Source organism: Haematobia irritans, chromosome 2 (assembly GCF_050003625.1).
Source record: "Haematobia irritans isolate KBUSLIRL chromosome 2, ASM5000362v1, whole genome shotgun sequence".
NCBI lineage: Eukaryota > Metazoa > Arthropoda > Insecta > Diptera > Muscidae > Haematobia > Haematobia irritans.
This window is the reverse complement of record NC_134398.1, coordinates 56,783,046-56,855,134: the sequence shown is the minus strand read 5'-3', so window position 1 is coordinate 56,855,134 and position 72,089 is coordinate 56,783,046.

Here is a 72,089-nt window from a genome sequence, read left to right as displayed (position 1 = left end):
TTTTATATTTGTTTCAATTTAGCTTCTATTTTCAGAGAACTTTTGTAATTTTTTGTCACGGTTAGCGGTAAGTAGCATAGAAATGCATAATTCAAACGCAATTTAATAATTAAACTTTCCTTATTTCCACTAGAACCCATCATTATCAGTGAAGGAATAAATGGAAACTTCGAATAAAAGTGTTAAATGGCTGTTTGAGGACGACGACCACTTCCATTCAGTGTGCGTCATTACAAAAGTAGGTACAACTCCCTCTGAGTTAAACGAGAAAATTAACACAACACTCAAACTCAAGACAAGATGAACTCAACTAATATTATCCGAATTTTTACTAACGTTATATTTTATTTTTTGTAAAATAATTTTAAAAAATCTGAATTGTTATTATTTTTTAATTAATTCAAAATAAAGTGAATCAAAAATAATAAAACAAAAACAAAATATTTTATTATCCACAAAGAGCTCACCATAAACTAATCAGTTAAGAGCTAACTCATAGTATGCTCATATATTATCAGCCTATAGCTAACTCACTTTGAGCTAACTTTTGGTTAGCTGAAGCTTATGCAGGTTTGAGTGAGGACTGACTTGTTCCAATGACAACACATGTTAAAAGTGAATAGGATTTTACATGGGAAATGAGTTAGGATTTGAGTCACCTGTGACTCAGTTATGACTAACAACTTATTAACTTAAAGTCACCTCAATTTCTTACAGGGTATGTACATATTCATATGTATTTGGAAATCAGTTTTACATCGTAATAATGAGTGTATTTGGTTTTGTGCGTAATTTAACCATTATGTATTTAATGACTTAGGATATAGTCACACTGGGCAAATATTTGACCAAAATGAAGTCAAACTTTTTCCATTTTAGGAAGATGCTCCTATCGTGATGTTATATAAACAATGTGAGCTAAAAATGTCTGTTGATTTGACTGTGGTGACGATTTTTTTTTTGTCAAATACTTGCCCAGTGTAACCGTACCGTTACCAACGTATTTGACTTGTCGTTTTTAATATTTCCTACAGTACTTGAAATGTCGTAATTGGAAGACCGGTTGCTGAATTTTGCAAATATAGATTGCTTATTCAAATGAAAATATAATTATTGAATGTAACAAAAATATGACGGCATAAGTATCTGAAACAAATAATATGTACTTGTATAAATGGCGAATGTGTGAAAAACTTTTGTGGTTTAATGAATTATAAGCTAAAGATGACTAAGTCACTTTTCATGTTTAACAAATTTAGTTTTCTCTGAAAAATTCGTATGTAGAAACAAGTAAGTAAAGTCTAAAGACGGGCGGGGTCGACTATATTATACCCTTCAATATACACCCAGAAAAAAGGGGCTCTAATGCCAACTGAACTTTATTTTAGTTCATGAAGATTAATTGATTTTAGTTAAATTTTGCAAAATATGAGTAAATGTTCCTTATTTGAATAATTTTTTGCTAACTTTAATGACGTGAACAAAAAAATAAGAAAAAAAAGTTGTATACAAATATAGTGCACAATTTTACTACAAACTAAAATAGTTCATATTTTCCTAAAATGACACTTACACAAGTTTGCTTAAATTGAGCTCATAAGTCTCTCAAATGAGTAAATTTTACTAAAATTGTAACAGCGCTAAAGACATTTTAACAATTTTTAAATTCAATTTTTTCTGTCAACATATGAAATTTTCTTGAAAAAAAATTAATTGTTTTTAAAAAAATTTCTTCAGTTTGACAAAAAGTATTAACTTATTTATAACATGTTGCAATTAGAAAACTTTTTTAGTTAAAATTTTCTAAAATAAACCTACATTTTCTTCCACGGTGGGTTCACTTTTTTTTGGTGTATAGACCAAACTTTTTGGTATAACCTCAAATTAGAGGTGTGCACGTGACACGAAATTATCGTGACTCACGAACATTTTCGTGATTCGTGCGTGAGTCGTGAGTCACGCTCATGAAAACAGCGTGAGTGTGCGTGAGCGTGATTAACAAACCAAAATGTCGTGCGTGAGCGTGAGTCACGAAAATAATATCTTCGTGATTGTGCGTGAGTAACGAATTACACTCACGAAAATATTCCTGCTCACCAACATAAAACACTTAAGAGTTAAATTCAATTACAATTTAAGTGACACCTGGGATGTTAAGAGTTTAATAACACTCTCGATTTTAATAATGCTCATGTTTTCCGACACTTCGGTAAGGTAAATTAATCATAAAATTATTCGTGAGTCACGATATTTTTCGTGAATCACGATATTTTTCGTGAGTCACGGTATTTTTCGTTATTCATGACGTTTTCGTGCGTGAGTGTGCGTGAGTACAAATTTTCTTTTCGTGAGTGTGCGTGAGCGTGAGTACTACCTAAAAATATCGTGCGTGAGTGTGCGTGAGTATGATTTTTCAGTCGTGAGTGTGCGTGAGCGTGAGTAAACTATTACTCACGTGCACACCTCTACCTCAAATCCATAACATTTATATGTAGCTGTATAAAAGTATTAATTGGAATATATATGTATTTAAATTTGAACCGATTTGGCAAAATTTTTTATAAATTAAAAATTATCTTTATTTAAAATTTAAATCGGATAACGCCATGAGATGAAACACAATGTTAGTAACATATATAGGAATGATTAAACCTAAAGCCATTTTTATGAAATTTAGCAAAAGGGCATTTACGATTTATCGACCCCTAGTGAATATACACTAGGGGTATAAGGCCAATTGAGGAATTTAAAATATATTTGGTACATAGCAGTGGCGATTTTACAAGGACTTTGGCCAAATCTCGCCTACGTAGCTTGCCAATTATAGGTTGTGAGATATTATTACGCCAAATCGGGCGAAATTTACACAAGTCGAAGCATTATAAAGGGTGGTTAAAATTTCAAGGGCCGATGTTGATTTTGAATAAAACACAAACTATTTAGGAAATTATTGTAATTTTATTTTATTATGATATATTGGTATTACTCAATTATGTATGGAACAAAATATCGGCCAAATAGGCGCCGCGACCTCGTTGGCACACCTTCATCCGATGGTCCAAATTTTCCATGACGCTGAGGCATAATGGAGGTTCTATGCCGTTAATGTGCCGAATTATCTCATCCTTTAGCTCTTGAATTGTTGCTGGCTTATCGACGTATACCTTTTCTTTCAAATAACCCCAAAGAAAAAAGTCCAACGGTGTCAAATCACATGATCTTGGCGGCCAATTGACATCGTCATTACGTGAGATAACACGGCCATTGAATTTGTTGCGCAAAAGAGCCATTGTTTCGTTAGCTGTGTGGCAAGTGGCACCGTCCTGCTGAAACCACATATCGCCCACATCCATATCTTCCAATTCGGGCCATAAAAAGTTTGTTATTATCTAACGATAGCGAACACCATTCACAGTAACTGCCTGATCGGCCTCATTTTGGAAAAAATACGGCCCGATGATGCCGCCAGCCCATAAACCGCACCAAACAGTCACTCTTTGTGGGTGCATTGGTTTTTCGACAATCACTCTTGGATTCTCATTTGCCCAAATGCGGCAATTCTGTTTATTGACGAATCCACAGAGGTGAAAACGTGCCTCATCACTGAAGATGATTTTCTTCGAAAATTGATCATCCACGGTTGCCATTTCTTGGAACCATTCTCCCCATTCACGACGTCCATGGTTCAAATTGAGTAAGTATGAAATAGAGAAATGTCAAATAAAATTCGAAACAAAAACTTGGCGTTTAGGTGTGGTTCACATTCAACATCGGCCCCTACAATTAAACCCCCCTTTATAAATATCAAATGTTGCGAAAAGTCTGGACTTACATTGTGTAGGATTCGAATACAATATGGGGAAAACATCACAAAATTTGGTGTAAAATGTGGGTATTTTGACCATAATTGCCTAAACCTGAAGAACAAATATATGGAGGCTTATCTAAATATGAACAGAATTGGATCAAATTCGGCACACTTAAATAGAATGTTAAATCTATACAATGGGTAAAATATCAAGTAAATTGGAGTAAAATCCCATTGCAAATGGGTATAAAATATGAAATATTTTACCATATTTCCCCAATTCAGTCGTACATATGAATAGGAGTTATATTTAGATATTAACCGATTTAAACCAAATTTGGCACGTATTGCTAAAACTTAAATTCTATTCTCAGTGCAAATCGGTATGAATTTTTGGCCTCCGGGAGTTATATGAATCTACATCGGGCATAATATATATACACTCTTAGAAAAATATGTTTTTCATATGTTCCGATATAAACAAAATGTGTTTCGGGCACAATTTTAAAACACAATATATTTAAGTGCAAACATGCAATGTTCCTAAACTAACACTAAAAGTTTGGGACATCTATGTTAATATGTTAGAATATATTATGTTTGGGACATGAATGTTTCATAAAAATCATATGTGTGAATGCAAACATGTATAAATTTACAAATTTCGACTAAACATACATATGCTGTGATATTTTATTCAAAGCGACAGAGAGAGAGAGAGAGTATAGAGAAAGAAATAGAGATGGAAACCGGAAGAGTTTACAAAAGATATCAACATAACACAGCGAAAGAATCAAAAGAGAACAATTTCTATGAAACCGCTTGTATGTTGTTTCGGAAAACTGGTTTATGATAACGCCAAAAATTTGATATGCTTAAGTCTAAATATTATTTAATTTGAATAAAGAGAATAGACATTCGGAACCAAGAGAATAGACATTAAAAAAAACAGCATGTGTTTTTGCCGTGAGAGCAGCATTTTATGTATGTGTGGACATGTGTTTTGTTTATCATTTTGGCATTATGGGCACAATTTTTTTCTTGGTTCGTTAAAAGGAATCAGGGGTCTTCATAAAAATAACGAAAGGGCACTATACTCTTTTTGCAGTTGGAACAGTAAAATGAAATAAGGAGGAAATAGTGAAAAATTACACAGTAAAATGTATAAAAACAATGTTTAGTTCCTCTTTATTAATAAGTAGTCCACGAGGAGTTGACGGACACCTTCAAATATAAAAGCGAGCATTAAATTCGATTTTTGCAGCTAAAACAATTTAAAAAGTTTATTTTCTTTAAAATGAATTATTAAAGAAAAATAAAAGGCATTTTAGAGCGATGGTGTTAAATGCTAGTAAAAAAACTGTTCACGCCTAAATAAATTTATGTTTATAAAGGGTGATTCTTTTGAGGTTAGGATTTTCATGCATTAGTATTTGACAGATCACGTGGGATTTCAGACATGGTGTCAAAGAGAAAGATGCTCAGTATGCTTTGACATTTCATCATGAATAGACTTACTAACGAGCAACGCTTGCAAATCATTGAATTTTATTACCAAAATCAGTGTTCGGTTCGAAATGTGTTTCGCGCTTTACGTTGTTCAGCGATGAGGCTCATTTCTGGTTGAATGGCTACGTAAATAAGCAAAATTGCCGCATTTGGAGTGAAGAGCAACCAGAAGCCGTTCTAGAACTGCCCATGCATCCCGAAAAATGCACTGTTTGGTGTGGTTTGTACGCTGGTGGAATCATTGGACCGTATTTTTTCAAAGATGCTGTTGGACGCAACGTTACGGTGAATGGCGATCGCTATCGTTCGATGCTAACAAACTTTTTGTTGCCAAAAATGGAAGAACTGAACTTGGTTGACATGTGGTTTCAACAAGATGGCGCTACATGCCACACAGCTCGCGATTCTATGGCCATTTTGAGGGAAAACTTCGGAGAACAATTCATCTCAAGAAATGGACCGGTAAGTTGGCCACCAAGATCATGCGATTTGACGCCTTTAGACTATTTTTTGTGGGGCTACGTCAAGTCTAAAGTCTACAGAAATAAGCCAGCAACTATTCCAGCTTTGGAAGACAACATTTCCGAAGAAATTCGGGCTATTCCGGCCGAAATGCTCGAAAAAGTTGCCCAAAATTGGACTTTCCGAATGGACCACCTAAGACGCAGCCGCGGTCAACATTTAAATGAAATTATCTTCAAAAAGTAAATGTCATGGACCAATCTAACGTTTCAAATAAAGAACCGATGAGATTTTGCAAATTTTATGCGTTTTTTTAAAAAAAAAATTATCAAGCTCTTAACAAATCACCCTTTATTATAAAATTATATATGTATGTTTATACTCGACTCCACATTCTTCTTTTGTTAGAGTTTTTGAATCCCTTCCAAATTTTAAAGTTTTGTACCAAAAACAGGTTTTTGTTACAAAATTGTTATTTTGCAATAAAAAAATAATATGTTATCCAAAAATCAGTCAATTTCGTTTATATCAAGCACTGTTACTGACTATAAATCTTTAATAACCCACATTTCGAAGTTTCATTATAAAAATTTAATATAGTATAAATATAAATGCGTAAATTAAAAAAAAACCAATGGTGTTCGGTCGGAGCAGGGATTGAATCCACGACCCTTTGCATGCTGGTGACTATAACAGCTACGTAGCCCAGTGGATAGTGTGTTGGCTTACAAACTGTATGGTCCTCGGTTCGATTCTCCGTGCAGGCGAAAGGTAAAATTTAAATAATTTATAAAAGTGAATAATTTCTTCAACATTATTTGTATTACAGAAAAAGGTGCCAAGAACAAAAATATTTCGTGGAAGTGAGAATTACGAGAATGTTAGGGAATGAGCACAATCGTCTTTGGGAAAATTCTTCCAAGCATATAATATTTTTGGGCTCAAAATGCTTCCAAACATATAATATGTTCACATAAAACAAATATGTTAATGTTTCGGCAGTATCCAATAATATATGTGCTTCCTGCAAAATATGTTTGGAACATATGTTAAAGAGGCGATTTTTTTGAGGGTGTACGGGAACTAAAGCTAAATCTGAGCCGACTTTGACAACATTTGGCACATAGTTAGAATGCTAATTCTACGTTTTCTGCATGGTCAAAAGAGTGCAAATCGACCAAAAGATGAGAGCTATATCCAAATCTCAACCGATCTCAACCAAAATTTGACATACTTGAAATGCATATATCGAAATTTTAACCGATTTATACTGATATTTTGCAAGTTTTAATTGTTGTGTAACAATTAGATATACAAATATTGAAGAAGATCGGTTTATAAACACGTCAATTATGATCAAAACGGTGATAAATATATATGGAAGCTATATCTAAACCGAACTGATATTTGTCTAAAATAGCGATAGTCTTTGATTCCAAGAAAGACCCTATGCACAATTTGAGGACAATCGGACTTAAATTGCGAGCTGTACTTTTAAGACTTACAGACATTCGGACGGACAGTTATGCAGACGGACATCGCTAAATCGACTTAGAATGTGGTACCCATCCCACACTGCTGCATACAAATGCACAAACTTATTATATCCTTTATCACAGTAGCGGTAAATGGTATAATTACATTATTTCCGTTTCCAAGAGTTGTATTTGGTACATAATTTTTAAAAAATTAACCGACTAAATAAATGACATGTTTCTTTTAAATAGAGTTTCCTTACATCGGTTTGTGGGCGCCCAAAACTATACTCTAGAAATATAATTGCTTGTTTGTGCGTTGATGGCTATAGCGATAATTGTCTGTTGATGACAATAACAGTGGATAGTGTGTTACCTTACAAACTCTATGGTCCAGGGTTCGATTCACCGTCCGGGCAAAACGTAAAATTTGAAAAAAATTTACTAAATCGAAAAATTTCTTCTGCATTCTTTGTATGTCAAAAAAAGTGTAAAGAACCCAGATATGAAAGAGAATGCAATTAGCCAGAAAATATGTTTTTTTATAGCTGGTCTTTATGAAATTGTTTTCACTAAGCTAAGGTCATTTTTATTGCAGCGCTCGTGGTATCTAGAGTAGATTTTTTGCGAGAAACTAATATAATAGTAAATGATAAAAAATATATATTGGTAAATATATGCAAAAAAAAAAAACACTAATTACACTAAGAAACATCTCGCAAAATTTAATTGACATCTATAAATGTTTATGAACTGAAACAAGGTTATATCGGGTTTGGACAATTTCATTAATTCAAATCGATGATTTGACTTTGGCAAGAGAGAAGTGTTATGCTTGTAAATTTGGTTAAGCAGAGCCGGCTATCAAAACCTTTTTTTCGGGACTTTCAAGTGTAATTTACTTTGGGTTTAGTGAATTACCCGAATTTATTCTGATAATTGGTTGATAGTTTTGCTGCAAATAGAATAATCTGGTAATTCCGAAACGGCCGTCTTGCAGCCTACAGAACTTTGCCAAATATCGAAGATTAAAAAAAAATCAACTACAGACAAAACATTTTTTTTGCAATAAAAATAAGTTTTTTGCAATAAAAACGGTTCGCATTTTTGGGAGAAGCGCAAACATGGGAACAATTTATATGTAAACCTCACACTGTTCATTTTATGGTGCTCGTTTGAAATAAAACCCTTTAACGAAATTTTACAAATTTTACTTTGAATAAGCATATTTATCCAATTTTCGCTTACAATCTACAGTGCTAAGTTCTAAAATATTTTTGTGTGCATTCAACTGCAATGAAAGCTTGCATGGTTATGAACTGATTTATTTCGAAGAGTGTGTTTTTCTAATTAAATAACTAATCTCCTCGCTTGATTACTTTCTATACAACCATAAAAAATAGTAATGGAATACATTATAATTTGTATGTTTTAATGATATTGAAATGTTAAAACCGCAGTCATATGTAGCAGATAAGCATAGTGTTTGAGATACATAACGAGGCTGGGGAATCAATGTTAAAGCTTGAAAAACCAATTCTATGTATATCAATGTCAATGCTGTATTTTTATACCCACCACCATAGAATGGGGATGGGTCTATAATAAGTTTGTCATTCCGTTTGTAACACATCGAAATATCGATTTCCGACTATATAAAGTGTATATATATATATATATATATATATATATATATATATATATATATATATATATATATATATATATATATATATATATATATATATATATATATATATATATATATATATATATATATATATATATATTCTTCATCAGTGAGAAATTCTAAGACGATATAACCATGTCCGTCTGTCTGTTTGTTATAATCACGCTACAGTCTTCAATAATGAAGCTATCGTGCTGAAATTTTGCACAAACTTGTCTTTATTCTGCAGACAGGCCAAGTTCGATTTGGGGTTTCGGGCTTATAGAAACCGTAGCTTTTATCCAATTTGCCTGAAATCTGAAATACGGAAGTAAGTGTAGTGGACGACACGTTAAATCGACCAAATGGTGGAATGACACCATTAAAAATGTAGTCACAGAAAAGAAAATAAGATGGAAAGCATACTTAAACAACAGAACTCCTTCAAACTACAATTATTATAAAGAACAAATAAGAAAAGTAAAGGAAGATGTCCGCCAATCTAAATGCGAAACGTGGGAGGAATTCGGAAACTACCTGGAAGAAAATTATTACCAAAACCAAAAACTCTTTTATAGGACCTTAAAAAATATCAGAAAACCAAAGGAGTGTCCCATTAAATTCATTCGCAGTAAAAAGGGAGAGCTGCTGAGGGACGATAAGATTATAATGGCCCGTTGGAGAAAGTATTTCAACGAACTTCCTAATGGTCATAGCTCGCCCGCTACAGAACAACCAACATTACCCCATGAAGATGAAGATGATACAAATCTAATAACAAGACAAGAACTTAGCCATTCACTACAAAAGATGAAATTGGGAAAGGCAGCAGGACATGATGGTATAGCCCCAGAACTGTTAAAATACATGGGTGAATCGGGTGAAGAAATGCTTCTAGGAGTAATGAATGCAGCATGGACTACGGCCACGATACCCTGCGACTGGTAATTAGCCACATTCAAAAAGGGAGATAATCAACTGTGTCAAAAGCATAGAGGTATATCACTTCTATCGATGGCTGGGAAAATTTACTCCAGAACTTTGACAAGTAGACTTAGGAATGAAGTCAAGCATTAGCTCATGTTTTGATATAGCTCCCATATAGACCGATCTCCCGATTTTTCTTCGTGGGCTTCTAAAATTCGTAGTTTTGATCAAATTTACCTGAAATTGTCCATCTAGAGGTATTTTAGGACCACAAATAAGTGTGCCGAAAATGACGTGTATCGGTCCATGTTTTGATATAGCCCCCCATATAGACGGATCTCCCGATTTTACTTCTTGGGATTCTAGAAACCGTAGTTTTTATACAATTTGCCTGAAATTAGAAATCTAGACGTAGTTTAGGACCATAAAAAGGTGTGCAGAAAATGGTGATTATCGGTTCATGATTTGATGTATCCACCATATAGACCGATCTGCCGATTTTACTTCTTGAGCTTCTAGAATCCGCAGTTGTTATCCAATTTGTCTGAAATTGGAAATTTTTTAGTTTAGTCCATAAAGAGGTGTGCTGAAAATTGTGATTATTGGTCCATGGTTTGGTATAGTTCCCATATAGACCTATCTCCCAATTTTACTTCTTGGGCTTCTAGAATCCGTAGTTTTTATGCAATTTGCCTAAAATTGGAAATAAAGAGGTATTTTAGGACCCCGTATAAACCGATCTCCTTGTTTTTCTTCTTGGGCTAGAAATCGTAGTTTATATCAAATTTTCCTGAAATTGAAAATCTGTAGGTTTTTAGGACTATAAATAAATGGGCTGAATATATTGTGTATCGGTACAGGTTTTGATATAGCCCTGTTGATATAGATTCTAGAATCGCCATATAGACCGATATGGAAGGTGCACTGATCAAGAAAGTTGATTGAAACTAAATGTAAAATTTCCTGATTTTACTTCTAGTAATCATTTAAATAATGAGGGGTAAAAATCTACAGAGAAGGCGTTATTTAATCATATTCTTGCACACTTGCATGAGTTGGTTATGATTCTGCTAAAACTCAAAAATAAATGTTTCTTATAAATCCAGAATCTGATCTAGTCTTCATAGGTAGAATTTTTAAATGTATCTTCGGGAAGCGTACTGGTTGAACTCATCTGCTTGGGAGAATATTTTCCATAAAACCCCCTGAAATGCTATATATTATTAAGTAACCCACTACGACGAAGAAGGTTCAAAAGAAACTATTATATTTGATGATAATAATAAAATTTAAGTATAAACAAATAATTTTTTAGCAATAAAAATAAGTTAAATTGACGGTTAGGCTAACTACGGTTGTTTTTTTTTTTTTCAGTGTACCATCTTTGAACATAATACAACAAAACTATTACACACATATTCGGTGCTTGTTAATGAATGGTCAGATGGATGCTGGAACACAGGAAAACATTATTGTTGTATTAGTAATATCTCCATTGTCTGGTTGATATGACAACAGAACAACGCGTTCATTGTAAAGAAGGCCTTGTCGGCTATAGTGTTTCTTGCAATCTCATAAAACCAATGTGCCTCCCACGGTCCCGGAGATTCACTAACCAAAAAACAAAAAAGGAAGCGTATACCATTACGGCCATTGACATAAATGTAAAATGTAAAACATGGTCATCAAAACACATGTCCTTGTTTACGTTACGCTGTCAACACTGTGGTTGAAACTAATGCAGTTTGTACACAAAGCATGTGGCAAGTGCAGCTCTAAGGCAATGGGACAGGTCTGTTGTATGCAAATGCGGTACACCAGTGCAGAAAAATGCTCTATGTGAGTGTGAAACTTGCATGAAATTATCTCGAAAACGATATCGCAAAATTTGGATTCTACAAAAATTGCAGGTGCCAGAGTCGTATAATAAAGTATGGTTTAGGGGAAATGCGATACCCCTATAAAATTTTAGTGGTATAGTTCACGAATGAAAAACATATTTTTACACCCTCTATAACACATCGAAATATTGGTCTCAGACTCCATAAGATATATGTATTCTGGGTCGTTTTAAATTTTTTAGTCGATCTAGCGATGTCCGTCTGTCTTTTAAAATCAGGCTAACTTCCGAACAAAACAAGATATCATACTGAAACTTGACACCCAAAGTTGTTATTGATGTGATAATGATCCCAATAAAAACGTCGCCATGAAAGTAGTGAAAGTTTTCTTTTTGAATCCCGTTGTGATGCAAAATTGGCGCAGAAGCGATAAATTTAACATGGGCTTGTCATAGGACGGATGTCCACTATTTCAACAGCCGTTGCACTTTCTAAGGTGTAATCCGAGTTCAGTGTTTTCACCCTCAAAAAAATCGCTTCTTTAACATATGTTCCAAACATATTTTGCAGGAAGCACATATATTATTGGATACTGCCGAAACATTAATATGTTTGTTTTATGTGAACATATTATATGTTTGGAAGCATTTTGAGCCAAAAATATTATATGCTTGGAAGAATTTTTCCCAAACAAGATTAATACAAATAATGTTGAAGAAATTATTCACTTTTATAAATTTTACCTTTCGCCTGCACGGAGAATCGAACCGAGGACCATACAGTTTGTAAGCCAACACACTATCCACTGGGCTACGCAGCTGTTATAGTCACCATTAGATAATTATCGTTATAAGTTACATTTATATAGCATAGTTTGCAGCGCCCACGAGCCCATGCAAACATAACATTATTTAACAGAAACATACATTTGTTTGCTACGTGGAGCAGTGGTTAGCATGTCTGCCTTGCATGCAAAGGGTCATGGGTTCAATCCCTGCTCCGACCGAACACTTTTTTTTTGTTTTTAATTTACACATTTATATTTATACTAATATTAAATTTTTATGATGAAACTTCGAAATGTGGGTTATTAAAGATTTACAGTCAGTAACAGTGCTTGGTATAAACGAAATTGACTGATTTTTGGATTAAATATTATTTTTTATTGCAAAAATAAAAAATTTATAACAAAAAACTGTTTTTGGTACAAAACTTTAAAATTTGGAAGGAATTCAAAAACTGTAACAAAAGAAGAACGTGGAGTCGAGTATAGACATACATAAATAATTTTATAATATAAACATAAATTTATTTAGGCGTGAAAAGTTTTTTACTAGCATTTAACACCATTGCTCTAAAATGCCTTTTATTTTTCTTTAATAATTCATTTTAAAGAAAATAAACTTTTTAAATTGTTTTAGCTGTAAAACTCGAACTTAGTGCCCGCTTTTATATTTGATGGTGTCCGTCAACTCTTCGTGGACTACTTATTAATAAAGAGGAACTAAACTTTGTTTTTATACATTTTACTGTGTAATTTTTCACTATTTCCTCCTTATTTCATTTTACTATCCCAACTCTAAAAAGAGTATAGTGCCCTTTCGTTATTTTTATGAAGACCCCTGATTTCTTTTAACGAACCAAGAAAAAAATTGTGCCATAATGCCAAAATGATAAACAAAACACATGTCCACACATACATAAAATGCTGTTCTCAAGGGGAAAACATATGTTGTTTGTTTTTCAAATGTCTATTCTCTTGGTTCCGAATGTCTATTCTCTTTATTCAAATTAAATAATATTTAGACTTAAGCATATCAAATTTTTGGCCTTATCATAAAACAGTTTTCCGAAACAACATACAAGCGGTTTCACATAAATTGTTCTCTTTTGATTCTTTTGCTGTGTTATGTTAATATCTATCGTCATATCTCTCTCTCCCGGTTTCCATCTCTATTTCTTTCTCTATACTCTCTCTGTCGCTTTGAATAAAATATCACAACATATGTATGTTTAGCCGAAATTAGTAAATTTATATATGTTTGCATTCACACATATGATTTTTATGAAACATTCACGCCCCAAATATAATATATTCTAACATGTTAACATAGATGTCCCAAACATTTAGTTTTAGTTTAGGAACATTACATGTTCGCACTTAAATATATTGTGTTTTAAAATTGTGCCCGAAACACATTTTGTTTATATCGAAACATATGAAAAACATATTTTTCTAACAGTGTTGGATCTGAATTTAAAAAAAGTGTGATATTTCGCAAAGTAAATAAGTTCTATTTTTTATGATTTTTAATGCATTCTAACGCTTGTGTGAAATGTTTAATTTAAAAAAAATTTGAAAAATTCGCGACATTTCTAGAATAGAGTTTGGATTTTTTTCGACAAAATTTTAATAATCTGTACTACGTTATTGATTCTTACTCTGTTTTTAAGCTTAAAAAAATAAAATTTAAAAAATATGAAAAAGTGATTTATAAACAAGTATACAGGGACTTAAGTTCGGCCGGGCCGAACTTATACATACAAAATTTGGTGGAACTATACATGGCAAATTTGGTGGAAATCGGTTCAGATTTAGATATAGCTACCATATATATCTTTCACCCGATATGCACTTAATTGGCCCGATAGGCCAGAGTTTCACCTTGACTTGCTTGTATGATCAAGTCGATTTCTATTATAATTTTAATTTAATTTCCCGCAAACATCCAATGGGTACACATGACGTATCTCTTATTTGTATTTCTTCCATTTTTGATTGACTTGAGCGCAAATATTACAAGTTTTCTTAATTATTGATATCATACAAGCTTACTTCACATTTCCCGAAAATTTGGAATGTACCAAGTTTACGATACCAAAGGGATTCCGATCCTATTGAAGTTAAATTATTACGTGTTGAAAATTGGTTATTTTTAAAAACACTGAATTTTTTTAAATATTTTGAATTTTTCATCGTAAGCCGGACACTGCCGGATTTAAGATTAGAACCACATGAAAGTTCATATAATAACCTTTCATCTCATATCAATATCTCCGTGAATACAGTACTATTTCACGAAATATAAATATGACATGAAAATTACAAGAACAAATTGATCACTTTAACACAACACAATGCTTTTTAGACAAACACATATGAATTTTGAATATACCCTGTAGGAATTTCTCGAACTCACTCAAAATCAAACTAACTTTTTACTAACTAATTTGAGGAGACTTTTAGCTAACTCAATATTTATGCAGGCTTGAGTCAGTTGAATTTTTCCCAAACTCACTTTTTCTCGATCAGCAATGAGTTACATTTTCGTTCACTCTAAGCTGATGCATATTTAGGTGATGTAAAGTCATGGAAACAATTCAAATAAACAAACAAAAAATATGTATTGACTTCTATAATTGTCAATTTGGATATGGCTTTTTATATTTGTTTCAATTTAGCTTGTAATTTTAGAGAACTTTTGTAATTTTTTGTCAAGGATAGCGGTAAGTGACATATAAATGCATAATTAAAATGCAATTTAATAATTAAACTTTCCTTTTTTCCACCAAAACCCATCATTATCAGTGATGGAATAAATGGAAACTTCGAATAAAAGTATTAAATGGATATTTGAGGACGAAGATATTGGGAAATACACTTAAGCCTTTTGGACTTCCTGAATGCCACTACCATTCAGTGTGCGTCATTACAAAAGTAGGTACTCCCTCTAAGTTAAACGAGAAAATTAAAACAAGACTCAATCTCAAGCCAAGATGAACTAAATTAATATTACGCGAATTTTTATTTACGTTATATTTTATTTATTGTAAAATAATTTAAAAAAATCTGAATTGTTATTATTTTTTAACTAATTCAAAGTAAAATGAATAAGAAATAATAAAACTAAAACAAAATATTTTATTATCCACAAAGAGCTCACCGTAAACTAATCAGTTAGGAGCTAACTCATAGTATGCTCATATATTATCAGCCTAAAGCTAACTCACTTTGAACTAACTTTTGGTTAGTTGTACGTCCAATTTTCTAAATGTGTTTTTAACTAACTTATCAAAATTTAAACAAAGTAAAAAGTGCCATGATTTGCCAGATTGTTTTAGGAACAATGAGTTGCCACAAGTTTATCATATTTTGAACTACTGGGATGTCTGCAATAGATTTACATTATGAGTTTTTCCAATTTTCACTATAAAACAAGTAAGGAAAGTCTAAAGTCGGGAGGGGCCGACTATATTATACCCTGCATCACTTTGTAGATCTAAATTTTCGATACCATATCACATCCGTCAAATGTGTTGGGGGCTATATATAAAGGTTTGTCCCCAAATACATACATTTAAATATCACTTGATCTGGACAGAATTTGATAGACTTCTACAAAATCTATAGACTCAAAATTTAAGTCGGCTAATGCACTAGGGTGGAACACAATGTTAGTAAAAAACAAATAAGGAAAGTCTAAAGTCGGGAGGGGCCGACTATATTATACCCTGCATCACTTCGTAGATCTAAATTTTCGATACCATATCTCATCCGTCAAATGTGCTGGGGTCTATATATAAAGGTTTGTCCCAAATACATACATTTAAATATCACTCGATCCGGACAGAATTTGATGGACTTCTACAAAATCTATAGACTCAAAATTTAAGTCCGCACTAGGGAGGAACACAATGTTAGTAAAAAAAAATATGGGAAACATTTAAATCTGAAGCAATTTTAAGGAAACTTCGCAAAAGTTTATTTATGATTTATCGCTTGATATATGTGTATTAGAAGTTTAGGAAAATTAGAGTCATTTTTACAACTTTTCGACTAAGCAGTGGCGATTTTACAAGGAAAATGTTGGTATTTTGACCATTTTTGTCGAAATCAGAAAAACATATATATGGGAGCTATATCTAAATCTGCACCGATTTCAACCAAATTTGGCACGCATAGCTACAATGCTAATTCTACTCCCTGTGCAAAATTTCACCTAAATCGGAGCAAGAACTTGGCCTCTGTGGTCATATGAGTGTAAATCGGGCGAACGATATATATGGCAGCTATATCTAAATCTGAACCGATTTCAATAAAATTTGGCACACTTTACTACACTACTAATTGTACTCCTAGTGCAAAATTTCAACCAAATTGGGGTAAAACTCTGGCTTCTGGGACCGTATTAGTCCATATGGGACAAAGGAGCCCACCCTGAGCATTTTTGCCAAAGACACCATGTGTCTATCTCGTCTCCTTCTGGGTGTTGCAAACATATGCACTAACTTATAACATAATCCCCTGGGATTTTGCCGTATAACATAGTCTGGTCATTGGTCCCATGGTGCATTGCAATGATATCAAATTACCTACACGATATTTCTTTTCTCTCAAACAAAATTTAAGACACTCAAAAAAGAGAACTCTATGTAGCACTAAAATCAATTTAATTCACTCAAATATTATTTTTTAAGAAAGTTTCCTCATCTTTAATAATTTTTTGTGTACGTCAGTAATGAACTAAAAGCGAGGTAAAAATTATACACAAATGACGCATAAAGATTTACTCAATTCATGTCATCCACAAAATAGTTCATAATTAGTTAAACTGTTTAATTTTATACCAATAATGAGTGCATTTGCTGTTCACTATATGCAAGTTTGTTTAGATGAAAAGTATATACTTTTTGTGATAAATGTTGATTCTTTAACAAGATGTAAAAACAATGTTAGAAAGAGTAACTCAATTTTTGTTTTAATTTTCTAATGTTTTGCTTGTTTCCTTACATCGTTCTCACTTACAAGTATATTTAGTTCTTAGCACTTTTTCTGTCATACAAACAATGTAGAAAACATTATTTGATTTTATGCATTTTTTTTAAATTTCTTCTTTCCCATGGACGGAGAAATTAACCTCAGTTTGTACATTCAGAAAAAAGTGCCTTCGAAACTGAAGAAAAAAAGGCTTATCAGTTTAGTTTAGCAATTTCATTTCCATTAAGTTCAATTTCTGTGTAATATAATACTATTTACTTGTTTCAGTAAAAATAAATAGTTCATTAACTGGAGTAAGGCATGGAATTTTACTAATACTGATTTCTGGGGTATAAGAATTTACAACTGCATAAGAAATTTTTATTCACTGATAACAAAGCATTTATAAAAATGAACAAAAACCGAACTAAAACTTATTTTCTTATAAAATGATGAATCAGACTTCCTTTATTATAGAAAGCGTATCATAAACATGAATAAGACTTAGCATAAACAAATATTTTAGTTCATTCGCACTAAGAAGTATTCAATACATTCAAATCTTAAGGAAACACACTTGCTAGAATATAGGAAATTTTCCTATATTTCTTCTATCTGTAATCGATACCTGTATTCGATGTAACCGTAATCCGATAACTTTTCGCGTGGGTTGTTTTTTTATACCCTCCACCGTAGGATGAGGCATATATTAACTTTGTCATTCCGTTTGTAACACATCGAAATATTGCTCTAAGACCCCATAAAGTAGGTGTATTCTGGGTCGTGGTGAAATTATGAGTTCATCTATGTTAGCTATGTCCGTCCGTCCATTCGTCCGTCTGTGGAAATCTGCTAACATCCGAACGAAACAAGCTATCGACTTGAAACTGGGCACAAGTAGTTGTTATTGATATAGGTCGGATGGTATTGCAAATGGGCCATATCGGGCCACGTTTACGTATAGCCCCCATATAAACCGACCCCCAGATTTGGCTTGCGGAGGCTCTACGAGGAGAAAATTTCATCCGATCCGGTTGAAATTTGGTACGTGGTGTTAGTATATGGTCTTTAACAACCTTGTAAAAATTGGTCCACATCGGTCCATAATAATATATTGCCCCCATATAAACCGATCCCTCGATCACTACCATTTCTCATTAATGCATTACTCTCACTCAAACAAAATTCAAGTAACATCATCTTTACATTATTCACATTCCACTATGCCGATAAAGATCTTTGTACTATGCATTAGTTCATCGCATCTGCTGACAATTTACTCTAAGAATGATATTCGTAAAACTTAAAATTTGCAAAAACTTCATGAAATGTTATCTACCATTTTTGACGAAAATGTCTATAAATTTAATTACATGTGAACTAAAAATATTTCATTATGTAATTTTCTACCAACAATTATTAACTATAGGAATTGTCAGTAAGAAATTGCTATCCACTTTCAAGTTCATTTTTCGTAGAAAAATATTTTCTCACACAAAAATATCTTATATGTAAATTGCACTTATTATTTAGAAAGTACTTTATATTTCACAAGTAGTTTTATAGTATGACAAACGAACTTTTAACTACCAGTTAAGAAATTTTTTAAGGAAATTTCCATCGTATTTTGTAGGTCATGTACTAAACGATTGCTACTTAGAATTTGTAAAATTTCCTTTCGAGTAGTTATTTATTTATTTATTTATTTACAATATAAGCATAATATTACAATAGTAGCATTGGCTGCAGAGGCCATCAGCCAATTTCGAGTAGTTAATTTTCATTGAAGATACGAAAAATGAACTAAAATTCTGGAAAATTCTTGTAATAAATTATTGTAAAAGTCTTCTTAAATTTACGAGACACTTTCGTTTCTGTGTATTATATACACATTATAATATGTAATTTTTGTATGGAAATCGCGATTTATATCAATTCAGTAAATCGTGAACCATATCAAAAGTTGTGCACCGATTGTAATGAAATAAAGTTCACTTTGTGCAAATATGTCAACCCAGCAAAAAAAGCGTCGCCAAAAAGGTAATGAAAATTTTCTTTTTTAATCCGGAAGTGGTGCAGAATTGACGCAGAAGCGATGAGTTTAACGTGAGTTTGTCATAAGACGGAAGTCCTCCATTTCAACAGCCATTGCACTGTTTTGGATGTACATTTAAAAATTCTTTGATATTTTGTCAAATAAATTATTTTTATAATTTTTAATGGATTCTAATGCTTGTCTGAAACGTTTTGATCTTAAATATTTTCAAAAATTCACAATTTTTTCATATCGGATTTAGCATTTTTTCGACAAAATTTAAAAAATTTGTACCATTTTATGAATTCTTACTCTATTTTTAACCTATTTGAAACAAAAAAGCTAAAATTACCCATTAAAAATATGTAAAAAGCATGTTATAAAAAAATTGAATGAAAAGAACTAAAGCCAATTTTACTTTATTTTAGTCCATAGAATTATTATGTTTGGAGAAGGTTTCCTTTACTCTAATAATTTTTGGTATACGTTAGTTAAATTAACTAAAACCGAGGAAAAAAATATACACAAATAATTTTTTTTTTTTTTAAATTGTCGAAAAATATTTACTTATTATATATATATTGGAGCTATATCTAAATATTAACCGATTTAAAGCAAATTTTATCTACACCGATGTGGCAGATATTTTGGAAGATTTACGGAGCTTGAAAAACATTCAGATGTACGAAATTTGAAGAAGATCGGTTCATAATCACGTCAATTATGATCACATGGGTGATAAATTAATATGGCAGCTATATGTAAATCTGAACCCAAAATCTATAGCGATTCGTTTTGACCCAAAAAACCATGTGCTAAATTTGAGGACGATCGCACTTAAACTGCGAGCTGAACTTTGCACACAAAATTACATACATATATAGACAGACAGACAGACGGACGGATATCACTAAATCGACTCAGAATTTAATTCTAAAACGAACGTTATACTAAACGATGGGTTTCAGACTGCTCCTTTTTGACGTTAGATATAAATTCGCAAACTTACGATACACTGAAAAAACAGTGAACCCACCAGGAAGAAAACTTTCGGTTAATTTTAGAAAATTTTGAATATTTGTAGAAAATTTTAACTGAAAACGTTTGCATCACGCCGATGTCATAAAAATAAATAAATATTTTTCGACAAATTCAAAAAAAACAAGTAAGGAAAGTCTAAAGTCGGGCGGGGCCGACTATATTATACCCTGCACCACTTTGTAGATCTAAATTTTCGATACCATATCACATCCGTCAAATGTGTTGGGGGTTATATATAAAGGTTTGTCCCAAATACATACATTTAAATATCACTCGATTTGGACAGAATTTCATAGACTTTTACAATATGTATAGACTCAAAATTTAAGTTGGCTAATGCATTAGGGTGGAACAAAATTTTAGTAAAACCAGTAAGGAAAGTCTAAAGTCGGGCGGGGCCGACTATATTATACCCTGCACCACTTTGTAGATCTAAATTTTCGATACCATATCACATCCGTCAAATGTGTTGGGGGCTATATATAAAGGTTTCTCCCAAATACATACATTTAAATATCACTCGATCTGGAAGAATTTGATAGACTTCTACAAAATCTATAAACTCAAAATTTAAGTCGGCTAATGCACTAGGGTGGAACACAATGTTAGTAAAAACAAGTATATACGGCCGTAAGTTCGGCCAGGCCGAAGCTTATGTACCCTCCATCATGGATTGCGTAGAAACTTCTTCTAAACACTGCCATCCACAATCGAATTACTTAAGTTGCGGTAACGCTTGCCGATGGCAAGGTATCTTAAAACCTCCTAACACCATCTTCTAAATTGTATGTAAGTCCATAAGTGGTATATATTAAATCAAAAAAGATCGATCCAATACGTATATAATTCAGTTTGACAAAGTAGACATAAAATTTTGACAAAATGTTCTACAGAAATAAAATTTTAACAAAATTTTCTATAGAAATAAAATTTTCACAAAATTTTATATAGAAATAAAAATTTTGACAAAATATTCTATAGAAAGAAAATTTTGACAAAAATTTCTACAGAAATAAAATTTTAACAATATTTTCTATAGAAATAAACTTTTGACAACATTTTCTGTAGAAATAAAATCTTGGTAGATTATTTGTGGCTCGAGTGGCAACCATGATTATGAACCGAATAAAATTTGAACAAAATTTTCTATAGAAATAAAATTTTGACAACATTTTCTATAGAAATAAAATTTTGAAAATGATGAAAATTTTATTATGAACCGAATAAAATTTTAACAAAATTTTCTCTAGAAATAAAATTTTGACAAAGTTTTCTATAGAAATAAAATTTTGGTAGATTATTTTTGGCTCTAGTGGCAACCATGATTATGAACCGATATGGACCAATTTTTGTGTGATTGGACCAATTTTGGTATGGTTGTTAGCGACCATATACTAAACCCCCCCCCCCTTCCTAATTTGAACCGGATCGGATGAATTTTGCTCTTCCAAGAGGCTCCGGAGGTCAAATCTGGAGAACGTTTTATATGGGGGCTATATATAATTATGAACCGATGTGGACCAATTTTTGCATGGTTGTTAGAGACCATATACCAATATCATGTACCAAATTTCAGCCGGATCGGATGAAATTTGCTTCTCTTTTAGGCTCCACAAGACAAATCTGGGGATCGGTTTATATGGGGGCTATATATAATTATGGACCGATGGGAACCAATTTTTGCATGGGTGTTAGAGACCATATACCAACATCATGTACCAAATTTCAGCCGGATCGGATGAAATTTGCTTCTCTTTTAGGCTCCGCAAGCCAAATCTGGGGATCGGTTTATATGGGGGCTATATATAATTATGGACCGATGTGAACTAATTTTTGCATGGTTGTTAGAGACCATATACCAACACCATGTACCAAATTTCAGCCGAATCGGATGAAATTTGCTTCTCTTTTAGGCTCCACAAGCCAAATCTGGGGATCGGTTTATATGGGGGCTATATATAATTATGGACCGATATGGACCAATTTTTGCACGATTGTTCGATACCATATACCAACACCATGTACCAAATTTCAGCCGGATCAGATGAAATTTGCTTCTCTTAGAGCAATCGCAAGCCAAATTTGGGGGTCCGTTTATATGGGGGCTATACGTAAAAGTGGACCGATATGGACCAATTTTTGCATGGTTGTTAGAGACCATATACCAACACCATATACCAAATTTCAGCCGGATCGGATGAAATATGCTTCTGTTAGAGGCTCTACAAGCCAAATCTGAGGGTCCCTTTATATGGGGGCTATACGTAAAAGTGGACCGATATGGCCCATTTTCAATACCATCCGACCTACATCGATAACAACTACTTGTGCCAAGTTTCAAGATGACAGCTTGTTTCGTTCGGAAGTTAGCGTGATTTCAACAGACGGACGGACGGACGGACATGCTTAGATCGACTCAGAATTTCACCACGACCCAGAATATATATACTTTATGGGGTCTTAGAGCAATATTTCGATGTGTTGCAAACGGTATGACAAAGTTAATATACCCCCATCCTATGATGGAGGGTATAAAAATATGGGAAACGTTTAAATCTGAAGCAATTTTATGGAAACTTCAAAAAAGTTTATTTATGATTTATCACTCGATATATATGTATTAGCAGTTTAGGAAAATTAGAGTCATTTTTACAACCTTTCGACTAAGCAGTGGCGATTTTACAAGGAAAATGTTGGTATTTTGACCATTTTTGTCGAAATCAGAAAAACATATATATGGAAGCTATATCTAAATCTGAACCGATTTCAACCAAATTTGGCACGCATAGCAACAATGCTTATTCTCCTCCCTGTGCAAAATTTCAACTAAATCGGAGTTAAAAATTGGCCTCTGTGGACATATGAGTGTAAATCGGGCGAAAGCTATATATGGGAGATATATCTAAATCTGAACCGATTTCAACCAAATTTGGCACGCATAGCAACAATGCTAATTCTACTCCCTGTACAAAATTTCAACAAAATCGGAGTTAAAAATTGGCCTCTGTGGACATATGAGTGTAAATCGGGCGAAAGCTATATATGGGAGATATATCTAAATCTGAACCGATTTCAACCAAATTTGGCACGCATAGTAACAATGCTAATTCTACTCCCTGTGCAAAATTTCAACTAAATCGGAGTTAAAAATTGGCCTCTTGGTCATATAAGTGTAAATCGGGCGAAAGGTATATATGGGAGATATATCTAAATCTGAACCGATTTCAACCAAATTTGGCACGCATGGCTACAATGCTAATTCTACTCCCTGTGCAAAATTTCAACTAAATCGGAGTAAAAATTGGTCTCTGTGGTCATATGAGTGTAAATCCGGCGAAAGCTATATATGGGAGCTATATCTAAATCTGAACCGATTTGGCTGATATTTTGCAAGTTTTTCGAGACTCATAAAATATTCGGATGTACGGAATTTTAGGAAGATCGGTTGATATACACGCCAATTATGACCAGATCGGTGAAAAATATATATGGCAGCTATATCTAAATCTGAACCGATTTTTTCCAAAAACAATAGGGATCGTCTTTGAGCCGAAACAGGACCCTATACCAAAATTTAGGACAATCGGACTAAAACTGCGAGCTGTACTTTGCACACAAAAATACATCAACAGACAGACAGACAGACAGACAGACAGACGGACAGACAGACGGACAGACAGACAGACGGACATCGCTAAATCGACTCAGAATTTAATTCTAAGCCGATCCGTATACTAAAAGGTTGGTCTATGATTACTCCTTCTTGGCGTTACATACAAATGCACAAACTTATTATACCCTGTACCACAGTAGTGGTGAAGGGTATAATTATTAGACATAACTAATCACTTGATAAAGAAAATTTTATAGTTTGAAGGAAAAACTTGGAGTTAAAAATTGCAAGAATGTCTTTAGTGACATACGAAGTTCACGATGGGCGCATTTTTGGTAAAATTTACAAAATTTAAAGAAATTCTGAACAATTTTGTGGAAGACACGAATTAAGTTATTCTTTATACTTCATTTGAGTATATTTTTTTCCTCGGTTTTAGTTAATTTAACTAACCTATGCCAAAAATTATTAGAGTAAAGGAAACTTTCTCCAAACATAATTATTCCACGAACTAAAATAAAGTTAAATTGGCTTTAGTGAAATATAGAGTTCACTTTTTTTGAGTGTACCATGTACCACAATAGTGGGAAAGAGTATATATATATATATATATATATATTTTTTTTTTTTGGGATAAAATTTTGAAATATTCGAAGAAATTCAAGTCTCTAACGAAAGAACAACGTCTATACACGTTTTCCAAACGTTCGTTTTCTTTGTGTGTATGAAGATTATCCCTTCTTAGCGCAACCTACTCAAAAACGAATCTTTCCCACGGATCTGTGTAGTTTTCATAACAAACTTACATGCTCCAAGATTTTAATAGTAAAATGAATGTGTTAGCTGAATTTCTAACGAAAAATTACAGTGAGAAAAATAATCTAGTAATCAATCAGAAATAAATGTTAAACCATTTAAAGAACCTAAATGCTAAAATTTTCGCAATGTTTCAAGTTGTACCTCTATGTTTGTATCTTTTCACGTGATGTCATGCACTAACAATTTAACGCTGAATTAATTTGAACGGGTGTTGATGTCCTTCAATAATGTCGTCAACAAACCCTGACAATAACATCAACTCGAACATGGTCTATTGTGGTATGTTTATCAAACTTGCTATTTTGTGAATGTATTATGGACTTTTTGTAGTGGAGTTTTGGAAAGACATTAGCTTGTACGTATTACTCACATTGTATGAGACTCAGATGTCATAACCAAACTATGTTTTCGAAAAGCATCAACTTGTCTCTGAATACCTGTTTGGATCAATACAAGGATACATGAGCAATCAATACGAATAGCAAAGACAGATTCTTCTCTAGCATATTCTGCAAAACAAGCATAAACAAGAAAACATTTGATTGCATTTTTGAACAAACTGGATAATGCAAAAATAGTCATGTCAATATGCGCGATACCTCAACATATCGGAAACTGGACTTAAAAGGCTACATTAAGGAATAAGAGATGATGAACCATCCACTAAGGATGGCATGCAAGAAAATTTTTCCAGCATGCAATGACTGGTGTATTAATTTTCGTTGGACCCAGACGCAAAAGCCCAACGCATTAAAATTCAGAGATTTCATAGTCGATGAATACCAGGAGGAGTCATTATCTGCATAATTGTGGCCCACGCCATTGCCATCGTCGACGCTCGAGTTAATCGCCCAGCAAAAAAGCGTCGCCAAAAAAGTAGTGAAAATGTTCTTTTTGGATCCGGAGGTGGTAAAAAATTCACGGAGAAGCGATGAATTTAACATGGGCTTATGATAGGTCGGATGTCCACCATTTCAATAGGTGTTGCACTGAATTTGCATCACTTCTTATGGTGTGATTCGAATTCAGTATTTTGGATGTAAATCAAATTTTTGTAAATAAAATTTTGTAATAGTTTGCCAAATAAATATTTTTTACAATTTTTATGATTTCTAATGCATGCTAATACTTGTCTGAAACTATTGACCTCAACTAATTTCAACAATTCACAATTTTTCTAGATTGTATTTAGCATTTTTTTGACAAATAATTTGTACCATACCAAAAAAGGTAAAAATACTCATTAAAAATATGAAAAAAGCGAGTTATAAAAATTGAATTAAAAGAACTTCCTGAGGGGGGAATTTTTTGGAAGAGCTTTTAAAGTTGTGCCTTTGGAACAACCTTGAATTTTTTGCTGGGCGACCCATCAAAAAAATTTGGAAGTTCTTCCAAAGGCACAACTTTAAAAGCACTTCCAGAAGATGCATTCCCAATGATGTTCTTTATTTTAACTACCCAGGAAGTTCTTTTAATTAAATTTTTTATAACTTGGTTTTTTTAATGGGTAATTTTAACTTTTTTCGTTTCAAATACGTTAAAAACGGAGTAAGAATTCATAAAATGGTACAAATCATTTAAATTTTGTCGAAAAAATGCTAAATTCAATCTGAAAAAATTGTGAATTTTTGAAAATATTTGAGATCAAACGTTTCCGACAAGCGTTAGAATCCATTAAAAATTATAAAAAGTTATAAAAATTATTTATTTGACACAATATCACAGAATTTTTTAATTTACATCCAAAACATTGAATTAGGATCAGAAGGGATTCAAATTCAGTGCAACTGCTGTTTACTTTACACTAATAATTTTTGATATTGATTCTGAGCCAAAAAATAGAGAATTGAAGTAAAGATACCTTTAAGACGCAATTCTCTTTTAAATTTGAGTTTTGCGTACTTGATTGTAGGAAACAAATTTTAATATATATTTTTTTTCTTTATGTGCAATCAAAGTAATTTAAAACGGGTTAACGACAACTTAAATTTCCAAATTCACACTCGGCTTCAAATAGAAGTTATTCTATATTTCAAGTAAAAAACGTCTTTACAAAAAGTGTTGAAACTCATTTCGTGTTTTTGAACGCTTTTTTCTTTGTAGTCAAGACATAAAAACTCAACAAATTTAAAGACAATTTCATTAATTTTTTAGAATTTTTCAGAATTATTAAAGACAAGTTGACCTTAGTTTTAAGTCGAATCAAAGAAGAAAGAAGGAATGTGTTTTCTATGCCAAGCGCGAAATCTTTGAACTCACCACAATATTTTCTCAGTGCAACCTAGGGTATATATACCTTTATTATTCCGCATGTAACGCATTGAAATATTGGCCTCAGACCTCATAAAGTACACTGAAAAAATATTGTCGTGAGGTCAAAGATTTCATGTCTTTAATATACGAATGCAAATGTTGCCTAGCATACAAGACGCATTTCTCTAATATGAAATTTTTTTCCTTGTCCAAAAGTCGTTAAACTTTTCAATGAAGTCGTAATGTCCTTATAATTAAGTGATTTCACTTAAAAATGCTTATCATAACATGAAAGAAAAAATGTTTGGGCTAAGGTCAACTTGACTTTAATAATTCAGAAAAATTCTTTAAATTTAATGAAATTGTACTTAAATTTGTTGTCTTTTTGCATCTTGACTACAAAGCAAAAAATCGATCAAATATAGGACATGTTTTTCAACACTTTATTTAAAGACGTTTTCATTTGAAACAAAGCATAATTTCTACTAGAAGTCGAGCCTAATTTGGAAAATAAGGTTGTCGTTAACTCGTTTTTAAAGGACGATAGCATATAAAGAAAAACAGCTGAAAAAGCGAAAAATTAAAATTCGCTACGTCAAGTCTAAAGTCTACAGAAATAAGCCAGCAACTATTCCAGCTTTGGAAGACAACATTTCCGAAGAAATTCGGGCTATTCCGGCCGAAATGCTCGAAAAAGTTGCCCAAAATTGGACTTTCCGAATGGACCACCTAAGACGCAGCCGCGGTCAACATTTAAATGAAATTATCTTCAAAAAGTAAATGTCATGGACCAATCTAACGTTTCAAATAAAGAACCGATGAGATTTTGCAAATTTTATGCGTTTTTTTTTAAAAAAAAGTTATCAAGCTCTTAACAAATCACCCTTTAGTTATGTGCTCCCGTATGTATGTCGAAATGTTACATATTCTTGGCGCAAACGCTAAAGATCATTCTCTTTGATGTTATTTTATGATTTATTCATACCTTTTTATAAATATGTAGCAATGTATGTATATTTAACAAATTGACTTGATCTCTGAATGAAATTTTGGCGACTTCAACATACAAATAACTTTTATTCATTCTATTATTTTTCAACCACGGAGCAAAGCAGTTGTAAAAACTTGTAACAAAAATCTAAAATAAACGTATTGAAATATAATCCAGTAATTTTTTATGAAAATTGAACTTGACTTTTGATAACAATTTGAACATGTGTAGAAACCATGTAGTGATTAATCTGTACTTCAGTTTTTGTGCCAGACTTCCCTTGACCCTACTCTTTAAAATAGTTCAAATCTTTTCGATTTTGTTTTCAGATCGAAGGATATGATTGACTAAGTTAACGAAAATATGCTTCGGTAGGCGCAGCAAAGCGGGCCGGGTTACGCTAGTTTTTACTACAAAGAAATTATTTGTTTGAAGGTAAATTTTATTTTTTTTTTCGAAATTTTCCACAGCTTAATGAAATCGTTTATTACGTATGTGTCTAAGATTTTGTGAGCTAAACGTGACTATAAAGTTCAATGACCGTACACATAAGTCCAATATGCACTAAAGCAAACGAACATTTTCGTACGATTCTCAAAAATAGTAAGAATGAACTAATGTGTTGTTAAAATTGTCATGATTTGACCTCAATGAATTTCTTCTTTACTTTTAGTTAATTTTTCTTCTGTGAGAGGGTATAATTTCGTGAACTGAAAATTCAACAGGGCATTAAACTTTCTTGGTTTTAACAACGTTTTGTGGAAATCTCGAAATATGGAGTACTTTTTCACAGTTAAATTTTCGCACGAGTTAGTTCATTCTTCCAATAAAACTGTTTCCATTTTTCGTTTATTTTCTGGGTCCTTGTGAAATTTTGAGTCGATCTAGCCGTGTCCATCCGCCTGTCGGTTTATATAGCCACCATATAAACCGACCGCCATATTTGACCTCCAGCAAATTTAATCCGATGTGGTTGAAATTTGGTACGTGATGTCTGCCTTCTAGGTTAGGTTAGGTTAGGTTAAAGTGGCAGCCCGATTAAGATTCAGGCTCACTTAGACTATTCAGTCCATTGTGATACCACATTAACTAAAAGTACCTATTACATATGGGCACTTCTAGTTTTAACCGCTGAACCTTCTTGATTATTTTTCTTTGTTGAACCAACCAGATTGTTCCAAAAACATTAGCAGACTGCTTAAGTTAACGTTTTCCAGATCCGCCAGTAATCTGAAGCTATATGCTCCTAAAAGTTGCTTGCGCCTTACACAAAATGCAGGACACTCACACAAGAGGTGTTTAATTGATTCTTTTTCCTCCGCATCATGACAGCTCATACAATAGTCATTATACTTCGCGCCAATAGTTTTTGCAAAATCACCTATCAGGCAGCGACCCGTTATAGCAGATATCAGGAGTGATATCTGACGTCTCGAGAACATTAGCATATCTAGTGTGCGGTTTAAGTTGAAATGGGGCCATATTTGCTTGGTGTCGTTACAACCCTTGCAATTCTCCCATCGAACATTTGCCATCCTAACAGCCTTCTCACGCAGCATGAGCTTGCAGGTAGCTAGGGGCATACCAACAAATTCCAGTTCCCCTGGAATATGTAAGGTAGTCCCTAGCCTTGCCAACTCATCCGCTTCGCAGTTCCCCGGTATGTTCCTATGGCCAGGCACCCATATTAGGTGAATATTGTACTGCTCAGCCATCTCATTGAGAGATTTGCGGCAGTCGATGGCCGTTTTCGAGTTGAGGAACACAGAGTCCAAGGATTTTATTGCAGGTTGACTGTCTGAGTATATATTAATGCCAATATTTGTTGGAACATTACTTCTCAGCCAATTCGCCACCTCTCTTATTGCTAATATTTCAGCCTGAAAAACACTACAGTGATTAGGTAATCTTTTCGCTATTCGAATTTCCAGATCTTTAGAATATACTCCGAACCCCACTTGTCCATTCAATTTGGAGCCATCAGTATAGAAATCTATATATCTTTTATTCCCCGGGGTCTATGTACACCACTCCTCACTGTTGGGAATTAGAGTTTCAAACTTTTTTTTGTCGAAAAGTGGTTTTACCAGGGTGTAATCCACTACGTTGGGCACATCTGGCATTACTTTGAGAACCGAACTGTGACCGTACATTTTTTCCGACCACAGCGATAGCTCGCGCAACCGCACAGCCGTTGTTGCAGCTGACTGTTTGGCCAAAATGTCTAAAGGCAATAGATGTAGCATGACATTAAGGGAGTCTGTTCCTGTCTTACTAAATGCGCCTGAGATACATAAGCTCGCCATACGCTGAACTTTATCTAAACAAGTCGGTTTCTGAAGTGCCGTCCACCAGACTACAACACCATATAGCATTATAGGTCTAACTACTGCAGTGTATAGCCAATGCACAATTTTTGGTTTTAGTCCCCACTTTTTCTCTATTGCCTTTTTGCACGAGTACAAAGCTACCGTGGCTTTTCTCGCCCTCTCTTCAATATTAAGCCTAAAATTCAGCTTCCTGTCCAAAATAACGCCAAGGTATTTTGCACACTCACCAAAGGGAATTTCAGTACCCCCTAAGGAAATGGGCCTAACGATCTTTGCAGTACATGACTAGTTCTGTCTTTGCTGGATTTACACCAAGACCATTATCTTTCGCCCATTTCTCAGTCATCCGGAGAGCTCTCTGTATAATATCTCTGATTGTGGATGGGAATTTTCCCCTGACTGCTAGCGTCACATCATCTGCGTATGCCACCACTTTTATCCTTTCTTTTTCTAGGGAAACCAGAAGGTTGTTTATAGCAACATTCCAAAGAAGAGGTGATAGAACTCCTCCTTGGGGAGTGCCTCTGTTCACATACCTTTGTATGTTTGCTTGCCCTAGTGTGGCTGAAATACGTCTCTTTATTAGAAGTTCGTCTAACAGCCTAAGTATACCTGGATCAACATTCAGAGTTGTCAGTCCATTTAATATCGACCTCGGATGGACATTATTGAACGCCCCTTCGATGTCTAGAAACGCCACGATTGTGTATTCTTTGACAGATAGTGAGCTTTCAATAAAGCTGACTAGTTCATGCAATGCGGTCTCAGTAGACCTGCCCTTCGAGTATGCATGCTGTCGTTTCGAGAGCAAACTTGAATCCACGCTAGTTCTAAGATACATGTCTATCATCCTCTCCAGGGTCTTAAGTAGGAATGAGGATAAGCTGATTGGTCGGAAATCCTTCGCACTCGAGTGAGAGGCTTTTCCTGCTTTAGGTATGAAGACGACTTTTGTTTCCCTCCACTTTTCTGGAATATATGCTAAGTTTACACATCGTTTATATATCACCGTCAACCAGGGGATAATTCTTTCAGCCACTGCCTGTAACTCCGCCGGAGTAATTCCATCAGGTCCGGGGGATTTGAATGGTCCAAAGCTATTTAAAGCCCATTTTATTCTAGATTCCGACACAATTTCCTCGATAGGAAATGATCGCTGAGCCTCTGTTACACCGCCGGAACATGGTTCAACCGTCTGATTTCCAGGGAAGTGTGTGTCCAAAAGTACCTCCAACGTCTCCTCACTGGACGTTGTCCAATTTCCCTCCGATGTTTTAATGAAACCTGGAGCGGTGTTAGTGGATGCTAGTACCTTCCGTAGTCTGGAAGCCTCTGACGTATTCTCAATACTGCTACAGTAATCATCCCAAGAGTTTTGTTGAGACCTTCTCAGTTCTCGTTTATATTCTCTCAGATTCATCTTGTAAGTGTCCCAATCCTCCGGAGCTCTTGTGGACTTTGCTTTGTTAAAGAGCTTCCTGCAGGATTTCCTCATATTACTTAACTCCGTAGTCCACCATGGCGGCCGATTTTTTCCCCTTGGCTTTCCTCTAGGGCAAGCAGCTTTCAGTGAAATGTTGAAGGTCTTAGTAATCCGCTCCACTGCGTGTTCGATATCTTGCACAGTGCTCATATTTGTCTCCGGCATTTCCGGTATCATCGAATTGAACGATTCCCTATACCTATTCCAATCAGATTTCCTAACATTTGGCGGAAATATGGTCTTTGAAGTACGAACAGCCAATCTGAAACTGATGTAGCGATGATCTGAGAAGCTATGTTCCCTCAAAACTTGCCACTCAGATATCTTATCATTCAGTTCCGGAGAGGTCAACGTTACGTCCAAAACCTCTTGTCTGTTCCTGGTGACGAAGGTTGGTGCATCTCCCTTATTGCAAACTACCAGGTTAGTACGCAAAATAAACTCTATTAGCGATTCTCCCCTTGCATTAGTATCACTACTTCCCCAAATACTATGATGCGCATTTGCATCGCATCCCATAATGAGTTTTGTCTTTGTTTTTAGTGACTCCTCAACTAAGGTCTTAACGGCACAGGGTGGCATCTCCCTATCATGTCCCATGTAGACCAAAGATACCCAATATTTGCATGTGGATATCTCTAGACTGGCTACGACAGTGTCTGCATTGCTCAATGAAGGAAGCAGAAGCAAGTTTAGTTCGTTTTTAGCAATTATACATGCTCGATTTATATCGGTACCGGTATTATGCAAAAGTTTGAAACCCGGAGTGCTTAATTCACAGATCTTGTTCTTATATATGTATGGTTCTTGAATAAGAACTATATCTATGTCTCCTTTCATCAGAAGAACTTTTAAGGCAGCACAAGCGGCCTTACAATGGTGAAGATTTATCTGGAGGAACCGTAGAACCATCCAAATTTTCAACCACCGTCACATCCGCCGCTTCAATTGAATCATCAAGGGCTTCCTCTTCACAGATCTCGGTGACTCTCGCAACAATCCGCGGTTCAGTTTTGGTGAGGCTTGAGCCTGTAGAAACTTCCCGCATATGATTTTCGCCATAGTCTGCAGGTTTTATGTCTCCTTCGGCTTCGCTAGGAGATTTTTCCACTGCTGACTCTACCGGAGGCTTGTCCGTTTCGGAATCCTTTGGCTGATCGCTTTTGTATACCTTCATATGGATATCATGAAAGCCATAACTTACGCGTCCTTGGGTCTGGGCTAGATGTGGCAGCGACTCTATGTTTAATATAAACACCGCATGTCGTCTTGGTCCATCCACCTCATCCAAACGACCAACCTTCCAATCGGCGGTTGGAAGATCTGGGTTACATTCTTTTAGTCTCTCTAGTATTGACTCAGGATCAGGAGGGTTTGCCGGTATCCATGCATGTGCTCTAGGTTTAGCCGGTATGTCTTTTTTATCGACTAACTCCAAAGCGGCTCCTTCCCAAACTTCACCAATTAGCATCAATGCTGCTTTAAAGCAATCCATAGACCTCTGGTCTGCAAAAGCTATTAACTTATATCGTCCTTGATACCATCCAGCATCTTGCCGTCGAGGACTTGGTCCGGGAAACTTTTTTCGCACCTCTGAGTAGACACCAGACATCGCGTTCTCAATTTCCCCCCATTTTTGCCTTGGAATCATACCGTCCAATGCTCCTTTATTAATAATAGCCATCACAAGGCTGTCTTTTGCAACTGAGGCAAACGATCTTTGATCCCGTTTAGAGGATGGCAGCTCATCCGGTGATCGTTCCCTTTTTCCAGCTTCAAGAATTCCTTGAGCCCAATTTAAGGAATCGCTTTGCTTAGCCGACAACGTGCTTGGGTCGACTGATCCTAATTTCTTTAGGATAGACAAAGCATTTCTTCGTTCCTTGAATCTCTTTCGAGAGGGATTGCCTCCTTTTGATGTCGTCACCTTAGAAAAGGTTCGACTTGCCAAAGTGTCACCGCCAGTCGACCCGTCTACAGGTCGACTAATTGGGCCTGACTCTTGGTCGATGCCCAAATTTATAACTTCAGTCGTTACCCGTCCACTGGGCCCTGAAGTTAGCAACCCAGTGGATGACTTTGAATTTCGCTGCATGGTGGTTTATTATTTCCACCACACGTGAAATTCGTAATAAGTACTTATTACGATGAAATACTCCGCTATTAAGAAACACGTCCGTTCAGTTCGACGGTTGAAGAACATTTCGTCTGCCTTCTAACAACTATGCAAAAATTATAATAATTATAAATAGAGCTCATATATCATAATTATAAATAGCGCTCATATAAACCGATCACTGCATTGAAGCTGCCGAACCTTGCGAAGGAGCCAATTTTATGCGATGCAGTTGAACTACGGGACGTAATGTAAATGCATTTTAATAATCATGCAGGAGTTGGTCTATATCGGTTCATCATTTTATATATCCCAAAAAAGCAACCACCAAGGTCTTGCTTCTTGGATAATCCGATCCAAGTGAAATTTGGCATGTGAGGTCAGTATAGGTTAGGTTAGGTTAGGTTATGGAGGCTGACACGAATCCGAACTTGCGGGTTTGTGTCCGTATATACTTTCTAGCATCCATGCAAAAATTGGTCCATCGTCTATAATTATATATACACCCTCAAAAAAAATCGCTTCTTTAACATATGTTCCAAACATATTTTGCAGGAAGCACATATATTATTGCATACTGCCGAAACATTAATATGTTTGTTTTATGTGAACATATTATATGTTTGGAAGAATTTTGAGCCAAAAATATTATATGCTTGGAAGAATTTTTCCCAAACACGATTGTGCTCATTCCCTAACATACTCGTAATTTTCACTTCCACGAATTTTTTTAGTTATTGGCACCTTTCTCTGTAATACAAATAATGTTGAAGAAATTATTCACTTTTATAAATTTTTTTAAATTTTACCTTTCGCCTGCACGGAGAATCGAACCGAGGACCATACAGTTTGTAAGCCAACACACTATCCACTGGGCTACGTAGCTGTTATAGTCACCAGTAGATAATTATCGTTTTAAGTTACATTTATATAGCATAGTTTGCAGCGCCCACGAGCCCATGCAAACATAACATTATTTAACAGAAACATACATTTGTTTGCCACGTGGAGCAGTGGTTAGCATGTCTGCCTTGCATGCAAAGGGTCGTGGGTTCAATCCCTGCTCCGACCGAACATTTTTTTTGTTTTGTTTTTTTTTTTTTTATTTACACATTTATATTTATACTATATTAATTTTTTTAAATGAAACATCGAAATGTGCGTTATTAAAGATTTATAGTCAGTAACAGTGCTTGATATAAACGAAATTGAATGATTTTTGGATAAAATATTATTTTTTATTGCAAAAATAACAATCTTGTAATAAAAAACTGTTTTCGTACAAAACTTTAAAATTTGGAAGGAATTCAAAAACTAACAAAAGAAGAACGTGGAGTCGAGTATAAACATACATACATAATTTTATAATATAAACATAAATTTATTTAGGAGTGAACAGTTTTTTACTAGCATTTAACACCATCGATCTAAAATTCCTTTTATTTTTCTTTAATAATTCATTTTAAAGAAAATAAACTTTTTAAATTGTTTTAGCTGTAAAAGTCGAACTTAATGCCCGCTTTTATATTTGATGGTGTCCGTCAACTCCTCGTGGACTACTTTTTAATAAAGAGAAACTAAACTTTGTTTTTTTACATTTTACTGTGTAATTTTTCACTATTTCCTCCTTATTTCATTTTACCGTCCCAACTCTAAAAAGAGTATAGTGCCCTTTCGTTATTTTTATGAAGACCCCTGATTTCTTTCAACGAACCAAGAAAAAAATAATGCCAAAATGATAAACAAAACACATGTCCACACATACATAAAATGCTGCTCTCAAGGCGAAAACATAAGCTGTTTGTTTTTCAAATGTCTATTCTCTTGGTTCAGAATGTATATTCTCTTTATTCAAATTAAATAATATTTAGACTTAAACATATCAAATTTTTGGCCTTATCATAAAACAGTTTTCCGAAACAACATACAAGCGGTTTCACAGAAATTGTTCTCTTTTGACTCTTTTGCTGTGTTATATTGACATCTTTCGTCAACTCTCCCGGTTTCCATCTCTATTTCTCTCTATACTCTCTCTGTCGCTTTGAATAAAATATCACAACATATGTATGTTTAGTTGAAATTTGTAAATTTATATATGTTTGTATTCACACATATGATTTTTATGAAACATTCATGCCCCAAACATAATATATTCTAACATATTAACATAGATGTCGCAAACATTTAGTGTTAGTTTAGGAAAATTACATGTTCGCACTTAAATATATTGTGGTTTAAAATCGTGCCCGAAACACATTTTGTTTATATCGGAACATATGAAAAACATATTTTTCTAACAGTGTAGGACCATATAAACCGCAAACTCTTGAGTGGGTAAATTTCTTTTGATCTAGGTAAAATCAATACACTGAAAAAAATTTTAGTGAGGCCAAAGATTTCATGTCCTTAAAACACGAACATCTTTTTTGCTTAGCATAGAAAACGTATTTCTATTTCTTTTTTTTTCGTTGTTCCTAGAATCAAGTACGCAAAACTCAAATTTAAAAGTGAGTTATGTTTTAAAAGTATTCTTACTTAACCCTTTCACTACCGAAATAAACCTAATGTTAAAAACGTTAACTTTTCTTCTGTTTTTGGTAGTACTAACAGCATGCAAAACAAAAATTGTTATTTTGAGATCCTATCTCAATTACTTCAAGAGCTATACCAGCTTGTTCTGAAAACTTGATTCTTGACTTGTGACCAAATGGCCTTATGAAAAGAAGCGCTATTGGGCTTAGAATATATTTCAAAGTGTGAGAAAAAATACAAAAAAAAAACCCGAAAAACAGTAGAAAAATTGTCTCAAATTTTCATATTTTTTGTTTATTGTTAAAGAAAAATATAAAAATGTATTGTAATGCTCACCAATGTGGCAAATATTTATAGCTTATTTAGATTAGAAGCCTCTATTTTAAAATAACATCGAGAAATAAGTCAAAGATAAGTGGGAAAATAGAATTTTGTGTCTTTTTCGAATGTCCTTCTAAGTGGACATCGGTAGTGAAAGGGTTAAATTCTCCGTTTCTTTGACTTGAAATCAATACCATAATCATTAGTGTAAAGACAAAATCTTTGGAACCGGACATGCTTTTTTTCAGTATACTCATACGTGATGATGTACAGAAATTGGTTGCTATCGATCCATAATTATCGGATGAAGTTTGCTCCATTAGGCTGATGAAATCAAATCTAAGAACCGGTTTACATGGGTGCTATATATAATTATAGACCGATGTGGTTCAATGTTTACATGATTGTTTGAAGACATATACTGACATCACGCAACAATTTCAATCTGGATTGAATGAAATGTGTTCCTACAAGACGGGGACTTTATATAATTATCGACCATTTTTGGCATAGTTAGAACTACGTAACAAATCAGATGTATCGAAGAAATTTCCGTTAGTCAAATCTGGGTATCAGTTTATTGGAGGTCATACCTAAAAGTGTTCCCACACTGAAAAAAATATTGTCAAAGATTTCATGTCCTTAAAATACGAATGCAAATTTTGCTTAGCATAGAAGACGCATTTCTCTAATATAAAGTTTTTTTCCTTATCCCAAAGTCGAAAGTGTTGTGTTGTGTTGTCCAAAAGTCGAAAAGTGTTGTTAAGTGATTTCACTTAAAAATGGGTGTCATAACATGAAAGAAAAAATGTGTGAGCAAAGGTCAAGTTGACTTTAATAATTCAGAAAAATTCTTTAAATTTAAGAAATTGTCTTTAAATTTGTTATCTTTTTGCATCTTAACTATAAAGCAAAAAATCGTTCAAATATAGGACATGTTTTTCAAAACTTTATTTTAAAGAAGTTTTTTACTTGAAACATAGCATAATTTCTACTGGAAGTCGAGCCTTAATTTGGAAAATAAAATTGTCGTTAACTCGTTTTTAAAGGTCTTTGATAGCATATGAAGAATAAAAGCTGAGAAAGCGAAAAATTAAAATTTGCTTCCTAGAAGCAAGTACACAAAACCCAAATTTAAAAGAGAATTGTGTCTTAAAAGTATCCTTACTTGTATTCTCCGCTTCTTTGGCTCGGAATCAATACCAAATTTTTTAAAGGAAATACAAAATCTTTGGAACCGGGCATGCTTTTTTCAGTGCATGTAACCCATTTGTAATACCATCCGACCTACATCATAAATACTACTTGTCGCAACTTTAATGTCAATAGCTTGTTAAGTTCGGAATTGTGATTTCAACAGGAAGGCGGACTTCGCTAAATCGACTCACAATATCACCACAATAAAAAATGTATATACTTTTTAAATTTATATATTTTACGTTTCAAACGGAATGACCAAGTTAATATACCTCCATACTGTGGGTATGAAATGAAACCTATACTTTTTTCTTTAATTGAAAATCTAGGGTTTAATTGAGATAACAAAGCACCAATTTCCGTAGCTGCTCGCTACTCCCTACTTCTAAAGTATTATACCAATTTGCATGGTTAGTATAATTTGCAATTTAGAACAACTATTTCACATGACTAACAAATCGTTCGCTATTCCAAAAACAAAACACACTCAGGTTTCACCATTAAATCACCCATACGATGTCTAAGCCACACTGAAATTGTTGACATTAATCAAAGGCTCTTTGAAACGAAGCATTAATGTTAAGTCATAACTCACGTTGGATTTTAAATTCAATTAAAATTTCATCTTTCTTTTTCCCAAAACTTTCCAAATTAGCCATAACCATGGGTTTATTTATACGATCCAAGCAACAAAAAAAGGCATACTCTGAAAATTACCAAAGTTGAAATGTAAACAAATCAAGCCTTAATACGACGCATTCATAAACACATCCAGGACACCGCTCACGTATGGACGGGAGACCCACACCATAACATGTTCGCATAAAGCACCTCATATGTGCGGTCTATGAACTAGAGATGAGGTTTGGAATTTTAAATTGGCCGGACATTGAGGTAGACTTGGCCAAATAAATGACTCTCACAATAGGAATATTATAGAGTATCCTTTGTTTTTAGCTTCATGGCAATTTTCTGGCAAACAAAAATGCTGAAATGAAATTTTATTAACATATAGAAGTAGAGAGCATGGGAATGGGGTCTGGGTTTAGTGCTTATCCTATGCCATATACTTCATTTTATTGTGTTCTCCAAACGAAGAATGAACAGGGAAATTGGCAGTGTTACCCCAAAAATGGTGGCTACAAACGAGATTTAGAATACCATCAACTCTAAATGACCAAACCAAAATTGTTGGCTACGAAAATCGTGTTTTTTTTTCCAAAAGGGGTCGGACAATTGCTTTTGGCAGAAATTCGGAATATTCACCCAAAATATGCAGACACAAATAGAGCCATTTAGAAAGAAAGATTAGCATACAATTCAATTGAATAGGTTGTCGAAAGACAAACAAATCAGAAAAAAATAATCTTAATATATCGCTTTGAATGAATTAACTATCGACCGCAAAATATTATAAATAAAAATTCCAAATCCAACTTTCCTTCATTGGTGTGGGAAGATTGCTAGCTTTTCTAATTGGTTTTGACTCATAGTACGACGCGATGTTCGGACTCGGCTCCTACCATTGAAAACTATTGAACTTCCCTGGGTAATCGTTTACGATTCCTTTAGCAATACCAATAATTACAAACGTTTTAAACATAATGGACTTCAGTAACCATACAGAACATCCCTCTACGAAACGCATTTTAGCTTGGGGTTCAGATCACGGTTGCCACAGTTGGTAGAATTCTATCAAAAATGGTAAATAGTTTACTGTTTAGTAGATTGGTAGAATTCTTGATGATTTTCAAGATTTTGCGAAATATTCTACTTCAATCAACAGGTACTTCAATTATAGATATAAACTTTTTACCAAATTTTCTATAGAAATAAAATTACATATCACTAAATTTCCTATAGAAAACAAATTTTGCCAAAGTCTTCTATAGAATAAAATTTTGGTTAAACTTTTTATAAAATAAAATTTTGGCAACATTTTCTGTAGAAATTAAATTTTAGCAAAATTTTTCAAAAAAAAAAAAAAATAATAAATTTTTGCAATATTTTCTATTGAACTTATATTTTAGAAAAATTTCCATAAAAATAAAATGTTGGTACAATTTTCTATAGAAATAAGATTTTCTGTAGAAATAAAATTTTGACAAAGCTTTTATAAAAAAAAAATTTTGGCAACATTTTCTAAATAAAATTATGGCAAAATTTTCTATGACATTTAAAATATGGCAAAAATTTCTATAGAAATTTTAATAGAAATAAAGTTCTAAAGAAATAAAAATTTGGCAAAAATTTCTGTAGAAATAATATGAAAATAAAAGAAAAACATTTCGGAAAAATTTTCCTTAAAAATAAAAATTTGGCAAAATTTTCTATAGAAATTAAAATTTTCTGTAGAAATAAAATTTTTATACAAATAAAATGTTGTAAAATTTTCTACAGAAATAAAATTTAAATAAAAGAATAAGAATAAAAATTAAAATAAAAGTAAAAAAAAAGTAAAAAATTTTGGCAAAATTTTACCTTAAAATAAAAAAATAGGCAAAATTTTCTATGGAAATAAAATTATAGCAACATTTCATAGAAATAAAATTTTGTCAAAATTAGAAAATAGAAATTAGAAATGAAATTTTTGCTCAATTTTCCATTGAAACAAAAACAAAAAAACAAAATTTTCTAATTTTTTGTTTTAATTTTGGTAAAATGTTCTTCAAATTTTGCTAGATTATTCTTGTAAATATGTTTGTTTGTGATGAACGTTGCTGAGGATGTGAAAACAATTTCATAAATAATAACTAAAAAAAAAATAAATAATAATAACAAACTTCTGGCTAATTGCATCCACCTTTACATCTTTATCACATCCACGAGGTTTATTTATTTTTTGCACCTTCTTCTGTAATACAAACAATGAAACAATGTAGAAGAAATTATTCGATTTTATAAGTTTTTTAAATTTTACGTTTCGCTTGGACGGAAACGTTTGTAAGCCGTCCAAGCGAACGGAAACGTTTGTTGGCACTGACCTACGTAGCTGTTATCGTCAGACAATTGTCGCTATATCCATCAACGTACAAACAACGCATACAGTTGAACAGTTATATTTATAGAGCATAGTTTTGAGCGCCCACAAGCCAATGTAAAGAAACTTGTTTTTGATAGAAATATACACTTTAGTTGCAAACGGAAGCCCTCAAAAAAGTTTGAAATTTTCGACGAAAAACGTTGGCGTGATAATAAAATTATACGTACTTAATTTTTAGCAATAATGTGTGTAAATATGCAAAGACAAGATCTTTTTGGAAGTTGAACCCGAGTCCGAGGCGCAGTAGTTTTCCTTAAAGGGGAGTGATCCTATGTACCAACTCAATAAGTTATGTTTTTAAGATGATTTATTAAACACATCTAATTTTTTTTAACAAGTTTCATTTCATTTGGTGAAATTTGAAGTAAGCTGAAACTTGTTCTGTAAGTTGCTATTATCGCCCGATTGTTCTAAGTTTTTAAAGTTTTTGAGTCAAAAATATACATAATTATACAGTTTACATCAGTCCATTTTTATATGGACCTAATGAAGACAATTTAAGATTTTGTAGCTGTAAATTAAATAAATAAAGTTTTATGCATTTACCAAAAATATGCATGATAGTGATGTTCCCTCAGATGTGACGTCAAAAAAAAATTACGATACATATTCTGAGAATGGACCCTACTAGATACTTAAATGGCCCTCATATGATGATAGGTTTTAGTATAACTTTGCCGAACTTTGCCAATGACATTCATTGGCACTGCTCCGTCACTTTGTATTCTTCTTTTTGGTCTAATATTTAATTCCACTAATATGTAAGTTATCTGGACTAATATATATTTCCATTATTTCAATATTTTGCTGGTGTATACATTCAGTAGGATTAGTGTAATTTCAGTCGGTGTTAGTTCATTCCGCTTGTTATTTTATGGATGAGAGAAACAATGGTATATAGCTAGCATATTTCACTGTTCGATAAGTTAATTATATCACCAAATACAAACCTCAACCTAATATCTTCTACTACGTTCAGCTGGGATATTGTCTCCTGATAAATGAAAAAGTTTATTGGAACGTTTAAAATATGCAACAGTAACACCTGTTCTTCCAATATCCCAAACGTCGGTATACCATGTTTACGGATGCCCTAGTGAAAGGATTTCTGCTTAATGCTATTTCAAAACATTGACACATATCACGTGTCACGTGTTTTCACAGTATTTCATCTATGTCCAAAAGAAAGAGGAAACTTTTTACGATTCAAAAAAAAAAAAAAACAAAAAAAACCGTATAAACTCTGATAAATTATGGTAGCAAAACTAATGATTCTGGTTAAAATCGAAATGTGCGAGACACTTTTTTATGAGGAACTAAATTGATTGGGAATTACGTCGCGCGATAACTTATTCATTTTAAATTTTACTTGATATTATTGCAGTGCACTTCAAATAAAGCTTTTGTTGAGAATGGAATGAAATATTCTATTTAATTATAAATCACTTGGTTTACTATTTTAAAATGTATCATAGTAGGCTTATGTATAAATATGTTTTTCTATTCTGTATGTATTTTAAAATTATTTTCTTCAGTTCAATAAACGAATTCAAATATAACAGGCTATGGGCTTCCTGTCATGTTCGAAAAATTTTTTTTGACGTTCTACTAAATTATGGCTGCTAATGTATCTTTCCCGTTAGAAAGAAGAGAAAATTTCGACGTTTGGAAAAGGCAAACGCAATCATATCTGGTTAGGAAGAGCTGCTGCAAAGCTGTAGAGGACGATAAGACTGATGCTGATCTGAATGCCAAAGCTCTAGCTGAATTCCCATTGACGATTGAACCAGATAACTACGGTCACATTGCAACTGCAACAACGGCGAAAAATGCATGGCGTGCACTAATGAACGCATATGAAGATACGGGCCTTACGCGGAAAGTAGAGCTGTTAAAACAATTCGTGAATATCAAGTTACAGAATTATGGATCAATCCAGGAATATGTTAATGACATCGTTATAATGGCGCTAAAGATGAAAAATGCCGGCTTAAATATAGACGACGAATTGACGGCGTCGCTAATGTTAGCTGGATTAACGGATGACTTTAAGCAACTTGTCATGGCCGTGGAAAACACGAAGGAGAAATTGACGGTAGATATGGTGAAAAATCTTTTGCTTCAAGATGCAAAATTTGATAAAGCCTCAGATAAGGAATCTGCATTTCAGTCCAAAGGTGTTAAGAAAGGTAAGAAGCAAATTAAATGTTACAACTCCAGCGGGCTTGGACATATTTCAAGAAATTGCCCTTAAAATCGAAATCAAATAACATGGCAATTTTAAGAAAGGATGAAAGAAAGAATGTTTTATTTGCCACCATTACCGATATGAGTGCATGTGCACAAGCAGCAGATTCAATGTCAATTTCAGATGATTCATTTTCTTGGTATGTGGACAGCGGGGCAAGTAACCACATGACACATTTGAGATAACACATGTACAATATTCGTGATGTTGTGTTATAAGAAGCGTGTTACCATGAAAAATGTGCAGTAAGTCCCCAAACCTACTTTCAGTGCGTCAAATGGCTAAGAATGGCAATAAGGTAATTTTCAAAGGAGACAAATGTGATATTGTAGATAAAAAGGGTCATGTTAATGTCACTGCTAGTGCAAGAAATCAAATATACCGTTTAGATTGCAAATCTAGTGAAGAGATTGGTAAAGTATTTGCAGTTACCAACGATTTTAAATTGTGGCACCGAAGGATGGGTCATATTTTAAACGCGAAGTTAAATGAAGCAAAAATGGGAATTTAGGACTAAATTTCGGTAAGATGTGCACAGAGCCCTGCAGTGTGTGCGTGAAGGGAAAGCAAACCCGAAAAGTGAGCAGAGAAGTCTGTACTCGAGCTAAGGATCTGTTGGAAATAGTGCATTCGGATGTAGTTGGTCCTTTTTTGTTAACATTTGTTGATGATTATTCCAAAAAATTGTTTGTTTATCCGCTCAAGAAGAAATCCGAGGTTTTCCCCAAATTTAAAGAATTCAAGGCTTTAGTGGAGAAACAATGCTCAAGATTTTGGTATCGTATAATGGGGGTGAATATACCAGAGAAAGTTTTTCCGAATTCTTACGTAGGTGTGGAATACTACATCAAAAATCGTGCCCTTACACATTCGAACAAAATGGAGTCGCTGAACGGATTAACCAGACGATCATAGAGAGGTTAAGATGCATGCGAATAGATAGTGGCCTTGATCAACGTTTGTGCGCAGAAGCTGCTTCTACCGCTTCGTACTTGATGAGTAGAGTACTACGTCTAGGAACCGAGAAATGCCCAGAAGAAATATGGTCTGGCCGAAAACAAAATTTGAAACATCTGAAAGTGTTCGGATGTCCTGCTTTAGTGCATGTACCGAAACAAAAAAGATCTAAGCCAGATCCGAAGTTATCAGAGTGTATAATAGTTGGATACAGGGCAGAAAATAAGGCTTTTCGATTATTTGACCAAAGAGATAAGAAAATAATAGTCAGACGTGACGTAGTATTTCTTGAAGGCTGTAAGGTCAACAGTTAAAAGTCGTCTTCTAATTTGTATTATCCTTCTTTAATTTAGTCCTGAATCAACGCCGAATGTACAATCAAATGAATTGAATGTCGATAATGAAGTGCAAAGAGATACAATCGAAAGTGACCAAACTTTATCTTCTGATACTGACGGTGATTTTTTGGACGTAAATGAAGAACCGTGGGAATCTAGGCAAAATGGATCAAATGAAATACCACCGATAGCAAATGTTCGGCGGTCAGAAAGAATTGCAAATCGAAATCAATCATCAACGGCTTTTTCAGCAAGAGAATATGTTTCTTCAGACCCACAGAGTATAAAAGAAGCTGGATCATCCGAATGTGCTGAAAATTGGGAAGATGCCATGCGAGAGGAAATTAACTCCCTGAAGGTTAATAATATTTGGACTTTAGGTTAGGTTAGGTGGCAGCCCGATGTATAAGGCTCACTTAGACGATTCAGTCCATTGTGATACCGCATTGGTGAACTTCTCTCTTATCACTGAGTGCTGCCCGATTCCATGTTAAGCTCAATGACAACACGCAGAGAAGGATTATGATCACCTCAACCATGTTTCGAGAGCAAAATGTTATTTTTGGACGGCGACTATAGAACATTTTTGTCGCAAAAATGTTGTTTTCTCGGCAAACATATACATGCTTGCCAAAGTCAGACATATGCTTTTTGAGAAAATAACATGGTTGTCGCAAACATGTTACATGTTCTCCGTCCAAAAATAACATTTTGCTCTCGAAACATGGTTGAGGTGATCATATTCCTTCTCTGGGTGAAGGGACCTCCTTTTTTATAGCCGAGTCCGAACGGCATTTCATATTGCAGTGAAACCACTTAGAGAAGCTTTGAAACCCTCAGAAATGTCACCAGCATTTGTAATGTGGGATAATCCACCGCTGAAAAACTTTTTTGGTATTCGGTCGAAGCAGGAATCAAACCCACGACCTTGTGTATGCAAGGCGGGCATGCTAATCATTGCACCACGGTGACTCCCATACTTGGACTTTGGTCGAACTTCCAAAAGGATGCAAAACAGTAAAATCCAAATGGGTATTTAAAACCAAGTACGATTCAGATGGAACCCCAACGTAGCGGAAAGCTAGATTGTTAGCTAAAGGGTTCACGCAGACTGAAGAAATTGATTCCACAGAAACATTCTCTCCCGTTGTCCGATATGAATCAATAAGATATTTATCAGCATTAGCTGTAAAATACGATATGGCGATTTATAAAATGGATGTCGTAAGCGCGTACTTAAATGGGATTTCAAAGGAAAGCATATACATGGAACAACCAGAAGGTGTTCGCGAAGGTTCAAACCAGGTTTGCAAACTCAATGAATCCATATACGGCTTAAAACAATAGGGATGAGTATGAAATGAGACCTTTAACAAAGAACTTATTGATATGGGATTTGTACGGGGAGATGTGGATCAATGCGTATATCGAAAGTTAGAAAAAACAAGATGATTTATATAGCAATATACGTAGACGATATTTTCAGAGAAATTCAAAATGAAGGAAATGGGGGAAGTGTCTACTGTGCTCGGCATGAGAATATCACGAAATCATACAACAGTCAAAATTGATCAATCAAAATATTTGTCCGATGTTTTGACTCGTTTCAAAATTAATGATTGCAATCCCTCTTCAACACCGATGGAGTATAGCACGAAATTAACGGAAAATATGTCATCTAAAACAGAGGTTGAAAGAGAAAAGATGTCTAAAATTCCAATCGTCTGTTTGATGTTCGCCGCACAAGTCTCTAGGCCCGACATATACTACGCTGTAAACGTCCTTAGTAGATTTGGTACAAATCCAGCTACAGCGCATTGGGAAGCGGTGGAGCGAATAATGCGTTACCTTAAGGGAATCATTGAACAAGGGCTCATCTATAAGAAGAAAGAAAATGATGATATTACCGGTTACTGTGATGCAGATTGGGCAGGACATTTGGACAGTCGCCAATCAACAACGGGCTACGTTTTTATTTTTCAATCCGCATCTATTTCCTGGTCAACAAGAAGGCAAAATACGGTTGCTCTATCATCCACAGAAGCTGAGTTTATGGCAATAACTGCAGCAATACAAGAGTCGGTTTGGCTAAAGAGGCTCGAACTAGAACTTTATCCTAGCAGTAATGTAAACATGATTTTATTCTGCGATAACAAAGGAGCAATACAAGTGGCTACAAACAATAAATACTCGTCAAGAACAAAGAATGTTGACATTAAAGCCAAATTTATTAAAGAAAAAATTGACAGCAATGAAATATCCTTGAAATATCTTTCAACCAAAGAAATGGTGGCCGATGTATTTACCAAGGCTGTTACACCACTGAAGTTGGAATATTTCAAAGAAATGTTTGGTGTTGGCAAATAAATATTTTAGACTTATATAATATTTAGCAAAATATTTCATTCAGGTAGAGTGTTGAGAATGGAATGAAATATTCTACTTAATTATAAAACACTTGGTTTACTATTTTAAAATGTATCGTAGTAGGCTTATGTATAAATATGTTTTCTGTTCTGTATGTATTTTAAAATTATTTTCTTCAGTTCAATAAACGAATTCAAATATAACAGCTTTAACAAACACGTTTCTAAACACAACGTTGTATTAATGATCATAAAAAAGACAAAAAATACAAAACTAATGGTATATTTTGGTTTTATGCTGAGTACATCAAATAATAAAAATAATAATAAATTATCTCTATTTTTCACATATACAGTAGCGTGCAGAAGTGAGTACTTAGTTGAGTACATATTGAAATGAGTACATAACATATTGATTCCGAGCCAGAGAAGCGGAGAATACAAATGAGGATATTTTTAGGACACAATTCTCTTTTAAATTTGGGTTTAATGTACTTGCTTTTAGGAAGCAAATTTAAATAACAAATTTTAAGAGATAATTTATTATTATTATACATAATCTCAATATTATCGAAAATTTAGCAAAGGGGGATTCCAATGTCCAGGAGTCAAGTCATTTGCTTTGGAAGCATGGAACAATATGAATCCTCAAATTTGCAAAAATCTTGTGTCTTCAATACTAAAGAGGCCACAAGCTGTAATATCTGCTAAAGGATATGCGACAAAATATTAATAATAATACGCTTTTTGAATAATCCGGTTAGATGTGTGGAATGAATTTCATATGTTTTGTTAAATTTTTTAAATTTATATATTAAGAGTGGCCATTTTGAGACTTTTTACTTTATAATAGAATAATAAAAAAATTCATTTATTTTGGTGTATCATTTTACCCATAAATCTTTTCACAGAGATTTGATAAAATTAAACCTAACGTTGGTAGCGTCCGGTTAGACGTTTTAGTCACTGTACATACATTTAAATCCGAACCGACAATACATTTAAGGCTTCTTAGTGGACAACATATTTAACATAAGACTTCTTAGAAAATCTATTGACTTGAAATTTAAGTCGGTGAATGCCCTGGGGACGGATTTGTGTTTGTTTAAGATATTGACCCCAAGCATTCGTCTAATATTCTTAAAGAATACTTGCTATACAAAACCAAAAATGTATTACCGCACCCTCCGCAGAACCCGGAGATGAATCTAATTGAACACCTGTGGGCATATATGAAGACAAAGCTGAAGAACTTTAACATTTTTAGCAAAGAAACTCTCAAAACCGTCCTTATGGATATATGGAGCTCAATTCCCGTAGATTGGACGAAAACCCTAACCCACTCAATGCCATATAGGCAGTAGAAAACACTAAGGTCTATCATACAAAATATTAAACATTTTTAATATTTAGCGTTTAAACCAATAATTTTTATTTATTTTTAGTGTACAAGAGAAGCAAATTTCATCCGATCCGTCTGAAATTTGGTACATGGTATTAGTATATAGTCTCTAACAAACATGCAAAAATCCACATCGGTCCATAATTATATATAGCCCCCATATAAACCGATCCCCGATTTGGCTTGCGGAGCCTCGTGGAAGAGCAAAATTCATCCGATTCGGTTGAAATTTGGTACATGGTGTTAGTATATAGTCTCTAACAAACATGCAAAAATCCACATCAGTCCAAATTATATGTAGCCCCCATATAAACCGATCCCAAGATTTGACCTACGGAGCCTCTTCGAAGAGCAAAATTCAGTTGAGATTTGGTACGTGTTGTTAATATATGGCCTCAAACACCCATGCAAAATTTGGTCGAAATCGGTCCATAATTATATATAGCTCATATATAAACCGATCCCCAGATTTGACCTCCAGAACCCCTTGGAAGAGCAAAATTCATCCGATTCGGTTGAAATTTGGTACGTGATGTTAGTATATGGTATCTAATAACCAAACAAGAATTGGTCCATATCACTCTATAATTGTATATAGCCCCCATATAAATCGATCCCGAGATTTGGTTTTGGAGTCTCTTGGAGGAGAAATTTTCATCCGATTCAGTTGAAATTTTGTACATTGTGCTAGTATATGGCCGTTAACATCCATGCCCAACTAGGTCAATATCGGTCCATAGTTATATATAGCCCTCAGATAAATCGATCCCCACTCACACAAAAATTGGTCCATATCAAGTTCATAATTGTATATAGCCCCCATATTTCAATTCTGGCTCTCTAAGTAACGTGTAAAAGTCTATATGGCACAAATTATTTGCACTTTTTGAAAAAAAAATTAAAATATTTTAGGTCAAACGTTACAGACAAACGTTAAAAATGATAAAAAATTATAAAAACTATTTATTTGGTAAAATATCAAACACTTTTCTTATTCACATCCAAAACAGTGAATTCGGATCACAGCTTAAGTAGTGATGAAAATTCAGTGCAACGGCTGTTGAAATGGTGATCATTCGTCTTATGACAAGCCTATGTTAAACTCATTGCTTCTGCGATATCAATATTCATTCATAGTACATTATTCCAAAATATATAACTAAATACTCTAGATAATATTCGAAAGGATACTGTGCGCAATTTTGTAGTTTCAAGTTTTTTTCGGGCAACTTCAAAATTTCGCACAGTTTCTTCTCTTCTTATTTAAGGTATTTTTTCCTTGCAACTATAAAATTGCTCACAGTTTCGGAATGATGATTTATCGATGAGTATCGATAATATCCCGAAGAAGAAAATACGAAACTGTGTGCAATTTGGTAGTTGCCAGGAAAATGCGCGCGAGTTTTTTCTTGCACACAGTTCCATATCTTTTCCTTTGGGGTATTATCGATACTCTTCAATAAAATATAATTCCGAAAGTGTGTGCAATTTTATAGTAGTTAATCAAGAATAAAATTGCGAATTTTTTTTTTAGCTTATGTATTCCTCAAATCTCAACTTTTCGATGTCATTTATCAATCAATGGTGTCTGTGTTCAACAATTTATTTAGCTTCTACCGAGTTTCCATTGGAAATCAAATCAAACAGAGCATTGCATGATTTTCATCTGTATTCGTATTAGGGTGTCAGACGTGCTCGTTTAATTAGCAGTTGTGCTCTTTTTATACCCTGCGCCACACTGTGGAACTGGGTATTATAAGTTAGTGCATATGTTTGTAACACCCAGAAGGAGACGAGATAAACACATGGTGTCTTTGGCAACAATGCTCAGGGTGGGTCCCTAAGTCGATATAACCATGTCCGTCTGTCCGTCCGTCCGTCCGTCTGTCTGTGAACACATTTTTGTGATCAAAGTCTAGGTCGCAATTTAAGTCCAATCGCCTTCAAATTTGGCACATGTTCCTAATTTGGGTCAGAATAGAACCCTATTGATTTTGGAAGAAATCGGTTCAGATTTAGATATAGCTCCCATATATATCTTTCGCCCGATATGCACTAATATGGACCCAGCAGCCAGAGTTTTATACCGATTTGCTTGAAATTTTGTACAAACATAACACTTAGTCGTATAGTCAAGTGTGCAAAATTTGATTGAAATCGGTTCAGATTTAGATATAGCTCCCATATATATCTTTCGCCCGATATGGACTTATATGGCCCCAGAAGCCAGAGTTTTATCCCGATTAGCTTGAAATTTTGCACAAGCAGTACAATTGGTAGTATAGTCATGTGTGCCAAATTTGATTGAAATCGGTTCAGATTTAGATATAGCTTCCATATATTTTTCGCCCGATATGGACATATATGGGCCCAGAAGCCAGAGTTTTGGCCCAATTTGGTTTGAAATTTTGCACTGGGAGTACAATTAGTAATATAGTCATGTGTGCCAAATTTCATTTAAATCAATATTTTCCTTGTTAAATCGCCACTGCTTAGTCGAAAAGTTGTAAAAATGACTAATTTTCCTAAACTTCTAATACATATATATCGAGCGATAAATCATAAATAAACTTTTGCGAAGTTTCCTTAAAATTGCTTCAGATTTAATTGTTTCCCATATTAGTGCATTAGCCAACTTAAATTTTGAGTCTATAGATTTTGTAAAAGTCTATCAAATTCTGTCCAGATCGAGTGATATTTAAATGTATGTATTTGGGACAAACTTTTATATATAGCCCCAACACATTTGACGGATATGATATGGTATCGAAAATTTAGATCTACAAAGTGGTGCAGGGTATAATATAGTCGGCCACGCCCGACTTTAGACTTTCCTTACTTATTTACAAATGTGATAGGCCAAAAGAGCACGCAAAAGTGCTCTATTTTTAGTTAAGTACTCTTTTTGTGCTCTTTTATGCATCACAACAAATATTACACCAACACGATTCAATAAATGGTAAAAGTAAACTGAACATACGAAAATGTTACACTACGAGATTTTCCTACGCCGTTATTTTCTAATTACATAGTGTTTTACTTTATATATTAGAGTCGAAGAAGAGCACGCCGATGTTGCTTCTTCACTTTGTACTCTGTTCTAAATGTAAACGAACTTCTTTCAATAACATTTTTCACAAAAAATGACTTACAAAGTATTCAGTTGAAAGTGATTTATTATATGTATATGTTATGAACCTTCCCAGCTAGCATTTTTGTCATTTTTTAAGCACTTTCGAGTCTTTTTCGAGTCTACTTGGCGATTAAAAAGGCAGAATATGAGCTCATTTTATGAACATAAAAGACTCTTTTGTCGGGAGAAAAACGTGACTACCCGCGACTCTTCTTTATGATCTTCTATATTATTTTAGAGTCTTTTTCGACTCATTTTCTAGTAGCATTAAAGTCTTTTTTGAATCGTTTTTTGATCAGTTTTAGTCTTAATATACCTCATCTGCGATTCTTTTTCGAGTCGTTTTTCAATTATGATTATAATCCCGTTCGGACTCGGCTATAAAAAGGAGGTCCCTTGTCATTGAGCTTAACATGGAATCGGGCAGCACTTAGTGATAAGAGAGAAGTTCACCACTGTGGTATCACAATGGACAGAATAGTCTAAGTGAGCCTGATACATCGGGCTGCCACATAACTTAACCTAACCCAACCTACTTTTAATTAAAGTTATTATGAAAGATTTTTCAGCACTGGGCTTAGCACTTCCAGCCATATAATGTAGCTAGTTCATCGGAATATACTTTCCGAACTGAATATCTTAAAAATTGTGCGGGTCCTTCTCCGCCGGTTTTTGCTATAAACTCTTTCTCTTGTAAACTCTTGTAAAAAATGTTAAGAAAAATTATTAATTATCAATTTTATTTGTTAGTTTGTTTCGTCGTCTTTCATACTTACAATTTGTTTTAGCTTTTCTTCATTTTCCTGTAGCAAATTCTCAAATTCATTTAAATCGTTTTTATTATTAAATGGAAGTTTCTGACAATATTATAGAGATTGCCCCGTTAAAATTGTGATTTAAATAAAAAAAACACTTGCAATAACTCTATAAAATCATTATTTGATCACCAAAAGTACTCGAAGATGACTCCTTTAGACGATTTTAAATCGAACACATTTTATGCCCATTAGCGCGAGTCATTTTCGTGCCATTTTTTGGTCCCGTAACTGTTTAAACTGTTTTTGATCACCAAACGTACTCGAAGATGACTCCTCTAGACGGTTTTTGTAAACATTTTTGTAATTTTTTGTTGTATTTTATAACGAACTCATTTTACGCCCATTAGCGCGAGTCATTTTCGTATCGTGTTATAATCACATAACTGACATAGCAGTTTTTGATCTCCTAAAGTACTCGAATATGACTCATTTACATGATTTTTGTTAAAACAATCACCCAAATGCTAGCTGGGAATGAATTATTATGGAATTAAATGTTTTTATTATACCCTCCACCATAGGATAGGGGTATATTAACTTTGTCATTCCGTTTGTAACACATCGAAATATTGCTCTAAGACCCCATAAAGTATATATATTCTGGGTCGTGGTAAAATTCTGAGTCGATCTAAGCATGTCCGTCCGTCTGTCCGTCTGTCCGTCCGTCTGTCCGTCTGTCCGGCTGTCCGTCCGTCTGTGGAAATCACGCTAACTTCAGAACGAAACAAGCTATCGACTTGAAACTTGGCACAAGTAGTTGTTATTGATGTAGGTCGGATGGTATTGAAAATGGGCCATATCGGACCACGTTTACGTATAGCCCCCATATAAACCGATCCCCAAATTTGGCTTGGGGAGCCTCCCGGAGCAGCAAAATTCATCCGATCCGGTTGAAAATTGGTACGTGGTCTTAGTATTCGGTCTCTAACAACCATGCCAAAATTGGTCCATATCGGAACATAATTATATATAGCCCCCATATAAACCGATCCCCAGATTTGACCTCCGGAGCCTCTTGGAGGGGCAAAATTCATCCGATCCGATTGATATTTGGTACCTGATGTTAGTATATGGTCTCTAACAACCATGCAAAAATTGGTCCATATCGGTCCATAATTATATATAGCCCCCATATAAACCGATCCCCAGATTTGACCTCCGGAGACTTTTGGAGGGGCAAAATTCATCCGAGCCGGTTGAAATTTGGTACCTGATGTTAGTATACGGCCTTTAACAACCATGCAAAAATTGGTCCATATCGGTCCATAATTATATATAGCTCCCATATAAACCGATCCCCAGATTTGAACACCGGAGCCTCTTGGAGGAGCAAAATTCATCCGATCCGGTTGAAATTTAGTACGTGGTCTTAGTGTACGGTTTTTAACAACCATGCAAAAATTGGTCCATATCGGTCCATAATTATATATAGCCCCCATATAAACCGATCCCCAGATTTGACCTCCGGAGCCTCTTGGAGGGGCAAAATTCATCCGATACGGTTGAAATTTGGTACCTGATGTTAGTTTACGGCCTCTCATAACCATGCAAAAATTGGTCCATATCGGTCCATAATTATATATAGCCCCCATATAAACCGATCCCCAGATTTGAACTCCGGAGCCTCTTGGAAGAGCAAAATTCATCCGATCCAGTTGAAATTTGGTACATGGTGTAAGTATATGGTCTCTAACAACCATGCAAAAATTGGTCTATATCGGTCCATAATTATATATAGTTCCCATATAACCCGTCCCCAGATTTGACGTCCGGAACCTCTTGGAGGAGCAAAAGTCATCCGATACGGTTGAAATTTGGTACATTTTGTCAATATATGGCCTCTAACAGCCATGTAAAAATTGGTCCATATCGGTCTTTAGTTATATATAGCCGATGACTTATTACACAAAAATTGGTCCATATCGCCAAAAATAATCTACCAAAACTTTATTTCCATAGAAAATTTTGTCAAATTTTATTACTATAGAAAGTTTTGTTAAAATTTCATTTCTATAGAAAGTTTTGTCAAAAGTTTATTTCTATAGAAATGTTTGTCAAAATTTTATTTCTATAGAAAATTTTGTAAAAAATTTATTTCTGTAGAAAATTTTGTCAACATTTTATTTCTATACAAAATTTTGTCAAAATTTTATTTCTATACAATATTTTGTCAACATTTTATTTCTATAGAAATTTTTGTCAAAATTGTATTGCTATAGAAAATTTTGTCAACATTTTACTTCCATAGAAAATTTTGTCAACAGTTTATTTCTATAGAAAATTTTGTCAAGATTTTATTTCTATAGAAAATTTTGTCAAATTTTTATTTCTATAGAAAATTTTGTCAAAATTTTATTTCTATAGAAAATTTTGTCAAGGTTTCATTTCTATAGAAAATTTTGTCAAAATTTTATTTCTATAGAAAATTTTGTCAAACTAGATTATATACGTATTTAATCGGCCTTTTTTGTTTAATATATACCCCATATGGGCTAACTTACAATTTAGAAGACAGTGTTAAAAAGTTTTACGATACCTTGCCATCGGCAAGTGTTATCGCAACCCAAGTAATTCGATTGTGGATGACAGCCTTTAGTAGAAGTTCCTACGCAATCCATGGTGGAGGATACATAAGATTCGGCCTGGCCGAACTTACGGCCGTATATACTTGTTTTATTTGAAACAGTGTGCTTTTTCCGTATGTGCTCTTTTTATACCCTCCACCATAGGATGGGGGTATATTAACTTTGTCATTCCGTTTGTAACACATCGAAATATTGCTCTAAGACCCCATAAAGTATATATATTCTGGGTCGTGGTGAAATTCTGAGTCGATCTGAGCATGTCCGTCCGTCCGTCCGTCCGTCCGTCCGTCCGTCCGTCTGTTGAAATCACCCTAACTTCCGAACGAAACAAGCTATCGACTTGAAACTTGGCACAAAGAGTTGTTATTGATGTAGGTCGGATGGTATTGCAAATGGGCCATATCGGTCCACTTTTACGTATAGCCCCCATATAAACGGACCCCCAAATTTGGCTTGCGAGGCCTCTAAGAGAAACAAATTTCATCCGATCCGGCTGAAATTTGGTACATGGTGTTAGTATACGGTCTCCAACAACCATGCAAAAATTGGTCCACATCGGTCCATAATTATATATAGCCCCCATATAAACCGATCCCCCGATTTGGCTTGTAGAGCTTCTAAGAGAAACAATTTTCATCCGATCCGGCTGAAATTTGATACATGGTATTAGTATATGGTCTCTAACAACCATGCAAAAATTGGTCCACATTGGCCCATAATTATATATAGCCCCCATATAAACCGATCCCCCGATTTGGCTTGCAGAGCCTCTAAGAGAAACAATTTTCATCCGATTCGGCTGAAATTTGGTACATGGTGTTAGTATATGGTCTCTAACAACCATGCAAAAATTGGTCCACATCGGTCCTTAATTATATATAGCCCCCATATAAACCGATCCCCCGATTTGGCTTGTAGAGCTTCTAAGAGAAACAATTTTCATCTGATCCGGCTGAAATTTGGTACATGGTATTAGTATATGGTCTCTAACAACCATGCAAAAATTGGTCCACATTGGCCCATAATTATATATAGCCCCCATATAAACCGATCCCCCGATTTGGCTTGCAGAGCCTCTAAGAGAAACAATTTCCATCCGATTCGGCTGAAATTTGGTACATGGTGTTAGTATATGGTCTATAACAACCATGCAAAAATTGGTCCATATCGGTCCATAATTATATATAGCCCCCATATAAACCGATCCCCCGATTTGGCTTGCAGAGCCTCTAAGAGAAACAATTTCCATCCGATTCGGCTGAAATTTGGTACATGGTGTTAGTATATGGTCTATAACAACCATGCAAAAATTGGTCCATATCGGTCCATAATTATATATAGCGCCCATATAAACCGATCCCCCGATTTGGCTTGTGGAGCCTCTAAGAGAAGCAAATTTCATCCGATCCGGCTGAAATTTGGTACATGATGTTAGTATATGGTCTCTAACATCCATGCAAAAATTGGTCCATATCGGTCCATAATTATATATAGCCCGCATATAAACTGATCACCAGATTTGACCTCCGGAGCCTCTTAGAAGACCAAAATTCATTTGATTCAGTTGAAATTTGGTACGTGATGTTAATATATGGCCTCAAACACCCATGCAAAAATTGGTCGATATCGGTCCATAAATATATATATAGGCCCCATATAAACCGATCCCCAGATTTGACCTCCGGAGCACCTTGGAAGAGCAAAATTCTTCCCATTCGGTTGAAGTTTGGTACGTGATGTTAGTATAGGGTATCCAACAACCATGCAGGAATTGGTTCCTATCAGTCCATAATAATATATAGCTCCCATATAAACCGATCCCCAGATGGTACGTGGTGGTAGCATATGATATTTAACAACCATGTGAGTTGAAATTTGTGGATGACAGTCTTTCGTAGAAGTTTCTACGCAATCCATGGTGGAGGGTACATAAGATTCGGCCTGGCCGAACTTACGGCCGTATATACTTGTTTATTTTGCGGAGTTATTTCTTTATGAAATAAATCGCAATCGTACAAATGAAACAAAGCCCCAAGACAATGAAATAAAGTCCAAAAAACAGTTGTTTTGTTATATGTATAAACATTTGGGGTCTTATTTAATTTTTTATTTGGAAATTTATATGGGGCGTTATTTCGTAGAGCCATATTTGAGCCGAAGTAAGTCCCTATGTTAACTTTGAAGACGATCGGACTTAATCTGCGAGCTGTATTTTGTCCACAAAAATTCATGATCAGACAGACAGATAGACGGACATCGCTCAATTGACTCAGAATTTAATTCTAAGACAATCGGTGTACTAAAAGATGGGTCTCAGACTGGTCCTTCTTGGCGTTACATACAAATACATAAACTTATTTTACCCTGTTCCACAGTATTGGTGAACGGTATAAACTGTCTGTTTCGTCCATGTATGAGTAAATCAGCCGACACGAGCCAAATTGACAAATTGTGTGGTATCCAAACCGAATAATTTTTTTGACGGTTAAATGTTCATGCAATATTACATGTATGCTGGTCCCTCTATCTTAATCTTACGATAGGTTGCCTGACGATTTCGCAATATTATTTGACGTACGGCATCAATGGTTTGGACGACCTACACGAAATTCGTCTTAAAGTGAGTTACGACCTCATTTGAATGGAGTTTCATCGCCTAACATTGAATAGAGTTCATCAATGCACTGTTCTTGAGTCGAAAGTTTTTAAATAATAATCGCACGAAAATATTTACGGTTTAATTCCATTTTTTGGGCGAGATGAATCTTTAAAGTTCTAGTAAACTACACAAATAGCGCACGTATGTCAAAACGCTATGAGTTAACAGATTGAAATCTAGGGTTGCCCAATCCCGAAAATAAATTGCAATCCTCCCGATTGCCATAAGCGTAGGAAAGCCTCTGGGGAGGGGGCTTAGACCCACCCAGAAAAATTTTAGCCCCCCAGAATTTGAAACTCTATTTATGATTTTCCATTTTTCAATAAATGTCAATAGTTTTTTTAATTTTTATAAAAATTAAACAAGTATATACAATCGCACAAATTTCCGCTAAAGACTTTCATGAACAATCGAATTATTTGGGTTGTGGTAGCAGTTGCCGATGGCAATGTTTGAAGTCAGATATTTATGAAATAAAGCTGTGGTTGAACTTATGATTGATTTAGTTTAGTAAATTTAATTAAAAAACAAGTAAGGAAAGTCTAAAGTCGGGCGGGGCCGACTATATTATACCCTGCACCACTTTGTTGGTCTAAATTTTCGATACCATATCACATCCGTCAAATGTGTTGGGGGCTATATAAAAAGGTTTGTCCCACATACATACATTTAAATATCGCTCGATCTGGACAGACTTTGATAGTCTTCTACAAAATCTATAGACTCAAAATTTAAGTCGGCTAATGCATTAGGGTGGAACACAATATTAGTAAAAAAATGGGAAACATTTAAATCTGAAGCAATTTTAAGGAAACTTCGCAAAAATTTATTTATGATTTATCGCTCGATATATATGTATTAGAAGTTTAGGAAAATTAGAGTAATTTTTACAACTTTTCGACTAAGCAGTGGCGATTTTACAAGGAAAATGTTGGTATTTTGACCATTTTTGTCGAAATCAGTAAAACATATATATGGGAGCTATATCTAAATCTGAACCGATATCAACCAAATTTGGCACGCATAGCTACAATGTTAATTCTACTCCCTGTGCAAAATTTCAACTAAATCGGAGTTAAAAATTGGCCTCTGTGGCCATATGAGTGTAAATCGGGCGAAAGCTATATATGGGAGATATATCTAAATCTGAACCGATTTCAACCAAATTTGGCACGCATAGCTACAATGCTAATTCTACTCCCTTTGCAAAATTTCAATTAAATCGGAGTAAACGATGGGTCACTTTGGTCATATGAGTGTAAATCGGGCGAACGATATATATGAGAGCTATATCTAAATCTGAATCGATTTCAATCAAATTCTGCACACTTGACTACACGACTATGTGTTATGTTTGTACAAAATTTCAAGCAAATCGGTATAAAACTCTGGCTGCTGGGTCCATATTAGTGCATATCGGGCGAAAGATATATATGGGAGCTATATCTAAATCTGAACCGATTTCTTCCAAAATCAGTAGGGTTCTATTCTGACCCAAATAAGAAACATGTGCCAAATTTGAAGGCGATTGGACTTAAATTGCGACCAGACTTTGATCACAAAAATGTGTTCACAGACCGACGGACAGGGACCCACCCTGAGCATTATTGCCAAAGACACCATGTGTTTATCTCGTCTCCTTCTGGGTGTTACAAACATATGCACTAACTTATAATACCCTGTTCCACAGTGTGGCGCAGGGTATAAATAGTAATTGATATTAACAGCCTGTTTCTGTATGTCGAACGAGCTCTATCGATCGACTGAAATGGAAACAAACAGCTGAATTTATTACCAAAAATCAGCTGTTTCTATGCATTTTAGTCGATCGATAGAGCTCGTTCGACATACAGAAACAGGCTGTAGAACTATTCTTTCATAAATGAATATCTTAATAATGCTGTAAAAAAGCGTTGCCAAAAAAGTAGTGAAAATGTTCTTTTTGGGTCTAGAAGTGGTGCAAAATTGGCGGAGAAGCAATGAATGTAATATGAGCTTGTTATAGGACAAATGTCCACCATTTCAACAGCCGTTGTAATGCATTTGCATCACTTCTTAAGGTGATATCCGAATTCAGTGTTTTGAATGTGAATTAAAAAGTTTTGTGATATTTTCCCAAATAAATAATTTTTATATTGTTTTTATAATTTTTAATGTATTCTGACGCTTGTTTGAAACGTTTTTCCTCGAATAATTTCCAAAATTTCGATTTTTCTATCATGGATTTATCAGTTTTGTGGCAAAATTTGAATAATTTGTACCAATTTATTTATTCTTACTCTTCTTTTAACTATTTGAAAAAAAAGAAAACAAAAAATTACACATTAAAATATGAAATTAAAACAAGTATATACGGCCGTAAGTTCGGCCAGGCCGAAGCTTATGTACCCTCCATCATGGATTGCGTAGAAACTTCTTCTAAACACTGCCATCCACAATCGAATTACTTAAGTTGCGGTAACGCTTGCCGATGGCAAGGTATCTTAAAACCTCCTAACACCATCTTCTAAATTGTATGTAAGTCCATACGTGGTATATATTAAATCAAAAAAGATCGATCCAATACGTATATAATTCAGTTTGACAAAGTAGACATAAAATTTTGACAAAATGTTCTACAGAAATAAAATTTTAACAAAATTTTGTATAGAAATAAAATTTTCACAAAATTTTCTATAGAAATAAAAATTTTTACAAAATATTCTATAGAAAGAAAATTTTGACAAAAATTTCTACAGAAATAAAATTTTAACAAAATTTTCTATAGAAATAAACTTTTGACAAAATTTTCTATAGAACTAAAATCTTGTTAGATTATTTGTGGCTCGAGTGGCAACCATGATTATGAACCGAATAAAATTTGAACAAAATTTTCTGTAGAAATAAAATTTTGACAACATTTTCTATAGAAATAAAATTTTGAAAATGATGAAAATTTTATTATGAACCGAATAAAATTTTAACAAAATTTTCTTTAGAAATAAAATTTTGACAAAGTTTTCTATAGAAATAAAATTTTGATAAAATTTTCTATAGAAATAAAATTTTGGTAGATTATTTTTGGCTCTAGTGGCAACCATGATTATGAACCGATATGGACCAATTTTTGTGTGATTGGACCAATTTTGGTATGGTTGTTAGCGACCATATACTAAACCCCCCCCCCCCTTCCTAATTTGAACCGGATCGGATGAATTTTGCTCTTCCAAGAGGCTCCGGGGTCAAATCTGGAGAACGTTTTATATGGGGGCTATATATAATTATGGACCGATATGGACCAATTCTGGCACGGTTGTTATAGATCATATACTAACACCATGTTCCAAATTACAACCGGCTTGGATGAAATTTGCTTCTCTTGGAGACTTCGCAAGCCAAATCTGGGGATCGGTTTATATGGGGGCTATATATAATTTTGAACCGATGTGAACCAATTTTTGCATGGTTGTTAGAGACCATATACCAACATCTTGTACCAAATTTCGGCCGGATCGGATGAAATTTTCTTCTCTTTGAGGCTCCGCAAGCCAAATCTGGGGATCGGTTTATATGGGGGCTATATATAATTATGGACCGATGTGGATCAATTTTTGCATGGTTGTTAGAGACCACATACCAACACCATGTACCAAATTTCAGCCGGATCGGATAAAATTTGCTTCTCTTTTAGGCTCCGCAAGCCAAATCTGGGGATCGGTTTATATGGGGGCTATATATAATTATGGACCGATGTGGAACAATTTTTGCTTGGTTGTTAGAGACCATATACCAACACCATGTACCAAATTTCAGCCGGATCGGATGAAATTTGCTTCTGTTTTAGGCTCCGCAAGCCAAATCTGGGGATCGGTTTATATGATGGCTATATATAATTATGGACCGATGTGGGGCTATACGTAAAAGTGGACCGATATGGCCCATTTTCAATACCATCCGACCTACATCGATAACAACTACTTGTGCCAATAAAATTTTGAAAATGATGAAAATTTTATTATGAACCGAATAAAATTTTAACAAAATTTTCTCTAGAAATAAAATTTTGACAAAGTTTTCTATAGAAATAAAATTTTGATAAAATTTTCTATAGAAATAAAATTTTGGTAGATTATTTTTGGCTCTAGTGGCAACCATGATTATGAACCGATATGGACCAATTTTTGTGTGATTGGACCAATTTTGGTATGGTTGTTAGCGACCATATACTAAACCCCCCCCTTCCTAATTTGAACCGGATCGGATGAATTTTGCTCTTCCAAGAGGCTCCGGAGGTCAAATCTGGAGAACGTTTTATATGGGGGCTATATATAATTATGGACCGATATGGACCAATTCTGGCACGGTTGTTATAGATCATATACTAACACCATGTTCCAAATTACAACCGGCTTGGATGAAATTTGCTTCTCTTGGAGACTTCGCAAGCCAAATCTGAGGATCGGTTTATATGGGGGTTATATATAATTATGGACCGATGTGGACCAATTTTTGTATGATTGTTAGAGACCATATACCAACACCATGTACCAAATTTCAGCCGCATCGGATGAAATATGCTTCTCTTAGAGGCTCCACAAGCCAAATCTGGGGATCGGTTTATATGGGGGCTATATATAATTAAGGACCGATATGGACCAATTTTTGCATTGTTGTTAGAGGCCATATACCAACATCATGTACCAAATTTCGACCGGATCGGATGAAATTTTCTTCTCTTTGAGGCTCCGCAAGCCAAATCTGGGGATCGGTTTATATGGGGCCTATATATATATTTATGGACCGATATCGACCAATTTTTGCATGGTTGTTAGAGACCACATACCAACACCATGTACCAAATTTCAGCCGGATCGGATAAAATTTGCTTCTCTTTTAGGCTCCGCAAGCCAAATCTGGGGATCGGTTTATATGGGGGCTATATATAATTATGGACCGATGTGGAACAATTTTTGCATGGTTGTTAGAGACCATATACCAACACCATGTACCAAATTTCAGCCGGATCGGATGAAATTTGCTTCTGTTTTAGGCTCCGCAACCCAAATCTGGGGATCGGTTTATATGGGGGCTATATATAATTATGGACCGATGTGGTCCAATTTTTGCATGGTTGTTAGAGACCATATACCAACACCATGTACCAAATTTCAGCCGGATCGGATGAAATATGCTTCTGTTAGAGGCTCCACAAGCCAAATCTGAGGGTCCCTTTATATGGGGGCTATACGTAAAAGTGGACCGATATGGCCCATTTTCAATACCATCCGACCTACATCGATAACAACTACTTGTGCCAAGTTTCAAGTCGATAGCTTGTTTCGTTCGGAAGTTAGCGTGATTTCAACAGACGGACGGACGGACGGACGGACATGCTTAGATCGACTCAGAATTTCACCACGACCCGGAATATATATACTTTATGAGGTCTTAGAGCAATATTTCGATGTGTTACAAACGGAATGACAAAGTTAATATACCCCCATCCTATGAAGGAGGGTATAAAAACTTCCTGTGTAGTTAAAATAATTGAGGCCATTTTTGGAAGTACTTTTAAAGTTATGCCTTTAGAACAACTCACAATTTTTTTTGCTGGGAAAAGTGTGGAACTACTTTTAGTTGCTTTATTATAAATTAATTGTCGAGTTATTTTGATGTCTAATTTTTTATTCAATTTTATGAAATAAAACATTAATTGAACCTATAAGTTCAGTCTATAAATTTTTAGCTAGAGGGCTATAGCCCCCCTAGGAAAATTGTCTAGCTATGCTAATGCCGATTGCATGTATTTTCACCATGTACTTAATTTTGTGTAATTCAAATATGAATTTTAGACAACATATTCAAAAGATTAGTATGATATACACAGAAAAAAATCCATCGCTAAACTGATGCTCAATTTAACTTAATTTTATGCTAAAAACTTATGTGGTTTCAAAATGCATTTATAATCTGTGATACACGTTCCATTTAATTTAGTTTAATTTTTTTCGAAAGCCCTATATAATTACCTTATCCCAAGTATGTGTCAAAAATTGTATGAACTAATCATGGACACCAAATTAATTGGCCGTACAAACACTTTCAACAAAAGTTTCCGTGATAGAATAAGAATTGTTGTTACTGTCACAAAATGCTAAGAAAACAAATAATAATTTGGGTTAATTTTAATACGGCCTCGCCCGATTTTATACGGATTTTAAAATTGGTAATATATTAATTCTTTAACGAAATATGTATTCAAATCACCTAAAATGATTTTCAAATTAGCATTCAATTTTATTATAGGCAGGAATTCGTACATAACTAGCTATGGAATGAAGGGATATTGTAATAACTCAACTCCAAGTGAAAGCAATAAACTAAACCATCATAGTTCTACATACACGACATGGAAAAGGGTTCACTTAGGCTATTGATGTACTTGAACAGTCAATAGTCTTACTTCTGAGGGTTCTTGTATTACTAACATGTACTACAACTGCCATTTGGTGGTTTTAGGTATGAGTATCAATGAACATGTACATTATTCAATTTAGGTCCTGGATTTTCTTGTCTTTGCATATATCATGGCATCTTGTAGTTGATGTTGTAAAACTATTCTAGTTTTCGTATCTGGATGCTTCAACTAGGATGCCCCTATTTCTGCTTGTTCACATCGTAACTACTGGAAACTCTTGCATCTGCCCATACCATCAGGTTTTCCTGAATTTTCTTTTACAATATGTTTATATGTGAATATGACGGTATAGTTTCAAAAATGTCCGAACTTTTCATGGACCACATATGGATGTCGGTTTGAGAGGAGAACTTTAACTATTCGTGTATATCATATTTTTAAAACATATGTGTAAATTGTTGAAGCATCCAACGGCATAAGAAGCCAAAGGACCTTTATAAAAATAAAGACAAAATGATTGCATATAAATGAAGAAAAACAAGAAAAAACAATACTCATGCTGAAAACCTGAAGTATACATAATTTGAGAAATTGTACTATACTCAAGGTACAATCATGATTTAGTTTTTAGGGGTCAATGCAAAAGTATTGAGAAATGTTATAGAAATTCTATCTTAGGATGGCGCTTTAATGCCTTTGTTATATGGAAGTCGATAATCTCAGATGAAAATAGAAAACTCAATTATTATTTTTTTTTACATCCCATAAAATACATCAAAGTTTGTCATAAATTTGCCCGAAATATTCTCAAAGTATATTTCGATTGATATATGATGTCCGAACATTTGCAATGGGGAAAGAAACAATCCGATTTTAACTCCAAATATCTTAATTTTTTCAATTATATGGCAAATGTAGTTCTAAATTAGATTTTTGGTACATTCATTACATTTTTGGCATTCCTTTTTGTTTGATAACAGAATCAAGCAATAAATAGACTACTTTTTTGTTTTATTTGTACCTATATTCCCCCATTCTTCCATCAACGCCGTACCAAATTTCATTAAAATCGGTAAATAATAGTTACCTGAATAACAGGTAACGAACAACAAATACATTGTCAGGCGGATGGACACCAGGGCTAAACTGACTCTGGAGGTGGTTCTGAGTCGATCGGTATATATTTTATGGAGCTTAAAATCAATATTTCTGGTAAGCACATTTTTTGCAGATACCCTGACCACTATGTGGTTTAAGGTGCTGTGCCAATACAATATGTGGCACTGTATATTCTAATTTACAGCTTTATACAGTTCCCAATAAATTTTATTGACTTGAGATGGTACCAAAAGTGTTGGTCTACACTGTGGTGAAGGGTATCATATCGTCGGCCCCGCTCGACTTTAGACTTTACTTACTTGTTTTTTAATTTGAACTGATAAGAAATCCACTATTCAAACAAAAAAAAAAAAAAAACAAAACTATATATATCATAGGCATTTTATCACTAACAAACCCGATAAAGAAGTGTCAGTATACTGACATTACGTACACCGAAAGAATTTTCTTCGTAAAAAGAACGAAAAATTTCGTTAAAAGTACGAAATTTGTCATTGTTTTACAACCAAAGAAACTTTTCATTAAAAGTACGAAATATTTCGTACTTTTTACGAAGAAAAGTTCTTCCAAAATTTTCGTAGTTTGTAAGAAAAAAATTCGTACTTTTTATGAAGAATATTCGTACTTTTTATGAAAAATCTTCGTACTTTTTATGAAACAATTTCGTTCTTTTTATGAAAATGTTTCGTACTTTTTATGAAAAATTTTCGTAGTTTTTATGAAAAATGTTCGTACTTTTTATGAAAAACTTTCGTACTTTTTACTGAAAAATGTTCGAACTTTTAGAAAAAAATTTATAGTCGAAAGTGCATTTGGTTGTAGTTGCAAGTGTGAAAAATGACATCACTATTTTACATCTTAAGTTTTTGAATAATTTTTAGTTTTATTGCTTCACTTTTATTCATAGCGCGCTATCACCCAAATGAGAAGTAGCATAGACTTGCATAAAAAATAGAATAAAGGAATGCACTCAAGCACATTATAAAAGACAATTTAATGCCGCGAACGGAAATTTTACAACTTCAATGAAACTTCTTCGTTATTTCAAAGAAAATGTTTCGTACTTTTTATGAAGAAATTTTAACGCAGAATGTTTCGTAAAATATTCGTAAAAACTTCTTCACAAAATTCATGAAATGTGAAGAAAGTTTCGTTAAAAGTACGAACTTTTTACGAAGAAAAGTTAATGTAGAATGTTTCGTAGAAGTTTCGTATATTCGTAAAATGTTCTTCGTAAAATTTACGAAAATGAATGAAAATTTCGTTATTTTAATGAAGAATTCAGGAAGAATAATTAATGAAGAATTCTTCGTAAAATTAACGAAGAGAATTCTTTCGGTGTACCAAATTTCAACCGAATCGAATGAAATTTTCTCCTCCACTAGACTCTGAATGATCAACCAATATGTGGATAATAACATATCAACGATTGTGTCAAATCGGTTTTATTAGCTACAAAAAAAAAAATCAATTGGCTTATATTTGTTTTTTGTGACACAAAAACTATTGAGTTACTACCAAGTAAAACCAAAATAAGTAGTTGGGGTGACTAACTGAGCAGTTGTGTCATACCCACAGCAATACCGTAGGTTAGGTTAGGTTAGGTGGCAGCCCGATGTATCAGGCCCACTTAGACTATTCAGTCCATTGTAATACCACATTGGTAAACTTCTCTCTTATCACTGAGTGCTGCCCGATTCCATGTTAAGCTCAATGACAAGGGACCTCCTTTTTATAGGTTTCACTGCATTCCACATTGCAGTGAAACCACTTAGAGAAGCATTGAAACCCTCAGAAATGTAACCAGCATTACTGCGGTGGGATAATCCACCCATGAAAAACTTTTTGGTGTTCGGTCGAAGCAGGAATTGAACCCACGACGTTGTGTATGCAAGGCGGGCATGCTAACCATTGCACCACGGTGGCTCCCATAAGCAATACCGTCTGTTTGAGAATAATGTCTTACCATTACCTGTCTGTTTCGTTTACCACACTGAAAAAACAGTGAACCCTTTTCCATTGCAAAATGAACTAAACTGTAGTAATATTGACCATGATTTAGCCCTTAAGATTTTTTTCAACTTGTCTAGTTTATAATTCTCTTAAATTTTAGTTAATCTATAACATTGTATTTTAGTTCATTTTTACAATACCATAAGAATTATATACCCCTACCAAGTTGAAAAGTCAGAATTATTTTGGGAAACCCGATAATAAAAAGTGGTTAACAGTCTCTTTAAAATGTCGACGACTAAACTATTTTTAAATCAATCATTCCACAGTACAGAGAAATTAAATAATTAAAGGAACAACAAACCGTTTTACTATTATGAAAATTTTCATACATTAAAATTCAACTTTCTTTAAGCAAAAGTACTTTATTATAAAAACTTATGATGAAAGTTCTTAATACAATGTTTTTTGTGAATAAAAATTATGACCACGTGGAATAGAGAGTAGTTCATTTGAACTCGCTGTTTGGACATTTTGACTTATCCTTTTTTATTCATCGTAGGTAATTTTTTCACATATCTTGCTGGAAAAAAATGGAAACAATAATGCAAATTGTTAAAAATTAATACCATGTAATGAAATATAATTTTTAATTATTCATTTTAGCTTGTAACTTACCATATTTGGGGGCATTTTATCAAATGGTGTAAGGAATCCAACTTTTATTTGGAGAACGTATCTCATAAAATTTATACCTGAAACAATTAGAGAAATAATGAAGTATAATACTGTGTTGTTATCGATGTGAAGGATATAATAAAATAAATATTCTAGTTGAAAGAAAGCCAAAGTTTTAATATAAAACTTACCAATTCTCTATTAAATTGTACGCTGAGGTTGGGGATACTCTGAAATTAAATATTTATTTTTTACATTAAATAGAAAACATTAAATTGGTTTCCAAAAAATCTAACTAAAGAAATAATATGCATAAAAAACTAAATATTCTCGTTAAAAGAATGGTAAAGAAAGCTTACCAATTCATAAAAATGTTTCCAAATTGTTATTCTGAAATTAAATATTTGTTTTTTACAATAAAAATATTAAATTGGTTTCCAAAAATATTTGATTAATGTAATACTAAAATAAGGTATTAAAAACCTGTAATTTTGATAATAAAAAGTCATAAAAATTTAAATATTCTAGTGAAAAGAAAGCCAATTTTTAAAAGAAAATTTACCACTTCTCTATTAAATTATACGCTGAGGAGAAATATAAAAATTTGCCCGAATCCATCTGGGGTTGCTCTTAACTTAGATATTTTTTTACAACAAAGAAAAACATGAAACTTGTTAAAAAAAAAAAAAAAATTAATAATAATAATAATAATAATAATAATAATAATAATAATAATAATAATAATAATAATAATAATAATAATAATAATAATAATAATAATAATAATAATAATAATAATAATAATAATAATAATAATAATAATAATAATAATAATAATAATAATAATAATAATAATAATAATAATAATAATAATAATAATAATAATAATAATAATAATAATAATAATAATAATAATAATAATAATAATAATAATAATAATAATAATAATAATAATAATAATAATAATAATAATAATAATAATAATAATAATAATAATAATAATAATAATAATAATAATAATAATAATAATAATAATAATAATAATAATAATAATAATAATAATAATAATAATAATAATAATAATAATAATAATAATAATAATAATAATAATAATAATAATAATAATAATAATAATAATAATAATAATAATAATAATAATAATAATAATAATAATAATAATAATAATAATAATAATAATAATAATAATAATAATAATAATAATAATAATAATAATAATAATAATAATAATAATAATAATAATAATAATAATAATAATAATAATAATAATAATAATAATAATAATAATAATAATAATAATAATAATAATAATAATAATAATAATAATAATAATAATAATAATAATAATAATAATAATAATAATAATAATAATAATAATAATAAAAATAATAATAATAATAATAATAATAATAATAATAATAATAATAATAATAATAATAATAATAATAATAATAATAATAATAATAATAATAATAATAATAATAATAATAATAATAATAATAATAATAATAATAATAATAATAATAATAATAATAATAATAATAATAATAATAATAATAATAATAATAATAGTAATAATAATAATAATAATAATAATAATAATAATAATAATAATAATAATAATAATAATAATAATAATAATAATAATAATAATAATAATAATAATAATAATAATAATAATAATAATAATAATAATAATAATATTAATAATAATAATTAGCAAATATATACATAAAGAATAATATACATATAGAATATTTTTTTTAAAGAAAACCACATTGAAAAAGAACTCTTACCTATTTATGATTAAATTATACGCTGAGGTGTAACAAACAATTTTCCAAATTCATCTGGAGTTACTCTGAAATTGAATATTTATTTTTTACATTGAATAATAAAAATTAAATTAGATAAAACAATTTCAATATACTTTCCGTTTCAGCATTTTTTCCTAAATATTGAACATTCTTAATAACTTTTTTCTAAGCTACCGATCATCACTTCGCCATCGTACTTCTCATCGCTAAAATATTAATAACTTTCATTTAAAAGTTTTAATAAACAAGCGCCAATATATGTCTCAATAAACCAAAATAGTCCATACCTTTATATTCCCTTGTTACATACTTGCTAATAAGGTGCAACAGCCCACGCCAACGCCAACTATACAACTGAAGCATGCCAAACAAAACCAAGCAAAACCAAAACATTTCTACAACAACAAAAACACATGAGCCTTCATTGAAAACAACACCTCATCCAGACAAATTAACCATTCGCGAATAAAAAACACACACACAAACCACTGAATGAACAAAAATAAAAACAACCCCACGCTCAGATATACACAACATCCCCATCACTCGCTACCATTTCTCATTATTGCATTGCATGCTCTCACTCTCAAAAAAATTTCAAGTAACATCATCTTTACATTAAACATATTCCACTTTGACGAGAAAGATCTCTGTACTATGCATTAGTTCATCGCATCTGTCCACAATTTACTCTAAAAACAATACACCTCAGTATAAGAACGATGAAACGTTTAACTTAAAATTAGCAAAAACTTCATGAAATGATATCTACCCATTTTTGACGAAAATATCTGTAAATTTAATTACATGTGAACTAAAAATATTTCATTGGGTAATTTATTACCAACAATTATTAACTATAGGAATTGTCAGTAAGAAATTGCTATCCACTTTCAAGTTCATTTTTCGTAAAAAAATATTTTCTCATACAAAAAAATCTTATGGTAAATTGCACTTATTATTTAGAAAATACTTTACATTTCACAAGTAGTTTTATAGCATGACAAACGCATTTTTAACTACCACTTAAGAAATTTTTTAAGGAAATTTCCATCGTATTTTGTAGGCCATGAACTAAACGATTGCTACTTAGAATTTGTAAAATTTCCCTTCGAGTAGTTAATTTTCGTTGAAGATACGAAAAATGAACTAAAATTCTGGAAAATTCTTGTAATAAATTATTGTAAAAATCTTCTTAAATTACGAGACACTTTTTTTTTCTGTGCATATAACGTATTTTCATGGTTATTGGACATAATTTTTATACCCTCCACCATAGGATGGGGGTATATTAACTTTGTCATTCCGTTTGTAACACATCGAAATATTGCTCTAAGACCCCATAAAGTATATATATTCTGGGTCGTGGTGAAATTCTGAGTCGATCTGAGCATGTCCGTCCGTCCGTCTATTGAAATCACGCTAACTTCCGAACGAAACAAGCTATCGACTTGAAACTTGGTACAAGTAGTTGTTATTGATGTAGGTCGGATGGTATTGCAAATGGGCCATATCGGTCCACATTTACGTACAGCCCTCAAAATTTGGCTTGCAGACCCTCTAAGAGAAGCAAATTTCATCCGATCCGGCTGAAATTTGGTACATGGTGTTAGTATATGGTCTCTAACAACTATACAAAAATTGGTCCACATCGGTCCATAATTATATATAGCCCCCATATAAACCGATCACCAGATTTGACCTCCGGAGCCTCTTGGAAAAGCAAAATTCATATGATTCAGTTGATATTTGGTACGTGGTGTTAATATATGGCCTCAACCACCCATACAAAAATTGGTCGAAATCGGTTCATAATTATATATAGCCCCCATATAAACCGATCCCCAGATTTGACCTCCGGTGCCTTTTGAAGAAGCAAAATTTATCCGATCTGGTTGAAATTTGGTACGTGGTGTTAGTATATGATATTTAACAACCATGCCAAAAGTAGTCCATATCAGTCCATAATCATATATAGCCCCCATATAAACCGGTTTCGGAGCCTCTTGGAGGAGCAAATTTCATCAGAGCCAGTTGAAATTTGGTACATTGTGCTAGTATATGGCCGTTAACAACCATGCATAACTAGGTTCATATCGGTCTATAGTTATATATAGCCCTCAGATAAATCGATCCCCAATCACACAAAAATTGGTCCATATCAAATTGATAATTGTATATAGCCCCCATATAGCGATCCCCATATTTCAATTCTGGCAATCTACGTATCGTGCAAAAGTCCATATCGATTCGTAATTATTTGTAGACTTACCTACACATACCTTTTTTGTCTAATATATACCACGTATGGACTAACTCACAATTTAGAAAACGATTTAAGATACCACAACCCAAGTAATTCCATTGTGGATGCCAGT